This window comes from Vulpes lagopus, chromosome 5 (genome assembly GCF_018345385.1).
Source record: "Vulpes lagopus strain Blue_001 chromosome 5, ASM1834538v1, whole genome shotgun sequence".
NCBI lineage: Eukaryota > Metazoa > Chordata > Mammalia > Carnivora > Canidae > Vulpes > Vulpes lagopus.
In genome coordinates this window covers 26,047,330-26,111,238 of record NC_054828.1, presented here as the reverse complement: position 1 = coordinate 26,111,238, position 63,909 = coordinate 26,047,330, and the positions used below count along the sequence as shown (strand labels likewise).

The 63,909-nt window shown below is 41.0% G+C and overlaps 1 protein-coding gene across 1 annotated transcript; it reads left to right on the top strand.

The window, feature by feature from the left end:
• Positions 1–27,600: 27,600 nt before the first annotated feature.
• On the top strand, positions 27,601–44,343 carry PDCL3 (phosducin like 3). The gene is made up of 6 exons (XM_041756307.1): positions 27,601–27,695; positions 29,765–29,894; positions 31,971–32,061; positions 32,327–32,470; positions 33,704–33,912; positions 36,677–44,343. Exons 1-6 carry the CDS (start codon positions 27,690–27,692, stop codon positions 36,817–36,819), a joined length of 723 nt encoding a protein of 240 aa, XP_041612241.1. The 5' UTR covers positions 27,601–27,689; the 3' UTR covers positions 36,820–44,343.
• Positions 44,344–63,909: the final 19,566 nt, after the last annotated feature.

Here is a 63,909-nt window from a genome sequence, read left to right as displayed (position 1 = left end):
AGCTGTGAAATCTGCTCAATAGGAGGGATGAGCTTTGTAAGGTCAAGGCTCCTACTGAAGGTTCTTAGGAGAGTCTAAAGGTAGTGGGGAGCATATCTGTGATGGTTGCAGCTTCTGAGGCAGAATTAGGAGAAAGTAGAATTAACCAAGGGTTGGATACCATGGTAAGGATGGCTAAGCATCTGGACATCCCTAGTAAAAGATGGGTGTAGTAAAGCAAATCTAGGGGAATTGCTGGTAAGAAAGCAGTGGCTATTCAAAGCAGGGGTTGTTATGGCATTTTACAACCACAGCCAGAAGAAATGTGGTTTTATGTGAACTTTGCATTTGGCTTTATCTGGGTCTGTTCTGCCAGCTTGGTAAACAGCAGGGCTGTTTTTACTTTTTTTCAGTCTGAGCTTATTTTCATTCTTTTAGGCCTGGATAATTTTTAACTCTTTCAGTTAATTGGCTTTTGCCAATTTAAATATTCCTTTAAAAAATCATGCTAAAGCCAGATACCCACATTTCCTTCTGCCGTGATGACCACCAAGCACACTCAGGATCAAAGGCCTTGCCAAGCCGGATGTGGCCATGTGCAGGGTAACTGCAGGATGGTTCATTAAAAACAATTGGAGTCAAATAAAACTCAGGCTCAAATCAGAGGTGACTTATTCCCAGCAAAAATGGAGTGAGCTATCTGCTTGCTGTTGCATGACCAACTTCCTACGACTGGTGTCAGGGAACTGTTATCTCTAATAAGGCCCTAAAGCATTCAATAAGAAAAAGTGCTTATTAGCTTATTATCTCTCACTTCTTAAAAAAAAAGAATAAAGGAAAACCACTTAGAATCTGGACACATGAGGAGCCCAGCTATTGTGGCTGATAAAAAAACAACTCACACTCCAGTGGTCCTCAGACTTTAATGTGATTCAGAAACACCTGTGGGCTTGCTGAAACCAAGATTGTGGATATTCTGATTCAGTAGGGCCCAAGAATTCACATAGTTAACAGGTTCCCAGATGATGCTGATGGTGCTGGTGCAGAGACCACAGTTGAGAACCACTCCTCTTGCCTGGAGCTTCCTTAGTACTTTCTGTACTTCCTGCACTTTCTGTTCTTCCTGCTTGAAATGCCTTCCCTGCTTTCCACCCAACTGATTGCTGTCTTGGTTTGTTATACCTCCTTCTTGGTCATTGTTGTTAGTTATTTATTACTGCAGGACCAAAGACTCCAAGGAGGACCTCTTGGAATGGGAATGTGAGGTGTTCAGGCAACCTTCCCCAACAGAGACCCTTAGGAAGCTGGTCAAAATTAATACAGACAATTGTTCAAAATCTCTAGAGATTGAAGGGTTTGCAATAAATGGAGAAACATTAATTGAACAAAATCTGTGGAAACTTAGCAGAAAGAGTAGAGATCCATGGTAGTCAAGCCTATCTTCCCACAGCTCTGCCTTATGGAAGAACTGTTCCAATGAGCTCAACAACCACGTGGCAGTTCATGTCTCTCCCAGCTCTCTGGGCTGGAATAGCTATTCCCGATGCTTTTAGCAGACAGTCAACATGAATAGGTTTCATTTTCTATATTTCTGTGCTGTAGAAGGCCTATAGCAAGTGAGTGGTGGCAGTTAGATGGCATTTATTTCCTTACTCACAACCTCCACTATGTAAAGAAGATCCTGGAAGGGAAGCTATTGAAGAGTAAAACCCACCTTTTCAACACAGCTCTATGTCTCAGAAGAGATACTTTCCTGGGCTCAGAAGATAAATGACAGCTCCCTTCTTCTTTAGCTCCCCAGCGCTGAAAATGTATTCTGGGTAGATTTGGCAACCAGTAAATTTAAGATCTTATCCTCTTTGGACCTGTGTTGCAGATGATCCATAGTGGGGATAAACTCGGGAGTGGCAGCAGCCTAGTATGGGACCACTTTCCACTCCCCACTGTCAGTACACACAGCTCCTGCTCCATAAGGAGGATCCGGGTGGAGCAGGCAGTCAAGAGAGAGTTCCCCAATTGCAAGACTGGAAACACCTTTTTTAAGTGCCCAGAGAACATGCACCAAGACTGGCCATATTCTGGATCTTAAAATGAACCTTAAAAAATTTCAAAAATTTGAAATTATACAGAGTCCATTCCATCCATAGTGGAATCAAGCTAAAGATATATAATAAAAAGCCACTTGAGGCTATATTATATATTCCCCACTTGAGGGAATCCCTGGGTGGCTCAGCAGTTCAGTGTTGGCCCAGGGCGTAATCCTGGAGTCCTGGGATTGAGTCCCATGTCAGGCTCCCTGCATGGAGCCTGCTTCTCCCTTTGCCTATGTCTCTGCCTCTCTCTCTCTCTCATTCTCTCTCTCTCTCTCTCTCTCTCTCTCTCTGTATTTCATGAATAAATAAAATCTTTTTAAAAAGGGCACTTGAAAATCTCCAAACACTTGGAAAATTAACAGCACATATTTACCAAACTCAAACTTGTCTGTGCACCTGATGCATAGTAAGGCAATGTCTGAGGTACTGATTTTGAAGCAAAGAAAGATTTATTATCAGAAAAGAAGCCCCCCCCCAAAGAAAAAAAGAAAAGAAAAGCAGCCCAATGAAAAGGCAGGGAATCATTCCCAAAGCTGCCTTGCCCTGTTGAGCCTCTGGACAGCTTATATACATGAGAGAAAGGTAAGAAATTCCTTGAAATGGGGGATAAGGGTGGACAGTTTAAAATAGTCTGGAGGTAAGCATTCTTTTGGAAAATGAGATACTATTTAGGACCTGGTATGATCAGATATGTCAAAACAAATGATACCATCCTGTTCCCATTAGGTTTCTGCAACCACTGGGTAAATGAATAGGAGTAATGATTGGTCAAGCATGAGGTTAAAAAGTGCACAGAAAATAAGTAAGTAGGGAACAAAGCAGAATATGGAGCTAAGTTAATAATGCAACTAATACAACCATAGTTTTGTGTATGCTTTCAAAACAGTTCCAGAAACCAAGGGTCCCAACTCAACACTTCTTAATCATCAATGGGTGGGGTTTTTGGTTGGCTCAGTTGGTGCAGCATGCAACTATGGATTTCAGTGTCATGAATTCAGGTCGCATGTTGGGCATGGAGCCTACTTAAAAAAAAAATCATCAATGGGTCAAAGAGGAAGTCTCAAAAGAAACAAAAAAGTGAATAGAACTGAATGACAATAAAAACAACATATCAGAATTTCTTAAGATGCATTTAAGCAAAGCTAACAGAAAATTCATAGGACTAAGTACTTGGCTTAGAAGAGAAAAAAAGGCCTCAAATCAATAATTTAGGTTTCTATTTCAAGAAACAAGAAAAATAGTGAAAAAAGAGAAAAATAAGCCCAAGTTAAGCAGAAAGAAGAAAATAATAAATGATAGGTATCATGGAACTAAGATAGGAAAATAGAGAAAATTAATGAAACAAAAAGCTGGCTCTTTTTTTAAAAAAAAATCATTGCCTTTGATGAACTTCTAGAGTTATTGAAAAAAATTCTACCTGGGAATTTGAATTTTTCAAAATTTCCCAGGGGAGTCAATGTGCACCCGGGGTTGAAAAACCACAGTAATGGAGTTTAGTTCAGCTTCTGTTGACTCCTCAGGCTGATGAGAGAGGAGATGGGGCACAGAAAAAACTCTATATATCCAACAGCTCCATCCTAACTAAAATACCAAGCCTTCTTCATGACCATGACACCAGTTAGATCTGAGATATGCTTATAACTCCTTTCTCTGTGGGCCTCCATTTCCTTGCTGTAAAATGGAGATAATCATACTTATCTTGAAGGACTATTGTGAGGCTTAAATTATGTGTACAATGTATACAGTCTGGTGCTTGAAAGATCAACATTTTTGGCTGTCAAATAGCAGAAAACCCCAAACAAGGACATTTGTTGTCTCACAGAGGAGGAGTCCTAAAGGAGACAAGGACCCAGGATCTTTGGGTTCTTCCATCCTCTGTATGTTGAGACTTACCTTTTATAAGACAGCATCAAAAGCAGATAGAACAGTGTTGAGTTGTTGTCAACACCAAAATCCTACTCTGAATCACCCAGCTCTTTGTATCTCATGGACCAGAATGGAATCTTACCTGTGTCCAAATCAATGCCTGAGAAAAAAACAGCTTAGAAAAGGGGGAGATTTAAAAACAGGAACAAAAAAAGGATGCCCAGGTCCCACTCCCGGAGGCTGAGTAAATTGGTTGGGGATGAGCCTGAGCAAAGATGGATTTTCAATGCTCTGGGGTGCCTTCAATGTGCAGCCATTCTGAGAATCACTGATTTTGACTCCCCTGTGATTAATGTCATCATTCATTTGGTGATACATTGCAGTGAATAGCCCACACTGGTTGCCATGGTCACTTTGTGTTAGATCCTCCACTCCTGAGGGAGTGGAGATTGGCTCTACAATCAGGACCCACATTTTAGTACGATTCACCTGGGGGTGAGTCTCATGACCATTTAAGCGTGAGAAGCGCTAACATAAAACACTTCTGCGTCATCTTCCTGTCTGAAACCTACAGCTACATCTCCAACTCTTTCCACAGTCTTGTCTCCAGCTCTTCCCCGGGTTCACATAAGCATGACTTCCAAAGTCTTGCTACCTGAGGACGACAGCCCCCATCCCGCTTTGCCAGAGAGACTGTCTGCATCTTTATGGCTTTTGGGCTGAGACTTGACCAGATGATAGACTTCAGGTGAGAATAATGCTGTTATTGTCTCAATAAACACGTGATACCTTCTTCCACAGGTCAAGGCCCTCCTGGGGTGCTCTGAGGAGTCAGAGCTAAATAATATGTAGCCTTTCTCTCAAGTCTTGCGGAGTAGGGCAACCCCGGTGGCTCAGCAGTTTAGCGCCGCCTTCAGTCCAGGGCCTGGTCCTGGAGACCTGGGATCGAGTCTTGCATTGGGCTCTCTGCAGGGAGCCTGCTTCTCCCTCTGCCTGTATCTTTGCCTCTATCTCATGAATAAATAAATTTTAAAAAATCTTGCAGAGTAGAAGGGCCAAATAAAGCACAACAACAAGTACATTTGCAGAACTTTAAACCTACAAGATGCCTTTATGTATATATGGTCCTTGCAAAAACAGGCTTAAAGAAGTTACCTGGTTATTCAAGTCCATACATCTAAGTCCGTGGTAAGTTTATTCTGAGAACCAGGATTTTTGACTCCAAACCAGATAAAATACAGGACACCTAATTAAAATTTAATTTTAAAGAATAATTTTTAGTATATGTTACATGCAATATTTGAGACATACTCCAAAAAATATTTATTAGTTAGCTGAAAATCAAATTTAAGTCAGCATTCTATATTTTTATCTGGAAATCCTATTTCATAATCCTCTTTCCTCTATGTAGCAGAATGAGATGAATGCTAGTTACTTTCAACCACCAAATTTTTTTCCTTCCTCCATGATCCCAATACTCAGCAAAGCCATATAGTACGTTATAGAAGTTGCTGAGGCAGTGATGTAGCCGCCATTACCAGCCTGAAGCCATGAAATGGAAGGTCTGTAGAGCCTTTCAATGTGACACCCCTCCTCTCTGCCCTTGGGGCATCGTCATAGGAAGGTTCCTAAGATTGGGGACCACAGTGGGCTTTTATTGATGGAGGCCAGACCTAGGCCTACAGAATGGTCAAGAGCATGATGCTTCCTGTTGAGGGAGCATGGATCAACATGTATTTCTCCATTTCCCTCATAAGGTCTGAACCAAAAGAGAGAAAGACACAGAAGTTAAGAAGATGGAGGTAAAAATAATCATCTTAGCATTTGCAATTCTGTGTTCAGAGGGGGGATACTGATGGTGTGAATCCAAGGGACCGATTTCTGAAACAACCTACTGTGGATCTGAAATTTCAACTTTATAACCAAACCCTTCAGAAGTTATTTTGTGCCTCAGCCATCTCTCAGGATTATCATGCTCACTAGTTCATTAATGGTGGTTTTACTGTATTTTAGCCTGTAGTCTAGAGCCCGTGATCTCTCCTCTTCCTATCCACTCTGCACCCTGCTGTTAGCCTCATTTGCCTCATCTTGTTTCAATAATACTGCTCTCCCTCCTCAAACACCTTCAGTGGCTCCCTGTTTTCAGTTCTTCACATCTCAGTTTTGCCTGCTCCTGCAAATCACTCCATCATCTGTCTTAATCCCGCATCTGACTCCTGCCCCCCTCCAAGCCCCTCTGCTCTGCATTCTCACTCACTAAGCTCATCCTCACTTTAAACCCATTCCACTTACACTTCTCTTCCCTTGGACAGCCTCTTCTCTCAAAAGCCTCTTCTCACACCTTCCCTGTCTCTGAAAACTCAGCTCCAGTTCATTGATTTCCTTCTATTTTAAACCCACATAGCAAGTTTTCACTCTGAGAACCATATCAGTCCCTTTGCGCCATTATTTATCACTCACTGTTTGATTTTTCCTTCAGTAAAATCTCCCAGAGTAGGGACACACCTTCTGAAACTTCTGTATCTTCCATTGCACAAGCCCATTGTGGAGAGTGCTCCCTAACTTGCTTGTTGATTATCCAAAAACTTGTCTCTGGGAGCTCAGGATTAGGATGTGATGTGGATTTGATGAGCACACCTAGCTTCTCTCTATTCCTTTGATTTCTGATGTATAAATATCTGTCTTAACATCATGCAGTTTTAGTGAAAGCTGCTGTCATTTATTTGTATTAACTATGCACTAGAATCATGCCAGGCACTCTACATTTATTGACTCCTGAGGACACACTGCTATTAAGCAGCTGAATCTGACCTGAACCCAGATGTACTTGCCCCAAGGTCCATGATTTTAACTGTGAGGTGTAGTTGTAGTCATTATCACAGTGTGAAGAGATGAGTCTCTGTGATGCATCCTTTCTCCAAGCGTAGCTTTTGAGGTCCTAATAGATTTTTATGTGAAATCAAGTTTCCATGGCTAAATCAGTTTGGTATGCACTGCACAGAACAAGAGTGGTTTCTTTTATTAAAGAAGGGCTTGGCCCCTTTAAAGGACTGAAATACATTTTGAATAGTCAGAAAAGGAATTGGTCTATAGGGTTCTAAATGTATTTGACTTGGGATTTTTTTTAATACAGCACCTCAAGCGACCAGTGCATTCTGGAATATGCTTTGAAAATGTGGCTTGACAATATGCTTATATTGTCAGCTTGTTTCCTGCTTCTGCATTCACTTCATTTCTATGATGTTTCTCTGAAGGGGAATATCAGCACCCCATTAAGAATTTCTATTATTAAAGTTTCGGATCAAGGTAGGATGACAGTTATCTCTGATTTTTAATATCATTCTGGATGATAGACATAGTGTCAATTATTGGCCTGTTGGGAAAAATTGCACAGTTGGGATCAAGGTCATTGAGCAACATGAATCTCCAGCTATTACTCCCAATCATTCCTGGTGCCCTATACTTATTTGTTTCCTGAGTTCTATGTATTTAAGGGAGCTGGGGGCCAGGATGTGCAAGGGGACACAATGTCTGCTGCAGAGCAGCAGAAGACAACAGGTCAATCTGCCTGTGTTGCTTCCTTCCTGATTGACATTTTTGAATTAGCTTTGATGATTAGCTTTGGAATAGACTTACTCATCTATTTAGTCAATTATTCAAAATATTTACTGAACACCTATTCCATGCCAAGCTCTATGTTTTGTGTTTGAAGAATAAACAGAAGCCCAGTCTTGTCCCAAATTAATTCACATTTCAGTGTGGGAGATAGATACATACTATATTACAATGATGCAGAAATGATGTGCACTCAAAGAGAACCACAGTATCAATTTCAGTAGAAGCTTCTGGAAGAGTGGACCAGTTGGATAGGAATTGGCCAACCAAAGGTGGGGAAGGTGAGTAGCAGGGGGTATGGGAGCTGAGGAAGGGATTCCTGATAGAAGGGTCAAACTGAGCCCAGTGTGGAGATGAAGAATAGAACAGAGTGCATACAGAATCATTCAGTTCTGATAAATCATTTACAGCTCCCACACACATACACATTTTTAAGGAAAGGCTGGAAGTAGAGAGATAGTGCCCCAGCATTGCATTATCTTTTATTGCTCCTATCTTTTTTCTGGGTCGTAACTATCAAGAAATAATCACAGGGTCCCCGGTGATTTTGCAGTTTTCTTGGGTCCCATGATAGATTTTTCCCCTCCTCCACTCACAGATTAATGCAGCCTCAGAGCTGAGTTCAGACCACTTCTGTGGTTAACGCTGGGGAGAAGGTCTCATTTCAGCGGTTAGGAACAAGAGTATCATTTTTCAGGGCCATGTACTTGAGTTGAATCAAGGTGCCTCCATTAATAAGGTAAGTCCTAGCAGGATAAAAAGTGCTTCTACAACTTCAGGAAATGCTGAGCAATGAAATATGCCTGCTGGGGTAGTCAAGGCAGAGTTAATACATTTATTTCATCTTTTCTGATGTTAAATGGTAATCACTGGCCCTGTGTTTTTACCAGTCTTCTTAAGAAGGAGAAACTCTTCCACAGAAAGGCCAAGTCGCTTCTTGAAAAATCATATTCTTTCTGTGTGATGTTAATAGAATTACAGTTCTTACCACAATCTGAGAAGTTGCTAGACACAATGTAGATCTGAGTATATGTGCTGCAAAAACAGAAATAAAACATAGACAATCATGGCCCCAGATCCTGTAATCTATCATTTTAAATGTATTAGAGGTGATGAGAAGTCCTTTATGACAAATATGAATTAAATTAACATATTTCAAAAAAAAAAAAATTAACATATTTCTGGGCTCCTAGAATGTTTAGGTACTGAAGTAAAGGTAAGATGGTAGGATGTCAAAGGCCCATATTTTTTGTTTTATATTCCCAGCTTTATTGAGATATAATTGACATACAACACTGTGTAAGTTTAAGGTGTTCAATGTGATAATTTCATACACGTATATATTGTGAAATGTTTACCACAATAAGGTTAGGTAGTAACATCCTTCACCTGATAGGATTGCTATTTTGTTTTTATTATAGTGAGAACATTAAAACAACTTTAAAAGCAACTTTAAGACATACAACACCATATTGTTAACTATTGTCACCATGCAGTACATTAGGTTCCTGGAACATACTCATCTTAAAGCTAAAAGTTTATACCCTTTGACCAGCATCTCCCTTTTCTTCCCACCCCACAGCCCCCGGCAACCACCATTCTACTCTGCTTCTATCAGTATACTTTTAGATTCCACATATAAGTGACATCATATAGTATTTGTCTTTCCTTGTCAGACTTATTACACTTAGCATAATGCCCTCAAAGTCCATCCATATTGTTGCCAATGGCAGGATTCTAAATAATATTCCATTATATGTCCATATTGTTGCCAATGGCAGGATTCTGAATAATACTCCATTATATGTATCACATTTCCTCTAGCCATTCATTTGTTGATGAGCACGTAGGTTGTTTCCACGTCTTGGCAATTGTGAATAATGCTGCAAAGAATATGAGGGGATAGATATCTCTTTCAGATAGTGATTTCATTAAGTGGGATTAATGAAATGGGAGAAATGAACCCCTGTTTTAGCCACAAAAAACATTGACTGTTCACAGATATGCTCAGCCATGGTGTGACCTAGGGTGTTTTTTTTTTTTTTACCTCTCTGGGTCTCAGTTTCTTCATAGGCAAAGGAAGGATAAGATCATCTGTTTTTGTACAATAACTTTGATGGTTTAAAGATATTTGTAAAATGTATAGAATGATACTTGCAGATATTCATTCTTAAATTTTAAGGAGCAGCTCATTCCTAAATTAGGATTGCATCCCGAAGTATGTAACATATTTAATTCCTTGTGAAATAGCTCTGCCTCCTGCTCACTCCTGTGTTTTTAAGATATGAGCTCTGAATTTTTATTTTACCCGTAGCTGCATCTAATTCTCTATGGTGTCTTCAACAATAAATAAGTTGCTTTATATTAATTCCTAGAAGGTTTATACCCAGGTTCTCTGTACATTAAGACAAAATGAATCTTCATCCCTCATTCATTTTAGAGAATAAAATGACTCAATAAGTCTGTAGGATGGGAGGAAGATGAAAATAAGGGACATGTGAATTTGACCAGTCATTGAGCAACTTGCAGAAGCTGTCTTTCCAAGCATAATGCTGAGCAGCCCTTTCCAAGTTATGTCATGCTCTTTTGAGTTCATGAGTTTTATTTCTCTGGAGAAGGAGCAGAAGGAGCTCAACCGTTGCTCCTTTAACATGATTTTCTAACTCCAGTTTATGTATTCCTGGGGCACCTCAGGCAGAGTTCTCCATGTGCCTCTTGGTGGATGGATATTTCTATGGTCTAATTTCTTCTAGAGATGGATGATATCTCAATCCCATTCCTAGGCTTGCTGGGGGCAGAGGGGATCTTGGATTAAAGCTTTGCCCCTAAAAATGTAAATGCCTTTGGAAGATAATTAGCCTTATCCTCCACATATAACTTAGTAAGAGGGATTTTATTTGGGGCAGCCGTGCAAATATGAAAACATGAAGGCCCTGGGAGAAAGGTCATCATGAAGGGACTGAAAGGACATTCCAAAGTACCAGAATTAGAGGAAGTAAACTCATTCCACTGCAAATAATTACGTGGCTGGGGAAAACATAATTATGTCTGATTCCCTGGTCTTCCAGCCAGTCATTACCGTAAAGAAGATTCCGAGTTAACCAGCTTAAGGAGGGTCCTGCCTTGCTCAACTTATTCTCTTGGTTTTTGAGATACAGAATTAGAATGAAATCAGAATGAAAATGATAAAAAGCTTAAAAGTGAGGTTGGGTGGGGGTGTTTCCCATGCTACTTTGAAAAAGAGTCTTGTATGGGCAGCTACAAAAGTATAGCAGTTCATGGAGTAGAAAATGGGGCTGTTATAAGTCTTCCTGCGGTCAACAAGTTCCTGCCTAGTATGTGAGAAATACAAGAAAGGGCAAAGTCATTTTGGATCTTCTTTTCGGTATATGAACTCTGTTTCTTGGATTTTGACACTCCTCCAACACTGGACCATTTGGGTGATGACTTTATAAAAATTGCAATGAAATCATGTGACTAAGACCAAATGATTTTACTATTGAAGTAGTGGGATGCGGGACAGAAAGCTAGTCTTGACAGTGTCACTCTTAGTTACATGAAGGAGGAAAGAATCTTCTCTCTCCACTCAGTCACTTTTACAGCAGTGGCAGCCACCTCCTCTCTTTGTTCTACTGTTGGCTGAGAAACCAGCTAATCAATAAGTTGCCTCCTAGTTCAAATTCAGAAAGTCTGGACTTTTGGTAAACATGGCAATGTGAACATGTGTGCTTAGTGCCACTTCCACTAAGTACTGTGCTGGTAAGGGACTAATAAATGGGAATATACTACAAGGAAAGAGGAAAGATTGAGCATCATATGTAGAGAAATAGAGTGACCTAGAAGGGATAAAAAGACTGAAGTCAAATTTCTGGAGATGAAAACTACGATATCTAAGAAGAAAAATGCAGTGAATGAGGTTAATAGATCAGCATTGCAGAATAAAAGATTAGAAATCTAAAAACATAGGGAGGGAAACTATCCAAAATGAAACAGGATTTTCCAAAAATTTAATGACAGATCTCAGAGGCTCAGAGAACAGTATGCAGTTTACACACACAGACACGTACACACAGGTCTGATTATGTTGCAAAAAGCTGTGGTTTTCTCTAGCACAGTGAATAGATTTGTCAAATCACTATGTTGTACTCCTGAAACTAATGTAATACTGTGTGTCAACTATACTTCAATTAAAAAATAAAATTAAAAAACCTCTTGTGGTTTTCCCACAAAATGATCATCTCTACAAAGGGCATCATATGTCTGTTGTCATCAGCACCAAGAAAGTCAAGGATAAAGTCAGTACCTTACAAGATAGTAGTCAAGGTGTAACCTATTTGAGGGATTGGTGCTCACACAGTAACATGGGTAGTTTATTTTAGGGCTCAGAGCCCTTTCTCTGTGTGACGCAGTTGTGTGAGCTGATGATGGGGATAGGTGACAACTGCTTCCTCACCTACCTGCAGACCCCTTGCCCAAAGACTCAGGCGCTTTCGTGGCCAGGGTCAGCCCTCAAAGCAGACAAGAGAAAAAGCAGGGAACCATCCAAGGACTCTAGATATTGTTCTGCTGGTCCTCTCTCCTCACACCTATGACACTTGAACTAGTCCAGGGTAGACATCTGAGCCCTCTCTCAAAGGCACAGAGCAGTCTACAAAACCTTTCTTTCTTTTCCAAGTGCAGGTATGAGGAGGTGCCTTGAGAAAGGGGAGAAGGTGATCTGAATCTGGGACACTACATCTTCCTCATTACTAGCACCTAACTACTTCCGGCATTGGGGTTTGGGAATGATAATGGGGGAAGGGTAAACATCTTTTTACCTAACAACCAGCAGTTGGTGTCCTCTGCTGCTTTTCCTGCCGATTTCTCTGGCACCCACAAGAGCTCCTTAGAGGTCTATGGTGAGCAGCCTTTCTGAACAACTGGCTGAGAGCTGGTTCAAATTCTATCCCTACTAGACTCTTGACCCCAGCAGAAGCCTCAGCACCTCTTAAGTTCCAGAGATTCCTCACCATACACGCAGCCCTCTTTGCATCAAGCACAGGGATTTACGTACAGCTATTTCCATACTCCCAGAAACTTCTGTTTCCTTAGCAACAAGGGCTTCTCTAATTCCCTGCTCAGAATGGCACAGGGGCAAACATGCTTGTCCACAGTGTCAGGAGACATCTAGCTAGTTAATAAAATGCAAAGGCAGGTAACCAACACCTTAAAAAGTCCAAGGGAGGTATCTGGATCCAACTTATCAGCTCTTTAAACCAAGAGGAGTTTATTTCCCTCTGGCCTTTGTCTGGACTTCAAGCACCAATCTCTAGATATCAGGAAAAGTCCCACTCTACTTCTCCTTGCACTGAAACCATCACTTCCAGGGGAAAAGTCAGAGTCTAGCATGGCTTATCCTTGCTCTGAGGAAGTCTTCTGGGGAGTCTAGAGAAGTGGTTAACAAGGGATCAGTGCTGGGGATGAGTTCAATATGGTAAGATCTGAACTATATTTTAAGACTGACTTACAGTAATAATCTCTGATTCTCTGCCTTCCTTCTGTCTATCCTGCCATGACTCATCTTGATATTTTAAGTTACAACAAAGCCTTTACACTCAATTCCCAGGGTTCAGTAATGGAATACTAAGCACTTGTGAGGCTTTGAGAATCATTTGACACAACAAAGGAGCTTGTGTTCATTATTATAAAATGGATTCTAGATTCTCAAAAACAAACAAACAAACAAACAAACAAAAAACAGACAAGCCCTGCCACTGTTCTCATATAAATTTGAGCCAATAACAAATTTCACAGGGAACTTTAGTGACAGAATCACATGGTGAGAAAAGCCCTGGATTTAGTTTTGGAAGACCTTGATATTATGTGTCTCTCCCCTCTCCCTATCTTTTGTCCTCAGCTGAGAGACATTGACCAGTAACCCAATAAAATGACAATACCTACTATTTTACATGGTTTTATGATGATATTTCAGATCATATTTACAATTTTTTCATATTTACAATTTATTGAAAAAGCTTTAAAAGCCAAATTCCATACAAAACTGAAAAATGGTCATACATCCTGTATCAGACAATTGTCAATGACCCAGGGATACCTGGCCTTCTGAGGCTTACAAAGTCCTTAAATTATCGTATAATTTTTACCATGAAGCAGCTTGAATCCAGAAAGTGGGAAAGATCTCTTGTCTTCCAGTTCTGCCTGTTTTCCATCACACCACACATCCAGGTATGCACAAGCAATTGTTCGGTTCATCACAGTGACTACAATAACACACCAAAATGACATCTTCCTTGTTTTTATTTCACATAATAGTAATATATTTTCCTTTATGCTTTGCTGCTCCATTGCTGATCTACCTGAAAGAAGGCCAGCATTCCAGAAATAGGTTCCTGTGCCTTTTGGCATGAGTCTTTTCAAGCAGCATGATTGCGGAAGAGAATCCTGTTATGCTATAGGAGGATGATGGGCTCTGAGACAGTGGCTCCCAACCTGGCTGCATATTAATCCCTCCTGCCACCAAAGTTTTAAAAATAATGCCAGTCTCTGTCACTACCCCCTCCCTGTCCTTGTCTAAGCCAATTAAAAGAATCCTTTGGGGTAGATGCCAGCCATTGCATATGTTCAGTCTTTCCAGGTGATTCTCACGGGCAGCCAATGTTGAGAAGTACTGACCTTGCCACTCAAAGTGTGATCCTGAGGCCAGAAGCATATCTCATCTGAGAGCTGGTTGGAAATGCAGTTTTAAGCTCCACCCCTGACCTGTTAATCAAAATCTGTCTCTGAACATGATCCCCAGTGGTTTACATGCACTTTAAAGCTTGAGAAGCCCTGCTAAAGAGAATAGAACTTGGCCTTAGAAGACAGAAGGTGAGGAAGAAGGGCAGTTTAACTCTGATGAGATACTTGGAGGTGCTTGGATTTAGAGGCATGTGCACCATGAGGCATGAGACCCTTACTTCCCTGTTCCTCCCATCTAGTCTCCCAGACCCCTCCTACATACCCTTCATTCCCAAACAGTCCCTTCCTGAAGTCAGAGGTGGGTCTGAAGGATGTAATGGATGATCTGATTCAGTACCAAGAAACCACAGAAAGGTATTAAACAGGTGAAAAGCTGAGGCCATAATTTTAGTTTTATTTATTTTTATTTTTGTTTTACTTTATTTTTTACATTTATTTTTAAGTTAGATTTGCTGACATATAGTATAACACCCAGTGCTCATCCCATCAAGTGCCCTCCTCAGTGCCCATCACCCAGTTACCCCAACTCCCCAACCACCTCCCCTTCCACAACCCTTTGTTTGTTTCCCAGAGTTAGCAGTCTCTCATGGTTTGTCTTCCTCTCTAATTTTTCCCACTCAATTCCCTTCCTTTCCCTTATAATCCCTTTCACTATTTCTTATATTCCACATATGAGTGAAACCATATGATGATTGCTCTTCTCGGATTGACTTACTGCACTCAGCATAATACTCTCCAGTTCCATCCACATCAGAGCAAATGGTGGGTATTTGTCCTTTCTGATAGCTGAGTAATATTCCATTGTTTATATAGACCACACCTTCTTTATCCATTCATCTGTCGAAGGACATTGTGGCTCATATTTTTATTCTAAATGTCAATGTGATCCCAAACTCTGAGCAGGTCTCAAGATTTAAATGAATCAGATTTTGGTTTTTTAAAACCTGAACTAAAAACAAAAAACAAAAAAACAAAAAACCCTGAACTAATAGTATTACATATTCACAAGTAATGGTATTTTGATGTAACCTATACAACACCTGATTAAACTTATTCATGTACATGACTGCCAATTCAATAGTGAGTACCTTGAAAGTAGGGGTTGTGTTTTATTCATCTTTGGATTTTTAGCATCTGCTACTGGTTGTAGCACATGGTAGGTAGAAGCTTGATAAATGTTGAGTTCAGTAAAATATTCATTATGTTCCTAAATGAAGGAACGTATAAATATTCTAATCAATTAGCTATTGATGAGGGGATTTATTATACAAAGATGAAAGACAGCACTTACTGCTCACTTTCTTTCTCCTAAATTTCCAGGTTTTGATTTCTACAAAAGAACTCAGAATTTGAAAGAGAATGGCCCCCAGTGAATTTGGTTATATCTATCTATTCTGTTCGGCCACCCTTGTTCCTTGTCATTGGCCAGGGACATCACAGAAAAATCTGCAGCAGTCATTGGTGCATTTGACTCAGGAAGAACATTCCTCCATTTCTTCCAGATCTCTGGATCTTTCCCTAGTATCAGCTTCCTTCAGTTCGCAAGTTCTTTGACCTTGGTTCAGACTCCACCATCCCATAGAGCGCTGCTGCCGTCCATTGTGCCACAGGGTAAATTTAATGCAACAATTTTCAACACCCGTTCAAGGCCCTGCCCTGCCTCTATTAGGCCTTCTGCTGCTCAATCCAGTAGTCAGATAGGAAAATGAACATCTTGGTTCTGACTCCCCTGATTTCACTCAAATAAAGAGAAGTCAGAAGTGACAAACTCCTGTTTTTAAAATGAACAAAATTTATTTTGTTGGATTAACTTTATTTTGAGTAGTATGGAAATTTGCTTTAAGAATATTGAGAAACGCTTCAAATTTTGATGTGATTAGCTCAAGCAGTTTTATTCCTTCACAAAGGCAACTAAATACACTTCCTTATTGAGTTTGCACAAACGCTACAACAAATGAATAGGAAACATTTAAGTAATTTCCTCAGTAAAATGGAATTGCAAAGCAAAGCAGTGAACATGGCTTATTGTAAATTTTTGCAATAAGTATGAATTTCCATTGATTTAAAAGCCTTGTCTGAGACAACTGACACAACCTTCACTGATGCTGCTGGAGGTACTGCTGCCATCACTGAGTGGGAAACAGTGCCTCCAACACTGACAGAGAGGCACTACCAGAAACAGAAGAGCTTCTCTATGCCTCCCATTTTATTTATTTATTTATTTTATTTTTAAATTTTTTTTATTTTTTATGCCTCCCATTTTAGATTGGGAGTATCTCCTTAGAACCTAGCTAGCAAGGGAATTTGGGAATTGTGAAATGTCCCAGTGGTATAGGTAAGATAATAAAAGGATAGATGGACAATCTGAGTATGAATACATAATATTTAGCATATCTGTGTTGTGTAATTTTACTACAGTATCTCTGTGTGTGGATTTATCTTCATTTTTCCTGCTCAGGACTTCCTGTGTTTCCGAAATCCAAGGATTCTTATCTTTAATTTGGACAAATTGCCAGTCTTACCTCTTGAATATTTCTTATCCCCTATAATAAAGAATCTGACTCCATTTCTTTATGTTTGACTGCTAAGAGACTTAAGCCACATCCATTCTTCTTCCACTTCTGCCTCTCACCTTTGCAAGTTGATGAGAAAACCTGAGTGTTCTCTTCTTAGGTACCAGCAGGCAGCTCAAACTACATAAGCCCTAGCCTGTTCACTGGAACCCTCACTCCATCCCCCAGCCACCACAAAAAAAAAAAAAAAAAAAAGTCAACCAGATACACAGCCTTGATGTGAAAGGAAAGAAAGGATTTCATTGTTAAAACCAAGCTTGATAAAAAACAAAACCAAAAAAACCAAGCTTGAAAGCCACTGTCACTTTGAATCCCCATCTACCAACAGAGTGTGATGTGCCAAGTATTGTTTTAGGCTGCAGAGACATAACAAGACAGACATGTGACACAGATAATCATTAGATCAATTACTCTAAATCATAGTGGCCAGTAAGTTCTATGAAGTTGAGTAAAAGAGAGTCAGGCATGATGGGGAGAGAGGAGGCTGCAATTGTAGAAAGACTCCTAGAGAAGTCTTCTCTACGTTGATATCTAAGCAGAGAACCAAAAGAAATGAGGAAGTGACCCACACAGAGATCTGGAGCCAGGTTTTCAGGAAGAAGAAACGGCAAATACAAAAGTCCAGACAGAATCATGCTTGGCATGTACACAGACCAGTAAGAGGCCAATGTGGCTGGAGTGTAAAGATGGGAGGAGTGGCAGGGAAGTCAGGGAGGGCCAGAGGCCTGAGCATATTGAGGCTCTGGACTTTATTCTAATTATGATATAGAGAAGGTTGACAAAAGTGATATGATCTGACCTTATAAGAGGACAGGTCCTTTTTTTCTCCGGGGACAACTGGCCATGGACTAGGAAGTAGAGTGAAGAGAGGAGGAGGGAGATCCATTGGGACATTGCAGTGTCCAGTAGAGCATGAAAATGTCTTGGTAAGAGTGAGAGGTGTGATGGCAGAACTTAAGGCTGGATTACACGTTGGCTATGAGAGAAATTGAAGCACTGGGGCTGAGCCTAATGCTACCAGGATGTGAACAGTGGAGGGAGAAAGTTGGGGGTTGGGTATCCCAAATTCTGGGGTTGACTTGTTAAATTTGAGACACCCAACAGACATCCAGGTAGGCCATGGGTCTATGAACCTGGGGTTCAGGGGAGAGACCAAGGGGGGAGTTCATTTCGGAAGCCTTCAGCATATAGATGGCATTTATATTCATAACCATTAACCAGTTGAGATCCCCCATCTCTTTAGATAGAGAAGAGAGCTGAGGACAGAGTCCTTGTAAAAATCCCAGCTTAGAGTTTAGGAAGAAAAGAGGACCCAGCAAGCCGAATAGTCAGTGAGGTAGGACACTCAAGAGAGCAGAGAGTTGGAGTAGCCAAGCAAAGAATAGGATTCATGAAGGAGAGAGTGAGCAACAGAGTCAAATCTACTGGACCTGAGGAAGAAGTGCACAGAGAATGAGCTATTGGATTTTCCAACACGGAGGTCAAGGGTGACCTCAACAAAAGCCTATTTAATGGCTGAACAAAAGCCTGACAGAAGTGAGCTGAATAGAATTGGAGGGAGGAGATGGACACAATGAACGTAGTCTTTAAGGAGCTTTGCTGGGAGGCTCTGTAGCTGGAGGGGAATGTGGGGTCGAGGAAGGGTTTTTTGTTTTTAACATTAGAAATATTTCAGCATGTTCATGTGTTCATGTAATGAGCCACTAGAGAGGATAAAATCCACTGTAGGCACAGGAGTGGGAGGGGGAATACTTGCTGGAACAAAGTCTAGCTGTGGACAAAAGATGGCAGGGGCTCCACTGCCCAAAGGGGTAGGTGTGGGGGGCTTCCCCTTTTCAGTAGCACAGACAAGACAATCACAAGGAAGGATAGTAGAGTCCATGAATTCAAGTATTTGTAGATGGTAGAGCTGCATGGGAGATTTCTTTTTTGATCTAGGTGTAATAGATTCAAGATCATCTTTTGAGACTCAGGAAGGGAACAAGGCAATGGGGATTTTGAAAAAAGGGAAGGTATAAAATAGTTCTCTAGGACAGGGCCTTTATTTTATTTTTTATTTTTTATTTTTTATTTTTTTTTGGACAGGGCCTTTAAAAAACAAAATTCAGGGCAGCCCCAGTGGCTCGGCGGTTTAGCGCCACCTTCAGTCTGGGGCCTGATCCTGGAGTCCCGGGAGAGAGTCCCATATGTCGGGCTCCCTGTGTGGAGCCTGCTTCTTCCTCTGCCTGTGTCTCTGCCTCTCTCTGTGTCTCTCATGAATAAATAAATACAATCTTTGAAAAACAAAACAGAAAAAAAAACAAACAAAAACAAATTCAACCAAGTAAACTTGAAGATCTAATTGACTTTATTAAATGATTTATAAATTGGGCGGCATCCCAACTAGCAAGTGGAGGGGAGTTCCTCTGAGTCCAATAAAAGAAAGATTTTTGAAGGCAGACAGAGGGCACAAAAAAAGGAAGAAAGGAATTTCTTAGCAAGGAATGCATTATTTTGTCAAGGTTGTTCTCCAAAGGAGAGCAGAAGGGGTCCATCAGTAAATTTCCTAGTATTGATCAGGAAATTCCATCTTAACTGGCTAAAGGTTACATTTTTGGGAGGTGGGGACTGCTGTGTGGTTATAAATATAAAGCAAAGCAGGGGATCCCTGGGTGGCTCAGCAGTTTAGTGCCTGCCTTTGGCCCGGGGCACGATCCTGGAGGCCCCGGGATCGAGTCCCATGTCAGGCTCCCTGCATGGAGCCTGCTTCTCCCTCTGCCTGTGTCTCTGCCTCCCTCTCTCTCTCTCTCTCTCTCTTTCTCTCTGTGTCTATCATGAATAAATAAATAAAATCTTTAAAAAAAATAAAGCAAAGCAAATTGGATTAGTGGTGTGTGTTTCTACAGCTATGTTTGGGCCCCAAGTGGACAAGAGGTGGGATGTAACTAGTGCTAAGAGATGATATGCAAGTTTGATAAAAGAGCAAGGGAGTCTAGAGTGATCAGAATGAAGGGTGATAAAACATGAATCTTCACTTCCCTCCCTACAGCAAAAAGACCTGAGAAACAGCAAAAAGGTGACAAGTTAATGGACCCAAATGGCTGGAGTATAGATATCACAGTATTAAAAAGAAAACCACAGTCCCAAAAAATAGTGTCACTTAGGCTGAGTCCCCAAACTGGGGCTTAGTACATAATCTAATTGCAGTTTCAACCTCCCCACAAATGTAGTGTTAACAGCCCAATCAGGAATCTTTTGACAGGCCCTCTACATCCTCCAAAGAAAGCTAAGCTAATCAGCCTGATAAGATCTTCTATTCTTTCCCTTAAGAAAAGTGACTTTGCCAGGAATAATTCTTCTGCTAATAACTTTCTTGCTCCATCCTTCTTCTTGAAAGACCTTCCATTTTGTATGCCTCCTCAGAGCTCCCCTCTACTTGCTAGATGGGATGTTATTAATACACAAATTGGTTTTTGTTGTTGTTGTTGTTTTGTTTTTTGTTTAGATTTTTTTTATTTATTTGAGAGAGAGAGACAGCGAGGATGAGCGGAGGTAAGGACGGGCCAAGGGAGAGGGAGAAGTGACTCCTTGCTGAGCAGGGAGCCCCGATGCGGGCTCAATCCCAGGACTCTGAGATCATGATCTGAGATCAGACACTTAACCAACTGAGTCATCCAGGTGCCCCACATGAATTGTTTATTAAAGCCAATTAGATTGTCAAATTTACTTGGTTGAATTTTATTATTTAACAAAGGGGAAAGATAAGTATTGATATTCAAGGGATAGAGCTCTGTAGGCCAGCTTAGGTCCTGCCTGAGATTGGGGTGAGGTATGGGTGAAGGGGGCCATCTTACAAGGAGCAGGTGAAGCTCTAAATGTGTCCTTCAATCCTGTCAGGCAATATAAAGCCAAGAGCATTCCACGAGATATTCCACTTCATGTTTAAGAAGATTCAATCTATTTTATTTTAAATCTTGTAGCAAGGCTACAACTGTTTTATTATAATCAGTTAACACTGAGCACCTACCACATGCTGGGCATTTGTGTGAACCTGTCTAATGCCATCTTGGACAGATGCCATGGTGACCACTCTGTGAACTGAAGTGTTCTTGAACATACATCCCTCCCATCATTCTTTCTTTTTGTTTAATCATACGCTCAAGTACACCCTGGGAAGATACTGTCCCTGATCTGCTCTGGAGATACGTCTATGATTTTTTCTTTTCTTTTCTTTTCTTTTCTTTTCTTTTCTTTTCTTTTCTTTTCTTTTCTTTTCTTTCTTTTCTTTTCTTTCTTTTTTCTTTTCTCTTTTCTCTTTTCTTTTTTCTTCCTTCCTTCCTTCCTTCCTTTCTTTCTTTCTTTCTTTCTTTCTTTCTTTCTTTTCTTGATTTTATTTATTTATTCATGAGACACAGAGAGAGAGGCAGAGACACAGGCAGAGGGAGAAGCAGGCTCCATGCAGGGAGCGCGATGTGGGACTTGATCTCGGAACACCAGGATCACCCCCTGAGCCAAAGGCAAACACTCAAATGACCACCCAGGCACCCCATGTCTATGATTTTTGAACATTTCTTCCCAGTAGTGTTTCATGACTATTTCCCAGCTTCTAGGGCTATAAAAGCAGGTGTTACAGGTGGTGATGTTATAGAGATCTACTAGTCTTACAGCTGCCCAAGACATACTTCTTTTCATTGGTCCCCTTAAGAAACCTTTCTCATCAAACTGGGCATGTCTTTTTCCTTCAGTTTTATGGCTTTTTTGGCCTTTGGAGGTCATTTTGCACATCCTTTCCAAACAACATCCTGTTCTCAGTATTTACATGTACTAAATCATTGAATCGTTACAACAACCCCATAAGGTTGTTGTCTTTATTTTGCAGCTGAGAAAACTGATAAAAGAGATTAACTGGCTTTTTCCATTTGTGAATTCTTACATACAGGCCATGATCATTGCTTCCTGGATGTAGTTTCATAGTGTTGAGACTACACAAAACTATTTCCTTGTGTATAGTAGAAAGGGACTTATGGAAGGGGTAGGCTGTTCATTTTGGGGAAAATTATACCAATGAAATAAAGATCCTGAGCTCTGGAAAATACCATATCCTTCTTAGCATTTGGTTACATTTTACGAAATTTAAGCCAGTACAAGGATATTCAGACCCTCCTCTGTCCCCCTGAAAGCAGGAAATAAAATTCCCATATGAAAAATACCTTCCCTATACTAAGAAGTAAAATGACATTTACATTTGGTTACTCTTTGTTGACCTTAGGATTAGTGAACTTGATTTGAAATATGTCAGCCTGACAAGTTTGGGTCTGGCAATGATTCTCAAGGAGGGCAGGGACAGCCCCTAAGGGACATCTCAGAAATTACTGAGAATTTTTAGGCCACCTCAATGACTGAATAGGGAGAAGAATGCTGCTGACATGTCTAGGGTTCAGGAAAGCTAGATGTTCTACGAGGCATGGGACTTTCACGTAGCTGTGAAACCTACTTAAATTTAAGCATATATTTTTGTCCAGTTTTAGCTGAATTTTTCTAGGAATACACCAAATTTACTAGGACAGCAAATCTTTTTTAAAATGAGGGAAGATTGTACTTTGTTTTCATTGGAATTTTACCAAGTTGTTCACTATTTTAGAAAATCCTCACTCTGCCTGTAGTATTTCAGTCACCAAGGCAACATACGGTATCAGTGTATATATGCACCAGTTGTATTCACAGTGACATCTCTTTGTCAGACAGTTTAGAGCAGTCACACATATTTTTGGAATCTGGCTAAGGAAAAGTTGAACAGGGGATATAGTTACTGATATACATTTATGTACCTGCAGTTATTTCCACCCATAGTTACAGCTGTCCATCCAGGGGACAAATAACTTGGAAGACTACTGGCTTCTCAACCAGTAACGTGACATGAAGTTGCACGGCCAGTGAAAATAATGTGATATAAAAGTAATCCATGGAGGGATCCCTGGGTGGCGCAGCGGTTTGGCGCCTGCCTTTGGCCCCGGGGCGTGATCCTGGAGACCTGGGATCGAATCCCACGTCAGGCTCCCGGTGCATGGAGCCTGCTTCTCCCTCTGCCTGTGTCTCTGCCTCTCTCTCTCTCTCTCTGTGACTATCATAAATAAATAGAAATTAAAAAAAATATTTTTTTAAAAAAAAGTAATCCATGGAGTCTATCTTTGAATGAGGTATTTAGGTAGTTTTAGAAGAAACAGGGTCTTTTATTCCAGGAGCCACGGGCAGGCTACCCCAAAATGTGCCCCCTTGGTATATTGAGTATTTTAAGTAAAAGTTACTTAGGAGACAGCCAGTACAAGGACCCTCCTCTGTCCCCCTGAAAGCAGGAAATAAAATTCCCATATGAAAAATCCCCTCCCTACGCTAAGAAGTAAAATGACATCCTTATCATCAGATATGGGGACTTTAAAGCTGAGAAAACTGTGGAAATAAATCTTGTTGCTTTTTAAAATAAGATTGTTTATTCATTTATTTATTTGAGAAAGAGAGCTCACTCAAGCAGGTAGACAGGCAGAGGAGAGAATCTCAAGCAGACTCTGTGCTGAGAGCAGAGCCTGTTGCTGGACTCCATGTGGGGCTCAATCTTATGACCCTGAGATCATGACCTGAGCTGAAATTAAGAGTCAGACACTTAACTGACTGAGCCACCCCGACACCCCAACCTTGCTACTTTTCATTTCACCTATCTCAGCCCAAATTCTGTTTAGAATTCCTTACGCTGTATTTTCTTTATCCTGTCAATTTCTTGCAAATTTATTTTTTGTTGGTCTAAAATATATAAAAACTGCCTGTTTGGGTCATCTCTTTAGGTCTCAATTTCAATATTGGGCCTCCAAGTACACTTAATACAACTTTGGTCTTTTTTCCTGTTGATCTGTCTCATGTCAATTTAATTCTTAAACCAGGGAGAATAACACTGGGAAATGGGGTACAGAGGAAATTTCTCCCTCTCTAACAATATGCACAAGTCAGAAGTTAATCTATGTACCATTTAGATGGGTTAGAGAATAAATTAATAGAAATATTATGTTATTTCTCTGGATTTTGTGATGTTTATGGTATTCATCAGCTTTTAAAATTGGTAATTTGTTACTATTTCTCCATTCTAAATAAATTTCTACTTTCATGCCCACTTTTATATGCATAATTTTGTACTTTTTAAACTTTCTATTTTTATTTGGTCAAATGTCATCATAATATTTATATAGGCCAATCTCTACTCAACACAGAGTATACTTATTTTTTTGTATGTTTATATTGTATCATTTAAATTATAAGGACAGGAAAGATAGCATAAAAAACTTACTGTTCTTGGGATGCCTGAGTGGCTCAGTCAGTTAAGCATCTGCCTTCAGCTCAGGTCATGATCCCAGGTTCCTGGGATGGAGCCCTACCTACATGGGGGGGGGGTCCCCTGCTCAGCAGGAAGTCTGCTTCTCCCTCTCCCTCTGACTACTTCCCCTGCTTGTGCTCTCTCTCTTTTCCTCTCTGTCAAATGAATAAATAAAATCCTTAGAAAAAAATAATAAACTTACTGTTCTTGCCATATCATAGTCAATGTCATTTTAAAAAACATTTGTTGAATGCCTATTCTGTGTAGGCATTCTAGGAGATATCTCATTTAATCACTAAACAAAAATTTTCAAAATCTCTCAAATAGGATCTCAGGGCCCCTTTACACTCTTTTCTTCCCCCTGTAATATTTTTGTAGTTTTATTGAAAAATAATTTACATACTTTTCTGTATAAGTTTAAGGCATACAACATGTACCACAATAGATTCAGCTAACACCCATCTTCTCATACAACAAAAAGAAAAAAGAAGAAAATACTTTTTTCCTTGTAAGAAAGATCATAATCTCTTTTGCTATGAATTTTAGTTTTTGTTTTTTTAGATTCCATTTATAAGTGACAGATTCTTAAAGAGATCCTCCAAGACTGTGTTTCAGGCCCCACAAAACTTGCTTTCCCCTAAAATCAAGTTTACCAGAGGATTCTCATTCCTACTTTTCTGTTGCTACTACCTCATCTCCACTCCCACCCTGCCTCACTGCCACAGTTAACCATTTCATTAATTTCTGATTTCCTCTTTCTGTGATTCTTTTTGTAAAATAAGGCAAATATGAATATATACACATATGTATTCTTTTTTTTTTTCAAGAGAGAGCACGAGCAAGGGGCAAGGACAGAGGGAGAGAGAATCAAGCAGACTCCATAGTCGGTGTGCAGCCCAACATGGGGCTCTATCTTACAACTCTGAGATGATGACTTGAGGCAAAATCAAGAGTCAGATGCTTAACAGACTAAACCACTAAGGCGCCCCCATATGTATTTTTACTTAACCTTTTATTTTACACCGAAGGTGGCATGTGTTCATTTTCTTATGCAGACATTTTTTTTTAAGTTATCAAATCTATCATTATTTTCATCTGATTTTCTGGATTTTAGTAATAGTCATCAAAGACTTTTTTCTATTTTGGGGTTTTAAAGAAATTATTTTCTTCTAGTACTTTTAGTTTTCAATTTTTTAACCTGATATACACCATGAGGTATATATCAACTTTCATCTGTTTTCAAATGGCTGTCCAATTGCCCAAACACCACTTATTAAAAACTTCACCCTGTCCCCCAGCATATTGAGATGTTTTCCTAAGCATACAGTGACGTTTGTATGTACTTGGCTCTATATGTAGATTAATTCTGAACATGCTGCTCCATTGATCTATTTGTCTGTTCGTCTACCATTGCCACATTGTTTTAATATTTGGTAGAGGCTGGCTGCCCCCGTAGTCTGCAATTCTTACTGTTTATTTCATCATAAAAACTTGAGAATCAACCTGCCTAGCCTCAGGAAATACTTGGTTTTTAAAATTAAGATTGTGTTAAATTTTACACGTAAACTTGGAGAAAACTGACATCTCTGTGATATCGAGTCATCCTATCCAAAAACGAAGGATTTCTTTGTATTTGTTCAAATCTACTTTTATATCTTCAGAAATGTCTTATAATTTTCCTCATGTAGGTTTTTGTACACTTTTTGAGTTTATTCCTAAGTGCTTTTTTCTTTTCTGTTATTGCAATTAACATCTGTATCTTCTAGTTTGTCATTGTAAATTCAAAGGCTTTTTTTTTTTTGTATGTTAATTTTATATCTTGCTCCTATATAGAATTCTCATATTGCATGGATTTAAGACTTGATTCTTTGGGTTTTCCAAGTATGCTACTATGTCATATGACCTACAAACAAATTTATTTTCCAATTATTTTCTTTTACAATTCCTTTGGCTCTGAATTTTTTTTTTTTCTCCTGAGCCCTAATTATTTTTTCCAGACCCAAGAGTGCTGAATGGAATGATGGACAGGGGTCTTTAGGGAGGTGGGAGAGACTGTGACTTAGAGCAAGGTAGGAGTCTTCGACAAAAGTGGGAGACACACATTTCCACAGAGGAGGCTGTGCAGTTTGAGCCTTTGGCTTGTCAATCTCTGGAGAGAGGAATCACCAGGTGGGGATGAGTCCTGGTCTGAGGAAATAGGGCTGGGAATGAAGAAAGGCTATAAGAGCACCCACTTTATTGCTGTGGAAGGTTGCAAAGCTTAGCATAGGGCCAAACTCACCCCAAACTAGTCTGGTTCTTGATTTTGGTAGTAAGACAAGGGACAATTCATTCACAGTTTGCTGCAGATAAATGAATAAACAGATGTTTCAGGAGACCTGTAATTCTGCGGTAAGGAGTTAGGTAAATATTAAGAATCTTTATAAATTATAAAAACCAAAGCTCCTTGCCTTCAAGGAATCATTTTATTTTCACTCTGTATCCCTGGTTTTGCATGTTAGCAGCAAAGACCTGAGGATCTTCAAGAATATACCAGTTCCAGTCAACTCTTTTGCCTGGGGATGGTGCCCAGCATAACTGCAGTGTTTGAAAGCTCCCAGGTGGTCGAAGTTGGGAGTCGTGAGCCCACTCCCAGATGTGCGGATGTGTATTTTCTGTGTTTGCTTCATTCCTGAGGCCGCAAGTCAGCCCAGCTGTCCCAGGAGTGATCTTACTTTCTTAACTCAAATTCGGAGCGCTGTGTAGCCAGAAGCCTGGAGCCCAGCACCTGCATTTTACAATTTAGATTCTGCTGGTTTACTCGGTGCCTCCTGTGTGCCTGGGCAGGGCCGAACACTGGCAAATATTGGCCGCCTGAGGCTTAGCCAGGCGAAATGACTTTCACCTTTGTGTCTGTCGTGATCACCGCCGTAGCCGCAGAGCCTAGACTAGTGCCTGGTACCCATAGGCTCTTGGTAAGTATGTGTCTGGATTAACTTCCTTATCTGACGCCGAAACGATAAGCGAGTGAATTCCGGACGCCGCCGCATCATTTTCAGTTGTTAACACTGGCGCACTGAAACACCTTTCTACTTCGGACTTCTGGAGCCAAGCCCTCTTTGCAACGGTAGGATCTGAACCGGGAGATGACACCTCGCAACGAGCACCTCCTCCACCTGGCCCCACCTTTCCAAGGACCGAGGCCTGCCCTAATAAGGTAGCAAAGAGAAGTGGCGCCGGGTCACGTGACGCCAGCGGACCGCCCCCGCCCCCCCCCCGCACTGACAGGACCCCCATGCGCATGTGCACAGCTTCCGCGCCGGTTTCTAGAGCAGCGGGCGCAGACTCAGACGTCTCGCTGACTCCTGGCTCCGCCCTGCTCTCTGCTAGGGGGCGGGGCCAAGGCCGGGCTGGAAGAGCGGGGGGGGCGGTGGCGGCTGAGCGCATGCGCGGAGAGCTGAGGGGCGGGGACGCGGCTTCCGCCTGGCGTGACCAACTTTGGGCACCATGCAGGTAAAGAACCTGAGGGCCGAGGCCTGGGGGGGCCGCAGCTCGTTGCCCCGCTGGGTCCGTGGCAGCGGCAGACCGTCTGGGCTGGGACCGTGGGGAGCGCCGGGCGCCACCGGCGCAAGAAAGGTCACGCGAGCCTAGGCGGAGCGCAGGCGCAGTGCGGGAGGGCGGGCGTGGTCCCGCCGGGCGCCGCGGGCTCGCCACCCGCACCGCCGTGAGCCTCGCCCCTAAATCTCAGTCTTTTGGGGCCGTCACGTGGCGTGTGTGAACAGCTCGCCGCATCCCACCTGACGGGGTTACTTCCTGTTTGTTAATTCTCTTAGCACCTGAGCAAGTGTGAGGGGCCCGTCGTGTGGATGTGGAAGCTGAGGCGGAAGAGGGAAGGGTCCCGCCTGGAGGTCCCATGACGTAATCGGTGTCGCAGCCTGTGTCCCCGACTCCAGCCGGGGCCGGGTGAGGGATCTGTTCATCCTCTCCCTCCCTCGCGCTGGTGTTCAGGTTGAGGTGCGCTCCCTCTCCGATTCCCTGGGTCCCAGCTCAGCCCTAGGGTCCTTCTCAGTTACTGTCTGTCTGAAAGTAGATAAAACCAAACCCCCTAGTTTTGTCCTCTCTTTTTTTTTTTTTTTTTTTGTATCAGAAATTTTCTAATGGTATTGGACAAACTTAAAGCGAAAGAAAATGAAGACATCATGGAAATGAGCAAAAGTTTCGGACTAAATTCTGCCCCTTGTCGAAGGACCCTTTGCCAAAGGTCATCCTGCTGCTTCCTAGACCTCCCTGTAGTTAGGAATCCTGATGAAATCCTCGCGGGCTAAGTGGCACATGGGAAATGGAGTTAGTGTGGGTTTGCTTGGGAGCTGGGCAGGATAAGCGTCCACAAATAGAGTGTGTCTGCCAGAAGCCAGACACTCGTAAGTGGGGAAGAGAGAGCTCCAGGGCTGCCCTGGCCTCCTTGGCGTTCTCTGTCCTTTAGAACCCTGCGTTGAAATGTCATTTCTTGAGCGCCTTCCCTGACCACGCCGTTGAAAGGATTCTGTTCATTTTCTTTTGATAGATCTCAGCAAGACAGTGACGTGGAGTTGGGGCTGCAGCCTGGCTGTTTCAGTGCACTCTCCACAGTGCTCTTTGAGTTCCTATGCCAGACCAGGACCATTAGCAGCGTTCTAGCCAAGCCAGGCAAAACCAGTGTTTGACTCGCTAGTTTTGGGAGCTAGAGCCCACTTTGACATGTATCCTTCTGACATTTGATCCTGGTAAATTTGACTTGTCCCAGTATGACAGTGTCTTCCTAAATGTCACGTCTTTTCCTAGGCTTGTGAGGATTTACTAAGTAGGTCCAGGTAAAGGGCTTCAGAGAGTGCCCAGCACCTGGTACTCAGTAGGCGTTAGCCATTGTGAGCTATTCCAAGGGGTCTCCGTTCTTCCTCTCAGGTTGAGCTATTTGAGAATTTGTCAGCCTAGGATCAGGCTCTCCTCCTCCTGACTCTACTGGAGCCACTTAGAACTTTATGATACTCCTATCTCCATTCTTGGGCCCTTTGCACGTCCTGGTTCCTCTGCCTGGAAAGTAATTTCTTAAGTTCTCATTCCTCACGTCTGCTTCCTTCTCACTTTTCAGTGATGGCTAAATATCTACTTCTGAGACAATATCCCTACCCATTCTGTGGAATGCAGACCTCTTATAACTCTCTAGATCGACAGCTAGTTGATCATTGCACTTGCCACAAACATTTAGTATCTATTGAATGAATCACTCTGAAGCATTAATAAAAATATCAAATAGAAGCCAGGTTAGAGCCCTGGTGGGAGAATTGATACTGATTTGCACATCATATCCTGATTTTTACCAAAGGCTATTTACTGGGTGTGTGTCTTGCATGGTGAAGGTGAAGTTGAGTGGACAGGAGAAGAACAGGGCTGTTGGATCTTTTGACACTTTCTCAGAAATAGGCCACAGAATAATTTGGTTTGAATTCTTCTTTCCGCCACCTTTCCCATTCAGCCCTTTCCCCAACATGGCACCCTTTGTAGTGGACTTTGCACTCATAGTATTTTTGCTCCACTTCCCCCAGGACCCTAATGCAGACACTGAGTGGAATGACATCTTACGCAAAAAGGGCATCTTGCCCTCAAAGGAAAGTTTGAAAGATTTGGAAAAGGAGGCAGAAGAAGAAGAACAGCGAGTCCTTCAGCAGTCAGTTGGTGAGATTGCTTATATTCTTTATTTGTTCTGTGGATTAAGAAACAACTTTCTAAGCCTCTAACTGCTTTGGTAGAAGGATGCTCTGAGCAGGAATTGGGAACCAGGGATTGGAGTGCTGGGATAGACACTATTTCTGGGACCTCAAGTGTGTCACAGGCTGTCCTCTAACCTTCAACTTCCTGAGCTGTAGAATTTCCACATTTCCACAGCTTCTTGTCTGTATCAGATGAGCACCTGATAATCCTGAAGAAAATATTTCTGAGTCTTGACTTAATGCCCCATTGATCACAGGGGCCAATACTTTTGTCTTCTTCCATGTTAGAGCTAATTTAGAGATGAATTCACTAGAAAGCATTTATCCAGTGAATGTTTATTGAATAATGACTGTCTACCAGGTGTTGTTCTAAGCACTGGGGCTTTTGCTGTATACAGACCAGACAAAACATCCCTGTCCTTATGGGGCTTACATTCTAGTGAGAGAGACAATAAACAAGACATAAGTAAATATGGGAAAATAAGGCAGGGAAAAGGCCTGGAAAGGGTTGGAAGAAGGGTGAGTATAATTCTAGGTAGGGTCAGAGAGAGCCTTACTGAGAGTGACATTTAAGTAGATGGGAGGGAGTTGAACTGAGCTACTTAAGTGAGTGAAGAGCATGTTGGAGAACCAGCCAGGAAGCCAGTATGACTAGGAAAGGGTTGTAAGTTCAGAGAGGCAAGTCGGGTCAAACCACTGAGGACCTTGTATCTTTTAACCAAGACTTTGGCTTTTATATCTAGTGGGGTGGAAGTTACTGGAGGTGTGAACAGAGGATTGACATGTTGACAGCACCCTCCTGTTGCTGCCCTTCCAAGTATGGAAGATGGGGAGCAAGTCAGGAAGTAGAGAGATGAGTCTGGAAACTACAGTAATTCAGGCAAGAGGCACCATTGGCTTAGACCAGTCCACTTGGTGTTGGTGGAAGTGGTGAGATGTGGTCAGATCTGGAAATAGTTTGAAGGTGGGGCCAGTAGGATTTGCTGGTGGATCCTGTGAGGGCTGTGAGAAAAATGAAGTGAAGGATGCCTGTAAGGCTTTGGGCTTGAGCAGCCTGAAGGATGGCATATCCTCCGACCGAGATGAGGAAGGCTTGGTGAATAGCAGTTTGGAGCTAGGATCAGGCACTCTGTTTGGAACATAGAAACATTGAGATTTTTATTAGTCAAATAGAGATGGCAAGTAGGCAGTTGGCTGTTTTTCTCCAAATCAGAGACATATGGGCTGGAGGCATAAAGCCATGAGATGCAATCACCAAGGGAGTGGGTATGGATGTAAAAGGAGTCAAATCAGCCAAGGTCCAAAGGATGGGCAGTCATAGAAGTAGGAGAGAAAGCATCCTGGAAGCCAGAGGAGGACCAGCTTCAAAGAGGAAGCGGCGGTGGGTTGGATCAGTGCTACTACCCATCAGTCAGGAAGGTGAGGTCATTGTTGACCCTGGTAAGAACAGTGTGTAGTGATAGAGTTGGAGTGGGGGAACAAAAATCTGATTTAATGTCAAGAAGCAAGAATGCTTATGGCAATAAAAATGAAATAAAGATTTTATAGCAGTTGGTTAAAAGAAAAGAGAGCTGCCTATCACTCTGAAGACCAAGACATCCTGTGATGACCCCTTTAACTCTAGGAAGGGTGTGCGGGGGACACCCACTGTATCGTCCCGTGTCCTCAGAGATAGAATTGTTAATACACTGGTCCATGGGTGTATGTACTTGAAGAGCAGACCAGGGGAGTTCAGGCAAATACAACTCTCTTGTTTTATGAACTTGGGAAACTTCTCATTCATATACTTACTGTTGTGTGGAGGTAGGAGAGTTAGTCCTGCTGCATTTGTCAACATGGTTATATCTTTTTAAAACACCCTCAGGTTCTGATTTACTAGTGTAATACCTTCAGTATTTTTTATTTTAGCTTTGGTGAATGAGTTTTATTTTCGCTTGATGTTGCATGCACATCTTTAGGAGAAAAATAAAGGAGGAAAAACAAAATGCAGGTTTGTTCATCTTTTACATTTTTTGGTTTTTGCTAACTTAACTACATTCAGTGAAAACGTATGAAGATATGACTTTGGAAGAGCTGGAGGATAATGAAGACGAATTTAATGAGGAAGATGAACGTGCTATTGAAATGTACAGGTTAGTGCCACCCAGAGGGACTGTTTGGTTTTTTGTGTGGCACTAAAATGTGTGTCTTTTGAAAAGTTAGATTTCTGCCTGAGATAGCTTTTGGGAAGGACTATACTTAAGTAGTAATATTGTGGATCTCAGTGAACTGGTCTTAGACTTTTGCCACATGGCAAATAAAGGATCTTTAAAAAGGATCTGGATCTTTATAAAGGTTACTGTCTGAAAGGTGTGTGTATATGTGTAAGATGTCGCTCTTTCTCCTTGTGCTGTGCAGGCAGCAAAGGCTGGCTGAGTGGAAAGCAACACAACTGAAGAATAAATTTGGAGAAGTTTTGGAGATCTCAGGAAAGGATTATGTTCAAGAAGTTACCAAAGCCGGTGAGGGCTTGTGGGTAATCTTGCACCTTTACAAACAAGGGTGAGCTGATCTTACACACTGTCCTTTTTTTTTTTTTTTTTTTTTTTTTTTTTTAAAATTTATTTATGATAGTCACAGAGAGAGAGAGAGAGAGAGAGAGAGAGGCAGAGACACAGGCGGAGGGAGAAGCAGGCTCCATGCACCGGGAGCCTGATGTGGGATTCGATCCCGGGTCTCCAGGATCGCGCCCTGAGCCAAAGACAGGCGCCAAACTGCTGCGCCACCCAGGGATCCCCTTACACACTGTCCTTAATGTTAATTTGGATTTATGTCTTGGACATCTCAGGCTTAATCCACATTGGAGGTTTGTTGTTTTTGTTTTGTCATTTTTTTTTACTAGTGTGTTTTGTTGCTGATTTGCCCACACCTAATGTCTAAGTCTTCAGACTTTATTTATTTATTTTTTAAAGATTTTATTTATTTATTCATGAGAGACACAGAGAGAGAGAGAGAGAAAGAGAGAGAGAGGCAGAGACACAGGCAGAGGGAGAAGCAGGCTCCATGCAGAGAGCCCAATGTGGGACTTGATCCCAGGTCTCCAGGATCACACCCTGGGTGGAAAGCAGACACTCAACCTCTGAGCCACCCAGGTGTCCCGTCTTCAGACTTTAAAATTAATATTTGTGACTAAAAAGAATGCTTTTGTTACATTGTAGCAATGAAGATTGCTTTTATTGAAAAAGAATTCCTATTTACTCTTCTGGAGAAACTCTGGCATTTCAGAATCCCATGTAGTGAGTCATTCTCATAGATGTCAGAGGTGACCTTTATAATAATTGTTCCAGGCCAAGTATTGTGGTGGCCCTCCACTATTTCTCACCTCCAGCCGTATTCTCCTACTGTGCACTTGTGTGAAAGTTTTTTTTTTTTTAAAGCAGGAAATACTTTCTGACCTTTTTCACACCTTCTAAATCTTGAATGTTCTCTCATACAGATGGGCAAAACAATTATCTTTAACATTGAAGCTGTTTTTCTCACTTATTATTGAGTCAAATTAAATTGGATTTTGGATTTTGAGTCCTTCGTTTTCCCCGAACATACTAGAAAGTTTTTTAAAAAGATGTTAATTCATCGAGGCTGGAGTAGCAGAATCACTTATGAAGCTATGATGAGAGTTTACATAGGTAGAAGGGTAGTTGAGTTTTGCCCTATAGAAATGCAGAATTACAATTGCTTCTATTTCTGTTTTATAGAGTTCCTCTCTCATTATTGTTTCCCATTTCTCTTTTACAGGATTCCCCTCTGTGCCCTCATAAATCAACACTTCAGTGGACTTGCCAGGAAGTTTCCTGATGTCAAATTTATCAAAGCCATTTCAACAACCTGCATACCCAATTATCCTGATAGGAATCTGCCTACAATATTTGTTTACCTTGAAGGTGATATCAAGGCTCAATTTATTGGACCTCTGGTGTTTGGTGGCATGAATCTGACAATAGATGGTAAGAGCCTCTTTGTGAGATGATCCAGGGCATATGAGGGATGACCAGTGCATGTTATAAATGATGAGAGGATGTTTCTGTTGAAAAGACATGTGTTGTGATGATTTGTCAAAGTTACCTTTGCCCCCTGTGAGTGAGTGATAAAAAGGAGGAAGCAGATTTACTCTCTCATTAGATAAGTCATTGGGGGGATGCCTGGGTGGCTTAGCGGTTGAGCATCTGCCTTTGGCTCAGGGCGTGATCCTCTGGTCCGGGGATCAAGTCCCGCATCAGGCTCCCTGTGAGGAGCCTGCTTCTCCTTTGCCTGTGTTTCTGCCTCTCTCTCTGTGTCTCTCATAAATAAATAAATAAAATCTTTGGGGGGAAAAAAAGAAGATGAGTCATTGGGGGCAGTTATAACAGCTCTCTAAGAATTCTGTTAAAAGAGCACACTGGGTTTTAATATTAATGTCTAATATCTTTTGTTTGTCCCTATAGTTGCATATGTTTTAAGTTATAGATCAAGATCTCAACATTCATTTTTTGTTTAATTCACATGAATATATTATTGAGAGATGCTTAAATATGTATATACATAAGTTGTATACATATATTGGTTATGTACGTGCATAGGTTATATGTATGTGTGAATACACACAGATATACACACACACCCCATTCATATTTTCTCAGTTGAATATCTTAGTGATTATTAAGTTAAAATTTTATTGAGTTCTACTTCTTTTTTTTTTTAATTTTTTTTTTTAATTTTTATTTATTTATGATAGAGAGAGAGAGAGAGAGGCAGAGACACAGGCAGAGGGAGAAGCAAGGCTCTATGCACCGGGAGCCCGATGTGGGATTCAATCCCGGGTCTCCAGGATCGCGCCCTGGGCCAAAGGCAGGGGCCAAACCGCTGCGCCACCCAGGGATCCCCGAGTTCTACTTCTTAACTCCTGAAGGATGTATCCTTTTATTCCTGAAGGATGTATCTTTTTTATTCCTTTCTACCTGTTATACGAGGTGTCAAAATATGTATATATTCAGGTTGTCTGGGTGGCTCAGTGGTTGAGTGGCTTCCTTCGGCTCAGAGTGTGATCCTGGGGTCCTGGGATCAGGTCCTGCAGGCTTTCCTTAGGGAGCCTGCTTTTCCCTCTGCCTATGTCTCTGCCTCCCTCTCTGTCTCTCATGAATATATAAATAAAATCTTTAACCAAAAAAAAAAAAATGTATATACTCATAACATGAAAGATAAAACTTAAGGCCTGAGGGTTTTCTCGTAAGTCTCTCATTATTGAAATAACATGTCCACCTGTGCTTTAAAAACATGTTACGGTATGACTTTATATACCATTTTTTATAAACATATAAGGTGCTCAACTGGGATAAGTTTTAACATCTGTGCACATCTATATACAATGCGTGTTACAACAATTATGCATTATTCTAATGTTCAAAGGCATACTGCATTTCAAATTAAGTATATGTTTGCATCTTAGTCTGGTCTTTTGATATACCATGAGGGGAAAAGAGATGGGAATATGATAGTAGGTCAGTCTATATTTCTAGAAAAAGCCTTACCTGAAGATTAGTGAACTTACACTGATTACTGTGTGTAAATGAACAGTAACATTAATACATACACTGATATATATGTATGTTTAGGTGTATCTAAATATATTCTTGAGTCAAGAATTGGAATCAAGGTTTTTCTTTTTTTTTTTTGTTCTAAAGAAATTTGCTGAATTTTCATAACATTCAACTCAGGTACTGAGGACTTTAAATACTGGTATTATTGATCTCCATGGAGCATTTTAATTAATAGAACTTAAATAAAATTGATTGTCACATTTTAATGGAGGTGTCTAATTAGCAGAGCATCACTGAAACCAGCCGGTTTGCTGTAGAGTGTCTCATGTAGTTCCTTACTTCTCTCTGGGGTCTTTTTTTTTTTTTTTTAAATTTTTTATTTATTTATGATAGTCACACAGGGAGAGAGAGAGAGAGAGAGAGGCAGAGACACAGGCAGAGGGAGAAGCAGGCTCCATGCACCAGGAATGCGATGTGGGATTTGATCCCAGGTCTCCAGGATCGCGCCCTGGCCAAAGGCAGGCGCCAAACTGCTGCGCCACCTAGGGATCCCTCTGGGATCTTTTCTGCAGTGGAAAATATATCACTTGATTTCACTTCACAAGGTCTCACACCCATATGGAGTTTCATTGGATCCTAAGAGAGTGAAATACAGGAATTGAGGCTTTGGTTGCTGGTTCTTTATTTTCTTGGTATTGTTTTTATTACTTGGAGCAAATATATAAGTTCTAGGGTGTCATCATACATTTATCCTTTGACTCTAATAGATTGAGATACTGGAATGAGGCCTAAGAATTTCCTTTTGTTAACTAAAATTAGATTTAATGATTAGATTGCCAGCAGGACTGTGAAAAGTATTTCCTTTAAATGCTTCTTGCTGACTACTTTCCTGGAAAATTGTGTGAGTTGAGAAACTAGTCATTAGAAGACAGGTTTAGTCTTTTTTATTTTAATTACCGTAGATTCAAATATATATAGTATCTCATTTGATCTCCTTTTCTAAAAAAAGTACAACTATTTTTTTTTCCTTCTTAAAGGTCTGATTTTTTCCTTTCTAGGTGCCTTATAATTACAGCACTAAAATTGTTGTATGTTGCTGCATAGTTCTGCTTAGATAAAAACTGGCTTGATGGGCTTGAGGGTGAGGGTCCTGTGCTGACTGTCTTAGGTAATTTGGTTTTTCTTTATCATGTAGAGTTGGAGTGGAAACTGTCAGAGTCTGGAGCCATCAAGACAGACTTGGAGGAAAACCCTAAGAAACCAATTGAAGACACTTTGCTATCCTCAGTGCGGTGCTCCATTCCCACAAGAAGGGACAGCGATTCTGAGGATGACTAAGACTGTGGCCTTGGTAATGTGCCAGACTTCCTTGATGTGACAAATCATCTGGATTTTTTTAAAAAGGAAAAAATAGAAATTCTTTTCAGCTTTTAATTTTTTTTACAATTATGTTTCAAATCTCATAGATCTCAAAAATCATTATTGCTGAGAATTGTGTTACATTTCTTAGAACTCTCTTTTTAAATGAATAACCTTTCCATAAATAAATAAACAAACAAAACCCCAGCTATTGGTATGGCAGATGTCTAGGTTTTCCTTACTTATATTTTAAGCTATGAAACTGTCTGTTCACCATTTATCCACATAGAGCTACATAAGAGTGAATGTGAAGTGTTTTTTAATAATGTGACTAAATTATACAGTGGAAAAATTGCAAACTAAGCTTTATAGTTACATTATCATTTACTTTTGCTTTATAAGGATAGCAACAAAATTAACTAAGAAAAAATTGATAGGAAAAATCTTATTAGTGTTTGTCTTATTTAGAAGAAATAGGCAATAATTTTTATAAAACATTGTCTTAAAAAAATAAAAAAATAAAACATTGTCTTTTCGAAAGAGTAACTGAAAGATTCCAGTTTCTTGCCATTTTTGGTTAAATGTTTTTTTCTAGTTAAAATAATTTTTGTCTCAGCATGAGATGTCAGTTAATCCCAATTACTGTAAAAGACCACCTTAAATTTTTTTGTGATAATAGCACATAAAATGATAAGTTATATCTCATCAGTAAAAAGCATCAAAGTATTTTCTGAAGTAGAATCCTCTTAGCATTTAACACTTCTTGCCAAATTAACATTAACAGAAAAATTAGGGGAAGTGTTCTCTAATGTTTATGTTGAATGATGTAGTATTTAATCTGGGTTTGAATCTTAAAACTAAGAAGTATGGAAGGCCTAGAGTTCCTTCAGATTACATTACAAAATTTATTTTTGCTATAATTCAGAGTAACAAACAGCTGTGACCCATTTTTATCTGTCAGAAGTGTTTGTATTAGTGAATATTTGTTTTTCTACATATGAGAGCCAGTGCTGCTTTTAAAAATGTACTCATCTAACAAATTTACTTTGAAGGATCTTTCATGAAATTTTAATTGCAGGTTGATACAAGTGTGGTCAGTTCTTTCACTTGCATGGTAGTTCCATGGGTTTTGTGGGAGAGCTGCCTCCTCTGATTTTCTATTGTTAGCTGACATTAAAGTGAAATGTTGTGGGAAGAATAAAGGTGAAAATCTAGAGTGCTGCTTTTGACTGAGAGCTGCAACGCATACAGCTCTTGAGAGAACACTGCTTGAGCGTGGTGGGGGGCAGTGTCCACCGTGATGGAAAACAGCAGGCTTTATTCCACTGTGAAGCTCATGCAGGATGTACTTCTAAATGTTCACTGTGCCAATTTGATCTCTGTAAGTTTGAGAACTGCCTCATCATCCTGCCTCTCTGCTGGGCTAAGGCTTATAGTGTGAGCTCAACACCAGCTCTGGGGCCTCTGGATGTGGCTGGTGAGCCCTTTCTGGCCACATGGCACCCAGGCCCCAGGCAGCTATTTAGTCATGCTGGCTGAACTTGATTTAAATAGAAACATCTCTCTTCTAAAATCAGTATTGTGATTTAGAACCTGACCGGCAAATTTCTGTAAGTTAATTTTGGGAGACTTTGTTATTTACCACTAACTTTCTATTTCATGTGGAGCATTTGTGATGTGACAGGTGATACAATTTGATGCTTAAGCATTGAGCTTATCTAATTCCACAGCAGAAACACACAGTGATCAGGGAAGGCAAACAAAAAGGATACCTAGAGTCTGTCTTCCAGTGTTTGGAGGAAAGGATTATAGGAAGTACTAGGTAGCCCTTTTTAAAAAAAAAAAAAAAAAAAAAAAAGACTGTATTTACTTATTCGTGAGAGAGAGAGAGAGAGGGGCAGAGACACAGGCAGAGGGAGAAGCAGGCTCCATGCAGGGAGCCCAATGTGGGACTTGATCCCTGGACTCCAGGATCACGCCCTGGGCTGATGAAGGCAGGTGCTAAACTGCTGAGCCACCCAGGGTTCCCCAGGTAGTCCTTTCTTAAGTGATTGGTAAGAAATGGTTCAGGAAAATTGGGATAATAATTGGGAGAAGTGAAATAGAACAAGACTAATCAAATAAAATTGATTCTTTCTTATTTTCTTTATTTGTAGAGGAAGGAAAGGCTGTAGATGAGTTGTATACTCCTATCTTATTGCAAACTTGAATTTATATCCTCACTCTCCAAGGTTGCTGACCATGGCATCAGCAGATATCTACCACAGAGCTTCCAAGGTGGGTGGCTCAGAAATACTTCAGAAGAGATGTACTGCATATGAAAGGCACTTTAGGAGAGTTATGAAAAGAATGTTAAGGGTGTTCTTTATCACCGATGCCTAAATTTTTTTTTTTGCCATTTGTTACCTCCAACTTTAGATTCAGTTTTCTTATGTAATGAGACCAGATTTTGACAAAGTGCTTTTCAAGTGTGACAGGCCAAATGTGTTGTGACGGTGTTGCCTACTTTAGAATCATGTTTCTATGAAATGATTTTCTCCTGTTTATGGAAACCAGTTTTTACTCATAAGTATAACCTTTTTGACAGGTGGCTTTCAACATGCATTTTTGGTACTGTTTACATTCACACAGCAGATGGTCTGTCTGCTGCATGCTGACCCCCTCCCACCACAACTCTGTGACCTCCATAGCAGACCTTGTCATGTGCACCCTATGAGGAAGCCCCTTGGCTTCCAGTCTTACCATCCCATACTGACAGAGTGGCCTGTCTTCTCCTTCTGTTCCATTTGGTCTCAAATGAGAATGTGTCTATTCTCCCAAGTTGAAACTCTCCTTCTGTGCTTTTGACCTTATTCTCTCCCACATTCTTCAGGACTTTGTTCCAGCAAATTATCCTCTTGATTTTAGTCTCTCCCTTGATGGGGAACCTCAGACAAGTGAGAATATTTAGGTTCTGTGGCAGAGACTACTACTTGCCTATCATATATCCAGGATTCTCCAATTCTACCCCAAGAGCAATAGGATCAGCTAAAAGATTAAACTTCCAGCCTTCCTGGAGCTATGGATTGCCAGATGGACGGAGGTGGGCAGAAGTTGGCTACAACAGATGCTTCTTCAGAGGGACAGACAAATGGCATGTGCCCTTTCTGGACTTAACCCCCTTCTGCTGTCTGACAGAAGTGTAGTTGTGGATGCAGCCTTCTTGGGCCAAGGGCTATCTTTATAGAGGCAAAGCTGTAAGGATAATATTCCTGATGACACCGTGGAGCCACTGTAAGCCAGTTCTGGACTGCCTTCTCCAGATTTCTGTGACTGGGAAAGAAGTGACTTCCATCCTGGTCTCTCTTAGTAGCCACTGACACATTTCCTGATAGAGTCACTCACCTACCCATCACCAAAGGGAACCTCAGCCATTCTAGCTTTCTGCTCACCACTTCCACATGGCTTGAGAAAACTGAAGAGCAGTCTAGAGTACCTACCTCTACTTCATCAGCATTGTCTTTCAGTAATGTCAGGAATTAGACTTTAGAGCTTTGCATTTCCAGTGTGTGAAGGACTAGATATTCTGAACAACTCATGTGATAATAACTCAAGATATTGGATAAAAGTATTTTTTAGTGTTCTAAATTGTTGCTGACAAGAAAGGAAGGCATTCTCAGAGGTCAAAAGCAGTTTAAATTATGGTACGTGTGGCTTCAAAACCTCTCCAAGTTCTTAAAGTGGTCCTAAAATGGTAATGCCTCTGAGCTCATTGCTAAAGCAACTGCATGGAAGTTCTTGCTGGAAGAACACAACTTTAACTTAGTCTTAAACACACTACAGATAAACCTTCAAAGGAACGTGAGTTCATAGTCCTAAATCACAAATCCACAAATAAGGTATCCTGAATGAAAGCCAGCAGAACACAGATAATACAGTCAGACCTGCAAAGACTTAGGATAGTGGAATTTTCAGATATACAATATAAGATGAATACATTTAATATGTAATAAGTAAAGAATAAGAGTTTCTGGAGTGCTGGGATGGCTCAGTTAAGCCTCTGACTCTTCGTTTAGCTCAGGTCACAATCTCAGGGTTGTGCAATGAGCCCCCTTACATTGGGCTCTGCTAGTGGGGAGTCTCCTTCCCTCCTCTCTTTCCCTTTGCCCCTCTTCTAAAACACACACACACACACACAACATTCTCAAATCTTAAATAGGAGTTGCTTAAATAAAAATTAATCCCTTGTCAAATAACCAGTGGAAGAGAAAATGAACTGGAAAGTAGAGCCAAATAATTACCCAGTAGGTAACACACAGAGAAAATTGGTAGAAATGTAAAACTTAGGAAAGATGTGGAGGAGAGACAGAAGATCTAACATATGTCTTAGAGTTTGGGATGGAGGGAATTGGAAACTGACAATATTTGAAAAGATAAAGACAGATTTTCTAGACGAATGAAAGATACCAACCTTCAGAAAGCTATACAAATCCCAAATGAGTTACATATATCTACACCTCTGTGTGTGTGTGTGTGTGTGTGTATAAAACTGTAGAATGTCAGATTTGTACAAGCAGTCATTGAGAACAGTCCTGTTACCCACAACAGAGTAGTAGTAGGACTTAACTGACTTAGCAGCAAGGACAGCCAGAAAGAAAAAACAGCACAAACTATTAACCAAGAATTAATACCCAGCAACACTGTATTTTAGGAATGAATATGAAATTTTCTACAGAATGAGTTTGTCACCAATAGACCCATCACTAAAGGAAGTTTAGAAGATGTCCAGTGAAGGATAATGATCTGATGAAAGTTCAGAGAGGTTTCACCAAGAAAGGATGGTGACCAAAATGTAGGTAAATCTGAACAAACACTTAATACAAATAATGCCTTATTTGTGATGTTAAGAGCAAGATGGAACTAAAAAACAGGACAAAATAGGGTACAAGTAGAAAGCTCAATTGTAGTTTAAATGTTCTTAGGCCCTTAAAAAGTATTGGGGAGGTTGGTAAAGATATGCACACAAAAATATTTCAGGGTAATAGTAAAAGAAAATGAGGATGTAAATTTTAAAGTAGTGGGGGCTTGGGGTGGAGAGGGGCCTCAGTTAATTTAAAAGACCAAAATAAAGAATAAAAAGGAAAGGGCAGAGCCATAGGAAGTCCAAAATGCTGGAAATAAATCTTAACACAGTAGTCACAGTACATTTAAGTGGATAATACTCTTACTAGTCTTACCATCTGATCCACAAGTCATGCATGTAGCTGTTTAACCCACTGATGGGAAACATATACCCACACAAACATCTGCACACAAATGTTGCAGCAGCTTTATTTATAATCACCAAAACAACCAAAATGTCTGTGAATAGATGAATGGATAAACAAATTGTGATACATTAACAGAATGGAATGTTGTACAACAATAAGAAGAAATGAGCTACCAAGCCGCAAAAAACATGGATGCTAGGTGAAATAAGCCAGTCTGAAAAAGCTGTATACTCTACTATTCCCATTATATGGCATTCTGGAGAAAGTGAAATTATGGAAGGACTAAAAAGAACAGAGATTGCCAGAGGATTGGGGGAGGGTGGGAGGGTTGAACATGGAATTTTTAGGACAGGGAAGCTATTCTGAATGATATGATAATCGTGGCGATATGACATGCATTTACCAAAGCCCATAAACCTTTATAGCACAAAGAGTGAGTCTTAATGTATGCATAAAAATTAATTCATTTAGAGAGGAGATTCCTGGATGGAATGCAGGATGTGACAAAACAATCTAACTGTATTACAAATGTGTGAAACCACCTAATGGAATGGGTTTTGGGGAAGGATTCTGACCTAACCTTGGAAATGAGTCTGTAAGATGAAAGGCAAAAGTATCTGTGTATAAGCACCATGTTCCAGTTGATAGTTATTTGCATTGCAGTATGGGTTAACAATTCTGACACTGCTAGAATATGTAAAATTGAACAATTAAATACATGGATTGCAGATGGTGAGAACGAGGTTTCACTGTTAGCCTGTGAGGTTATAAATAGCAAGAAGAGGACGTTAAAATGATCCATGGAGTAAAGGATTAGAGTTGGAGACATCAGTATAAACTCCTGTTTAGCTTAATATAGATACAGATGATTATATATTTAGGTAGTGAACATACCCAGGCTAGTAAATACACTTTTTACATTGTTCATCAGTTGAAGAGGCATAAAAGCAATGGCATCCCAGTAGCAAAGACCACATATGACCCTCAGATTACTGGTTTCTAATACCTTTTTCCAAAAAAGAACTAGGGCTCTTCAGAGAATGGCTGATTCTAAAACTGTAACAGAAAATATGTAAGATTAGCCTGGAGCATCTTGTAGCACCAAAAAAAGTAAAGTGTAAGTGTTAAAAAGGGGCATCTGGGTGGCTCAGTCAGTTAAGTAGTTGGGTTTGGATCATAATCCCAGAGGGTCCTGGGATAGAGCCCTGAGTTGGGTTCCCTACTCAGTGGGAAGTCTGCTTCTCCCTCTCCCTCTCACCTTCCCCCCTGTTTGTGCTCTTATGCTATCCTTCTTTCTCAAATGAATAAATAAAAAAATTCTTTTTGGTAAATTTTTTTTTTTTTTGGTGTTCAATTTGCCAACATATAGAATATCACCCAGTGCTTAAAAAATCTTTAAAAAAAAAAACAAAAACCCAAGCACTGCAATCAGAGGAATATGTCAAAAGAATGAAGGAGCCAATTAAAAGATCTGATGGCTAAAGCTGGAACCCTTTGAACAACAAAATAAACATTGGATTATAACCCAAAGTGTAAAGTAATCCATGAGTCCATGCTGATAAATGGTTGAATACATAAATGGGGAAGAAGAGACCATTTCTCATACAGAATACTAAGTAATTTACATAGATCCTCTGGACTTAAGATATTCTACCTTTAAGCATGGGTTGCACATAGCGATTTCCTTCCAAAGTTTATAATATGGAAAGGCAAGTGGGAAGAGCAACCTTATAGAGACAAACACTATCTCGGGTAGGTGATCATGGTCAAAGTCAACAGTGATAAGTCATTTATTGTTATGGACTCTGGATAGGATACCATGAAAATAATACTTTACTTCTTTGGTCTTCTTTACAAATAATCTGGCAAATCCCAACTGAGGAACATTCTACAAAATAGCTGACCAGAATTCTTCAAAACTATTAAGGTCATTACAGACAAAAATCTGAAAAACTGACAGCCAAGAGGTGCCTGAGAAGACAGGACTCCTAGATGTAATGTGGTGTCCCGGATTGGATTGTAGAACAGAAATAGAATAGTAGCTAAAAACAAAAGAATTCTGAATAAAATACAGACTTTATGAATGATTGTAAATGATTATCAGTATTGATTTGGTAATTGTAACAGATGTACCATACACACATAATATGTGATGGGGAAACTGGGTATGGGTTATTTGGGAAATCTGTACTGTATTCTTAATTTCTCTGTAAATCTAAAAACTATACCCAAAAAATAAAGTTTATTTTAAAAATATGGTGGCAAATGAATTACAGCAAAATGGAAATTGAAACTACTGGAAGGAAGGTCGTGTTCAGTTCTTGACTGTCATATGTCTGTAATAAAAAGCACAAGTTTCTTAGTTTGGATCCACCCAAATGCAGAACCTGAGCCAAGGACTTGAGTACAGAATTTGAGAGGAGATCTCAGGGTTCAGGAGGCAGGGACCTGAGAGAGAGAGAGAGAGAGAGAGAGAGAGAGAGGGGCAGGGAAGGGGAAAGACCAGTAAAAGACTGAGTATCAGTTCAGTGCTGCAGGTAGGCAGTAGAAACTCAATCCCTTTAGGACCTCAAAGAAGCATCCAGTTGTCCACCCACTGACAGGAGCCTGAGTTGTTTATTTCCCAATCCTGCTTGCCCTTGAAGGCTGCTTCCAGAGGAGTTAACTCCCCTGCACTTCTTGAGTGTGCACGCACAAGGACTGAGCAAGTGTCTGTGCCTGGGAGGCAAGCTGGGGCAGACAGACACAGTGGTGTGCCTTTTAGGAGGGATGTTGGTGGTCCAAGATGAATCAGATCTTGCATGGAAGTTGGTCCTTTTTCATATATTTGAAAGAGCTTCCTTCAACATTCAGACATAGAGTCTTGTCACATAATAGTCTTGTACATAGATGAATAGGGAAATAGAAGCAAAACGCATTTAGGTGAAGGCATTCCTAAAATGGCCTGAGTCCAGCTCTGACATTCCGCCAGGTCTGAGTTGGCATTTCTTGATCCAGCCAGAAGGTGGCGAGCAATAATAGCGTGATCACTGAGGCCACTTGCCTGGCCAAGAGCACCTGCAAGATGCACCCTGCCCCCAGGGATGTCAAAAATGAGGGGGAACATGTGCTTGGCATTGGTGAGATGAGGTCGTTATATCTCACAGTAGATTATTTTAACTTGACCTTTCTAGCTTTTAGGTTTGAGAGCAGATTATTAACTCACTCTCTTTATTGACATTTATCATTTTTCTCTTTTTAAAAATTTTATTTGTTTGAGAGGAAGAGAGTGAGCATGAGCCAGGGGACAGAAGGAGAGGTAAGAGCAGGTTCCCCACTGAGCAGTGAGCCCAACACAGGGCTCAGTCACAGGACCCAGGGACCATGACCTGAGCTGAAAGCAGTTGCTTAAGCTCAGGTCACCCAGGTGCCTCTGACTTTTAAAATACTGAAAATATGAACTTCCTAATAGGAAAAATGCTGCTACTATTCCTTACACACTGATTAAAGCAAATACAATTTTTCTTAATTAAAAACTAGTACTGTTTTTGAGAGTATCTTTCTCTTAGAGAATTCTTTCTCTAAGAATTCCCTTAGATGAAAACTTTTTAAAGAAACATTTAAAAATACATATATATTTCATAAGGCTTCTGGGTGGCTCAGTCAGTTAAATGTCCAACTCTTGATTTTGACTCAGGTCATGATCCCAGTCATGAGATCGAGCCCCTGTGCACAGCACAGTCAGTCCCCCCTGCCTTTGCCCCTCCCCCTGCTCATGCTTTCTCTCTCTCTCTCTCTCAAATAAAATCTTAAAAAATACATATGTATGTCATAAAAAGTTGTAGTTAGTTAACAAATCAATCCTTTGCCTTTTAGAAGATGTTATATGAAAGAAAAAATAACTTGCAAGTTTTTGTTTGATCCTGGGATTTGAGTATCCAGGTGAAATAGTATAGTATGTGTGCGCGTGCACACACACACACACACACACACACTAACACAAGCTATACTGTTCTGGACTATACTGTAACTGCAGTAACCAAATCAAAGATTGGTCAACCCCAGGTCATCCTCTATATTGACTCTCGGTCCCAAAGGTTTTCTGATTCTGTGCTGGTTTCCCAATGCTACTGGGGAAAAAATGTGAGAAGTACAGTACGCTTGGCAGTTATTTTTCATAGTGTAAATTAATGCAGTTCCCCAACTGCACTGAGGCGCCTGGTTTCCCACAGCAAGTTCACAGGAATGGGATATTCTGTTTTCAAGGGAAGCACAGCAGTGCTGCAATTTATTGAACATCGCAGGAAATACTAGCTCCAGGTAGTACACATGAAGCATTAGCTTGTACTGCATTTCTTTTGATGATGTCATATCTTTCCAAAGCAGGGTTTTAGCAGTTGCTGTGATAAAAGCAGGTACAGCTCAAAAACCAACATGGAGCAGGGGATGAGGGTGACAGCATCTGATCAAATTTCAAGGTTGGAGAAAGTGCAGAGCCCAACAGTCACTCACATCACATTAATAAGAAAGTAAGTATATTATTTTTCATTCAATGCTCATATTTTTCTAAACAGCTAAAGTGTTTAGAACATAAATTCTTATTAAGTTGTTTGGCCTTAAATACTGAATAAAAGAAATGATTAGATATTTCCTTTATTAGGGGTGCAGTGAAAAAATGACTGAACCATGAACCAATGGAAATTTAGGAATCTCAATAAATTGGTACTCTGGTTTGTAATTAAGTCTGAAATCATGTTGGTTGATTCAGCTCCATCCTTGACACTTGATTACCTTTGGGTCAACTCAACAAAGGATATTCTTGACTGTATCACGATGAGTACCATACCCTGAAACCTGGGGTGACTCCAAATTACCCCAGAAGATCTGATCTTCATGGAGCAGATAGCTTTTTCTTTACTATCACCTGCAGCAGAGCTGGTGGCTTGTCATGGTGCTTTGGGTTTTCTCGTGTGTAAAAAGGATCCAAGTAATATGGTTATCATCTTACCATTAAGCCAAGATTTGTAAAGTACCTAGAACAGTTTGCTGATGTTTTCTTGTAGTCGATGTAACAATAACAGTAGCCATGATTGACATCATTATGGTCATCCTCACCAACATCCTGTTGGGTTTTGTTAAGCGTTGAGGGTTTGGCATCCTGACAAGTTTGCTCACTTGAGATTGGTTGCTGGGTCCTAATAACTTGCAATTATTTAAACGACCTAGAAACTCTTAAGGTAAAGCTCGTCAGTACAGTTTGGGAAGAATCTGAAATTATATCTTTTAACTTTCTTATTTGGGGAATTTTGGAGAATTTTCTTTCCTTTTATATTTCCACCATTGAATAATCCTCCTTCTATAATCTACTTCTTTTTTCCTTTTTTCCTGTGCTCTTTTACATTTTCTTATGTTAGGAAATACCCATCTCTCTCTCTCTCTCTCTCTCTCTCTCTCTCTCTCTCTGTTATCCTTTATGTTTTTGGAGTCCTAGCAAGTAAGTTTTAGTATAAAGCATTGGAGAATTTTATATTCTTACTTACATTGTGGTATTTATCACTTTCCAAGACAGTCTCCTCCATGTGGATTAAATGCTGTGTCTTTGCATTGACTTTTGTCTCTCTTAAGTCTCTACTACATATTGGTCAATGGGGCTATCTCAGACAATTTCTCAGCCTTCTTAATGGATATACCCTCTAAATTACATGAATGGCATTAAAATGGAAAGAGGGAGTTTAAACCACATCAGGCCATGTATTGGGCTATGTAGCATTTGGGCCATTCCTCTTCTCTCTTAGGATTCTAAAATTCTTTTAGAATAATGTATAGCTTGTAGCAGCACGTGATCACCTTCAGAGACAGTAGGACAATTGCTGCTGGGGTTCAAGGCACATTTTCTGTTTTTCATTGTGTTAGAATGAGTATGAGAGAGAAAATAGAATCAAACAGGAGCAGGACATGAAGCAGAATGAAAGCTCTGTGAACTTGAGAATTCCCTCCCAGGCTTCTTGTTTAATCTCTCCAGGCTTGCCATGGCAGATCTTGCTGCTAATATTCCTGGCAGCAAGAGGTCTTGGGAGAATGAACTTACAGTGTTAGTGGACATGTTTGTATGCTTGTCAGTGAATAGTGGAGGGGGAGGGGTGGGGTCTCTTCAAAATGAATTGTAAATTGTATAGGATCTGCCTCTTAATGAGTTTGTAATATGTGGCTTATGTCACATAGGTGCTATTCCCACCTTTTCCCAGTGTCCACTTATATCTGTGATCTCCCATAGTTCTTACCTTAAACCCAGTAGGCATATAGTTTAAGGAAAGAAAAAAGGAAGAGTGAGGGTAAAGAGGGAGAGATTGAGGGAGGGAAGGAAAGATGGAAAAGGAGAGGGGTGGAATAGCAGGGAGGGGAGAGGAGGGAAGAGCCTGAGAAGTTGGTTGGCAATTACTTTTAAGTTTGCAAATAGGACAGTAGGTGGGTAAGGGAAGCTATGCCTCTTTTATCCAGGGCTTTTATTTGTTTGAAAAGGTTCAACCAAAGGGAATGTTTTGTTCATTTTTGATTGATACCTAGAGCACAGGAGACATCTGCACAGAATTTTTGCATGAGCTAATGGCACCACAATCAGTTTGACCCCATGGTTTTAGGAAAAACTCTTAAATGGCAGAAGTAGAGTTTAGGAAAGAGAGTTTCTGTTAAAATACCACAAAGCATTATCCTTTATTGATCAGAATTTGCTAGCGGGTGGGTATAAATGTTTACAGAAGCAAAGAAATCCACTGCCTAAAAGCTCCAAAGGGCTCTTGAAGGCCATTGTCATGCAGTGTCCTCTTTTTGAGACAGCAGGCCTGCTGAGTAAGCACACAAGAATTCAAGGAACTCAATGTGTACCCAAATAAAATGACTGCTGAGCAAAGGCTTGCAGCCGGAGAAGTGATCTCTGGCTGCATGTGTGGCTGCAGCAATGTAAATTAGCCCCTGCCTGGGGCCTGAGAAAAATCAGGTCAGGACCAGGAGTCACCGTGAGGTCGGTCTGAAAGATGCATAATGAACTTCTCCTTTCCTCAAGACAAAGCATCTATTAGTGCTTTCTTGAGGTGTACAAAATAGATGGGTTTCTCTGGAGCAAAATAAGTGGGTTTCCCTGGAGCATCTGATGGTATCTTAGCAAGGTAAGGCATAAGGGAAGAAAGGATACTCAGTGGATGCTGGGGCCTATAGTGTAGGTAGAGTTGATGCATCAAGTCTTCAAAGATTTATGCAGAACCTAAGCACCTACTAGGTGGTTTAAAAATACACATTCTGAGCTAAATCACCTCAGTTTGAATGGTACGTGGTAGCTGTGCAACTTTGGGAAGGGTTACTTAACTTTTCTGAGCTTTAGTTTCCTTAACTGTAAAATACAGACAATAATAGCATAGGCCTCCCAGGGCTGCTATAAAGGTTAATATGATAATACAAATTAATATTTGTATCTTGCTTAGGACAGGGCCTCACATAGAGTAGGTACTAGGTAAGTGTTTATTATATGAATTCATACCTCAGATAATGGAGTTCCAATTGCTGCTGCTTCCCACCAACCTACCACAAATCTAGTGACATAAACAACCACCCTTTTATTATGCTCACAAATTCTGTGAATCAATACCATGGTGGTGGTCACAGCTTGCCTTTGCTCCATGATGTTGGTCAATGAGGAAGACTCAAGATGCTGGGAGGGACTCAGGTGGCTGGAGCTTCTTCGCTCACATGTCTGGGGCCAGACAGGGATAGCTTGAAGTTTGGGTTCAGCTGGAGCACCTACACATGTCTTGGTCATAGCCCAGCTTTGTACATCCTGATAGCTGGGTTCTGCTTCTGTGGGTTCCAGCATGTGAAGACAGCTAGAAGGAAGGGAGGTAGCTTTTTGTAACCTAACCCCAGACATCACAGGAATTCACTCTTATTACATTGTACTGGTTGAAACTAGCCAGCTAAGAATTAGGGGCAGGTGATAATAGACTCTACCTTTTCATGGTACATAATGGGACCATGGATGGAGAGCCCCAACAGCCCCATTAGCTTTGGTAGACCCAAGTGCATTGCTCAAGTGGGCAGAACTGTCACCTGGGATTCTTCCAGAAGAGCGAAAGCCCCGGGTTGACTTTCATCACTCCCCCTGGGTGGGCCTCACCAAACGGAATCTAAGAATCAGTGCCCCTTTCGGTAGGGATTGTGGTGCAGGACTTTCAAGTGACTTTCAAGGCCACAAAGACAGGATCAGAAACTTGTTCTACATTTCCTACCTTCTAGCACAGTGGCTGGCATATCCCATCACCTGGATTTAGTGCTGAGTTGCGATTCTTATTTCACTGAGGTTGCCTCTGCTCCATTGTTTTAATTACAGGCTGTTATTTTGTTTAAAAAATCAGCGATAGGATTAAGGGTACTGTCATTTTAAAAGCCAGACTCCTGGCCTGAAAACTCGTCAGTGAATCAGAGGACAAATGTTCCCATTGTGCTGGTTAAAAATAGGAGCTATGGAAAAAGTGACAGAATGAGATGAATGCCATTAAAGTGTAATTACATTTACTGTAAATGTGAGCCTTGGGAAGAGTCTATTCTAGGCAGAGAAGCTGTACCAGATCCTGGAACGTGGAAAACCCAAGGCCTCTGCTGATAACTGCTTTTATGTTTTGAATTTTTATAGTGTGTATAGTTACAGATTGATCTTACTGTCCGTTAGCCTTGTTAGGGGTATTAGAAAGAACTACGTCACTTCAAAGGAAAGTAAGAACCATATAGTTCACCTTGAATCTCAGAATGTGGGTTTCCCATTGTTCTCACAAGGTGATGTTTCTATGTATCTATATTTTATATATCTATCAATCTGTATGCCTATGTGCTTCTGTACGTCTATCTCCTGCCTCAGCAGTCAAGTGTAGTAGCTGGATTGGACATATTTGAAATATAGGGTTTAATTGTTTGTTTGCTTATGAAGATAGTTCCTGTTTTTCTGATTTTAAAACAATGTATTCTTGCCATGTAAAAATATTAAAAATATACAAAAAAGTAAACTATTATAAACACGTAGGTAAGTTTTAATGAACATCCTTTCTAGTCACAGTGTTTGGATTTAGAGCTGGTTCTGACATTTTTGTTGCTGTTGTTAAAGCTTATTCGGGACATATTTTAGTGATAAGATAGCATTACATCTTGATGTCTGGTGGCTAACTGGTGTTCTATAGGGTCAGTATACCATAGCTGATATATTTAGTGATGACACTAGGTGTCATAATGAGCCAAGTGTTAATTTGGTCCATAGCTAAAAATTATTCCCTCACATAATTGAAAGACAAATGGTATCAAGTTTATATATATATATATATATATATATATATATATATATATATATATATATATATATATTATATAAGCTTGATTGGAGAAGTAGAAGGGAAAAAATGGCTGAAGGAAACAGAGACTAAAAAGCAGGACTGGGTTCTCTTTCTCAGTCTCCTTCCCTAGCATCCTTCCTCCAGTAGGAGGAGGCATAATGGGAGCCAGAGTGGCTTGAGGTAGTAACTTTCCAGGAATGTTGGCTGAAGCCAAAAATAATATTGGGACAATACCCTGAAACTTGGAACCCAAGTTAGCTTTAAAGAGAATGATAAACAGGATGATGTTACAACGTAGCTCAGGTAATAGGGTTTGCATTTCTCTCAGAAGCTGCTCTTCTCCACACTGGGTCCATGGCCATTGGAGCTTCAGTGTCCTTCATTTCTCCCTAGGATGGTATAACATTAATGACAATACTGACTCTCTGTGGTGGTGAGCAGCACTTGATGCCTCAGGCCTAAAACCCCTCAAGAGTAGGTACTCACCAGCTTCTAAATGTCCCCTGCACTCACATGGTCCCTGGCACATAGCTGGCACTCAGAAGACCTTTGCTGGAACAAAAGGAAATGTATTTAGGGTAATTATGCAGATTCTGTTGGGTCTGCAATGGAGACTAGTCACCACTAGGTGTCATAATGAGTCAAGCAAAAATTTGGGCTCAAAGCTAAAAATTACGCTTTTCCTGTATTCATTCTTATGCATGCATGCATTTACTTTTTCAGCAACCATGTGTTGAGTGTTTACTGCATGCCATGCACTTTGCGGTATTGGAAATCATGCCATCACTGAGCTCCTGGACCTGGTTGGCCAGAAAACCACAGTAGGTGCTGAGACAGGGGTAGAAACCAAACCCTGTGAAGACACACAGCCTGATTTTGCTTGAGTAAGGTGAGTGGCTTCTGAGAGAGATGGCTTTGAAAATGAGTTTTGAAGGATAAGGACAGGTAAGAAGTTCAATTCATTATTTCAAAAATACTTTCTTTTGGGGAATTCAGGGCAGAAGGGTGACCTCAAAGCTGGTCCAGGTTTTATTCTTGTTGAGGACTGAGCTTTTGAGCTTATCAGAAATTTTTGGCAGAGGTATGCTTTTAGTTCCTTTTTACTGTCTAGATGTATGTTGCAGCTCAAAGTTAAGATTTCTAAGTTTTCACACTATCAATAAGACTACATGAAAGTTCTCCTCATTGGGCCCTAATCATTATCAGGAAACAGTGAAAGTTGGCTGTTTTTTTTTTTTAATTAATTTTTATTGGTGTTCAATTTACCAACATACAGAAAAACACCCAGTGCTCATCCCGTCAAGTGTCCACCTCAGTGCCCGTCACCCATTCCCCTCCAACACCCACCCTCCTCCCCTTCCACCACCCCTAGTTCGTTTCCCCGAGTTAGGAGTCTTTATGTTCTGTCTCCCTTCCTGATATTTCCCAACATTTCTTTTCCCTTCCTTTATATTCCCTTTCACTATTATTTATATTCCCCAAATGAATGAGAACATACACTGTTTGTCCTTCTCCGATTGACTTATTTCACTCAGCATAATACCCTCCAGTTCCATCCACGTTGAAGCAAATGGTGGGTATTTGTCGTTTCTAATTGCTGAGTAATATTCCATTGTATACATAAACCACATCTTCTTTATCCATTCATCTTTAAGTTGGCTGGTTTGGAGAGAGTTGTGTGGTCAGCCGGCTCAGGCTGGGGCCTGGTGTTAGTATTGGGCTAGGCCAGGATCCCGGTCAGGGACCCGGTAACCTGCAGTGGGACTTATCTAGGGGCTTGGTCCTGCCAAAGATTGACACTGTGTTGGATGAAAACAGAAGGTGCTTGGTAACACTGAGGCCTGGGGCTTAGGCCTAAACCCCAAAGCAGTTAAGTTCATTCCTGGGGACCCTGTGTCAGTGAGAGAGAGAAGTCTCCAGACCATCCCACCTTCCTCCAGGTGTATCTCAAGCCTGAGTGTCTGTGACAGGATATAGCTCAGTCTGCTGGTGAGACCCATCTACCTTTCCTAGATACAGGCTGACTCCTTTGTGATGGAGGGAGCCTGCTTATATTCCATTCCCAGCACCTGAACTCCACACTGGGTTCCTGCAAGCAGAGCTTTTGGCCAGAGCCATGAGAGCTCCCAATCTAGATTGTTCCCAACAAGATGGTTGCCCAGGCTGTGTGTGAACCTTTTTGGTAACAGGGAACTTGCCAAGACAGCCCATTCTATTCAGTACACATGTTCTTTTTTTAAGTTGTGGTAAGATACACATAACATAACATTTACTATTTTTTAAGTATACAGATCTGTGGATTAAGTACATTCACATTGTTGTGTAATCATCACCACAGTCCATCTCCAGAACTTTTGTCTTCCCAAATTGGAATTCTATGTTCATTAAACACTGCCTCCCCATACCCCCTCCACCTAGCCCCTGGCAACCACCATTCTGCTTTGTGTCTTTATGGCGTGACTATTCTAGTATCTCAGGTGAGTAGAATCATACATGTTCTTTTGTGCCTGGCTTATTTCACCTAGCATAAGTTTCATCCATATTGTAGCACGGGTCAGAATTTCTTGCTTTCTAAGACTGAATAATATTCCATGGTATATATAGACCACATTTTCTTTATCCATTCCTTTGTCAGTAGATACTTGGGTTGCTTTCACTTTTGGCTACTGGGAATAATGCTGTTATGAATATTGGTGTACATATATCTGTTTGAGTCTCTGTTTTCAGTTCTTTTTTTTTTTAAAGATTTTATTCATTTATTCATGAGAGACACAGAGAGGCAGAGACACAGGCAGAGGGAGAAGCAGGCCCGTTGTGGGGAGCCCGACACAGGACTTGATCCAGGGACTCCAAGACCATGTTCTAAGCCTATGGCAGGTGCTCAACCACTGAGCCACCCAGGCATCCCTATTTTCAGTTCTTTTGAATATATACCCAAAAGTGGAACTGCTGGGTTATATCATAATTATATATTTAATTTTAGGAGTAAATGCCATCCCATTTTCCACAGCGGCTATACCATTTCACATTCCCCCCCAAAGCAAGAAGTAAGGATTACATTTTCTTCACATCCTCACAACACTTGTTATTTTCAGTTGTGCAAATCGTTCTTTTAACTGAGCCCAGATCCAGTACCCTCCACCTTCTCCTACCATTGCTCCAGGTTGTGAGCTACCTAGGCTAAATCTGCTCTTCATGCTGTAAGAACACCATTCGTGTGTTACTGGAAAGTGCTCCAGATGGTCTGTGTTCCTGGAAGGTCCCTCAGGACTGGGGACAGATAGCTCCATGTAATCTGATCCTCACAGAGTGATGGAGGACTATAGCTTCCTTTGTCCTGGGCGTTTTGCTTATGTTTTTGCAATGTTTGCATTTGTTTTGCCAATAGCCTGGCACCTGCTGGCTCATATGGATCTGTATCAATTAAGATATCCAGGCCTTTTGAATAGGAGCAGTTGTTAGACCAGGTAACTCCCAAACCCACTTCATAAAATTTGATTCCTTGTACTTTATGAAGCAATTCTGACATGCACAGAGGTACATAGGTAACAAGTGTTACATTTGTGTAAACTTTGAGGCATGGTAATCAAATGAATGCTCGTGAAATTGCCATCAATACGAGAACTATAATATTACCAATACATTTGAAACTACTGTGTGCTTCTTCCCTGTCCTATATCCATTTCACTCTCAGAAGTAGCCTGAGTATTTTTTTTCATTATTTTGCTCATTTAAAAGTAGCTGCTCTATGTCTATATGTATCATTTAACAACATATCATACTGTTTTACTGGTTTTTAAGCTTTGTAAATATGTTGTCTATTGCAACTTCTTTTCCCACTGAAGTTTGTGTTTCTGAGGTTCAGCCGTGTAATTGTGTGTGGTTAGAATTCACTCATTTTTATTGCAGTGTCCTATTCGTTTGTATGTTTCTACCACATTTTGCTTACTTATCCTATTTTATCAATGAGCATGTAGGTTATTTCCAGTTTGCAGCTGTTGCAAACAGTGCTGCAGCTAGGTACCTATCTATTTCTTCGCAACTCCAAATCCATGCATCTCTGCCTTGCTTTGAGATGCTGGAGCTGGACCCTGTAAACATTTTCTTGTTGTTGTTACATTTGTCAGTAGATGGTTCTGGAAATACATTGGAGAAGGAAGAGGCTCCTACTCTTGTTGCAGGTGCTTTCTCCTTTCTAGCCCCTATGGCATAGTTGCCAGTGGCGTGTGTGACACCCTGGGGCTCTTACCTTCCACCAAGATATCCTCACACCCTGGGAGGCATCCTGCTTTCCAGCCTTGGCCCAGGCTGTGTACTAGAAGTGGCTCAGAAAACCCCATGAACACCATCTCCCTGAGGTCTGAGACCCAGCCAAGTTGGCTCCTTGCTTGGAGTTCTCGCTTAGCCCTACAGTATTCTTTAGAGCTCTTTTATCCCTTCTCAGTAGTAAATCTCTTGTTACTAGTTAATACACTTCTATGTTGCACTTTTCCTGTTCAAATTACTGATGTGCTTTCTGTCTCCTGTTTGTACCCTGAGTGATAGAATTCGCACATGGATTCTTTGGTGCCTGAGGACTAAGGGAGGGAGACCGTAGCTGGTGATGGTGGATGTGGGGTCTCAGTGTACATGGTGTCAGACTGGCTCATCTCACTGCCTCTGTGCCCTTGGAGCTGGTAGCTGGTACCATCAGGCTGGCTTTGAGCTTCAGCCTCAAGAAATACAGGCTTATTGTTTGTTGGTTTTAAACCTCAGTCGCTACTATAAAATCATCCTCCAAAAATGATTGTTTTCAATTTCCAACTTTTAAAAATACCCTCATCTGTTGCTAATATATGAGATTCACAACTCACTGAATTGCTGTGGTCAGTCGGTGGAATTCTGGAAGCATTAGCCAGGGTGGCCCAGCCATGCTCAGTTTTCATCATCATTTGAACAATGCTCTACTCAGTCTCACTGCCTGCCACAGTCAAGAGAGGAGAGAGGATTTCCAAATAGTCTTTTCTTGTAGGAAACCCAGGGAAATGATCTCTTGGACAGAAATCTCCTCTCACTTTGCTTGGGGTTAGGAGCTCTGATGTCATCAGCTGCTCTTGAAGCCTTTTTTCATCCAAATTTTTGTTCCTTGTCAGCATAAGTACCCAGACAGCTTACATATAGCCCAAAATCCTTTTAGAAATTAGCTCCAGCACCCAGGCTCTGATGTCTGACAGATCTGAATTTGTATCTTAGCTTTGCCCTTTCTACCTGAACTGGTTGCTTTGCTTTCTGAGTCCTCATTTCCCTAGAGCAGAGATAATAACAGGGCCAACTTTCTAGATAAGGGTGAGGATACAAGACAATGAATGTAAAATGCTTGTGGGGCATTGTGTCTGGTTTGACTATGGAGGTGTGGGGTGGGTGGGTAGGTGTTGAGTGCTCAGTGTCCAGCATCCAGGAACGGAATTTGACTAGTTGGGAAAACAGGCTTTTTTTTTTTTCCCAAATTATCTTTTATTTATACAAAAAGGGCATTTTTAGCAAAAGACACTGAAAAAAAAGTCGCTATGGCCCAGGAGACAAGGCAGGGAGGTGACAGGCCTAGGGAGGCCTTGCTAGGGGAGGAGTCTGGGAAAGGTGGTGACAAGTCCTGGGTAAGTGCTGAGTGGTGGGGGCCACAGAAAGGAGCAAGCTCCAGTTGGATCAACACTGTTGGCAGGTCATGGGTGGGACTCACAGTGACCTCGCTGCTAACTCTTGAAAGAGTTCCAGTCAAGTACTGTTGGCTGGAGTGAGAGCTGCCCCCTGGTTCCTGGAGGGCACCCACCAAGGGACACAGGACAGGAAGCCCAGGTTGGGAAGTGCAACTCGAGGTGAAGGCCAGGCAGAAGCAGGTGCTCTGCAGTGGCCAGGAAAGGCACCAGGTATAGTTCTGTCAGTGAATTCTTTTTTCATTAACATTTTCATTGAAAAAAAGAAAGAAAAACTTTTCAACCTAGGCACATGCCTAGATTTGTTCAAAGTGGACAGTAAGGGCATTTTATTGTTCATTCTGCTTTTCCATATGTTTGTAAGATTTTGCAATAATATAATACAAAGTTATCTGCCAAAACAAAAGAAAGATTCTTTTGAAAATTTGTTAGTCATTTTCATCTTTCATGATAAATTCAATGAAACTGAATTTGTTAGTCATTTTCATTTTTTCATGATAAATTCAGTGAAACTGAATTTAATGCTTTTGCTTTTTAAAAAGCTATGTATTAAAATGCCATTTTACATGATTATTTCCAGAAATCTGTTCTTCTGCATGTAGATTTGGGTAACCTCTGGTATAACATTCACACACACACACACACACACACACGCACACACACACTTTTTTTTTTGTATATTTTTTTTATTGGAGTTTGATTGTCAACATATAGTATAACACCCAGTGCTCATCCCGTCAAGTGCCCCCCTCAGTGCCTGTCACTCAGTCACCCCAACCCCCCACCCCCACCCACCTCCCCTTCTACCACCCCTTGTTCATTTCCCAGAGTTAGGAGTCTCTCTTGTTCTGTCATCCTCACTGATATTTTCACTCATTTTCTCTCCTTTCTCCTTTATTCCCTTTCACTATTTTTTATATTCCCCAAATGAATGAGTTCATATAATGTTTGTCCTTCTCCGATTGACTTACTTCACTCAGCATAATACCTTCCAGTTCCATCTACGTCGAAGCAAATGGTGGGTATTTGTCATTTCTAATGGCTCAGTAATATTCCGTTGTATACATAAACCACATCTTCTTTATCCATTCATCTTTCGATGGACACCGAGGCTCCTTCCACAGTTTGGCTATTATGGATATTGCTGCTACAAACATTGGGGTGCAGGTGTCCCAGTGTTTCACTGCATCTCTATCTTTGGGGGTAAATCCCCAGCAGTGCCATTGCTGGGTCATAGGGTAGCTCTATGTTTAACTCTTTGAGGAACCTCCACACAGTTTTCCAGAGTGGCTGCACCAGTTCACATTCCCACCAACAGTGCAAGAGGGTTCTGCTTTCTCCACATCCTCTCCAATATTTGTTATTTCCTGTCTTGTTAATTTTCCCCATTCCCACTGGTGTGAGTGGTATCTCACTGTGGTTTTGATTTGTATTTCTCTGATGGCCAGTGATGCAAAGCATTTTCTCATGTGCTTGTTAGCCACGTCTATGTCTTCTTTGATGAAATTTCTGTTCATGTCTTTTGCCCATTTCATGATTGGATTGTTTGTTTCTTTGCTGTTGAGTTTAATAAGTTCTTTTTTTATATTTTTATTTTTATTTTTATTTTTTAGGGTGGAAAACATGTCTTCTTATTTTGGCATTCTTTTTTAAAATTAATTAATTAACTTTTTAAAATAATAAATTTATTTTTTATTGGTGTTCAATTTGCCAACATACAGAATAACACTCAGTGCTCATCCTGTCAAGTGCCCCCCTCAGTGCCCGTCACCCATTCACCCCCCACCCCCCGCCCTCCTCCCCTTCCACCATCCCTAGTTTGTTTCCCAGAGTTAGGAATCTTCATGTTCTGTCTCTCTTTCTGATATTTCCCACCCATTTCTTCTCCCTTCCCTTCTATTCCCTTTCACTATTATTTATGAATGAGACCATATAATGTTTGCCCTTCTCCGATTGACTTGTTTCACTCAGCATAGTACCCTCCAGTTCCATCCACATTGAAGCAAATGGTGGGTATTTGTCGTTTCTAATGGCTGAGTAATATTCCATTGTATACATAAACCACATCTTCTTTATCCATTCATCTTTCGATGGACACCGAGGCTCCTTCCACAGTTTGGCTATTGTGGACATTGCTGTAATAAGTTCTTTACAGATCTTGGATACTAGCCCTTTATCGGATATGTCATTTGCTAATATCTTCTCCCATTCTGTAGGTTGTCTTTTAGTTTTGTTGACTGTTTCTTTTGCTGTGCAGAAGCTTTTTATCTTGATTAAGTCCCAATAATTCATTTTTGCTTTTGTTTCCCTTCATAGATGTATCTTGCAAGAAGTTGCTGTAGCCAAGTTCAAAAAGGGTGTCGCCCGTGTTGTCCTCTAGGATTTTGATGGATTGTTGTCTCACATTTAGATCTTTCATCCATTTTGAGTTTATCTTTGTGTATGGTGTAAGAGAATGGTCTAATTTCATTCTTCTGCACGTGGCTGTCCAATTTTCTCAGCACCATTTACTGAAGAGACTGTCCTTTTTCCAGTAGATAGTCTTTCCTGCTTTGTCAAATATTAGTTGAACATAGAGTTGAGGGCCCATTTCTGGGTTCTGTATTCTGTTCCATTGATCTATGTGTCTGTTTTTGTGCCAGTACCACACTGTCTTGATGACCACAGCTTTGTAGTATAACCTGAAATCTGGCATTGTGATGCCCCCAGATATGGTTTTCTTTTTTAAAATTCCCCTGGCTATTCTGGGTCTTTTCTGATTCCACACAAATCTTAAAATAATTTGTTCTAACTCTCTGAAGAAAGTCCATGGTATTTTGATAGGGATTGCATTAAACGTGTAAATTGCCCTGGGTAACATTGACATTTTCACAATATTAATTCTTCCAATCCATGAGCATGGAATAGTTTTCCATCTCTTTGTGTCTTTCTCAATTTCTTTCAGAAGTGTTCTATAGTTTTTAGGGTATAGATCCTTTACCTCTTTGGTTAGGTTTATTCCTAGGTATCTTATGCTTTTGGGTGCAATTGTAAATGGAATTGACTCCTTAATTTCTCTTTCTTCAGTTTCATTGTTAGTGTATAGAAATGCCACTGATTTCTGGGCATTGATTTTGTATCCTGCCACACTGCCAAATTGCTCTATGAGTTCTAGCAATCTTGGGGTGGAGTCTTTTGGGTTTTCTATGTACAGCATCATGTCATTTGCAAAGAGGGAGAGTTTGACTTCTTTGCCAGTTTGAATGCCTTTTATTTCTTTTATTGTCTGATTGCTGAGGATAGGACTTCTAGGACTATGCTGAATAGCAGTGGTGAGAGTGGACATTCCTGTCGTGTTCCTGGTCTTAGGGGAAAGGCTCCCAGGGTTTCCCCATTGAGAATGATATTTTCTGTGGGCTTTTCGTAGATGGCTTTTAAGATGTTGAGGAATGTTCCCTCTATCCCTACACTCTGAAGAGTTTTGATCAGGAATGGATGCTGTATTTTGTCAAATGCTTTCTCTGCATCTATTGAGAGGATCATATGGTTCTTGTTTTTTCTCTTGCTGATATGATCAATCACATTGATTGCTTTACAAGTGTTGAACCAACCTTGCATCCCGGGGATAAATCCCACTTGGTCATGGTGAATAATCTTCTTAGTGTACTGTTGGATCCTGTTGACTAGTATCTTGTTGAGAATTTCTGCATCTGTGATCATCAGGGATATTGATCTATAATTCTCCTTTTTGGTGGAGTCCTTGTCTGGTTTTGGAATTAAGGTGATGCTGGCCTCATAAAATGAGTTTGGAAGTATTCCATCCCTTTCTATCTTTTGGAACAGCTTTAGTAGAATAGGTATTGTTTTTCTTCTTTAAACATTTGATAGAATTACCCTGGGAAACCATCTGGCCCTGGACTTTTGACACACACACAATTTTTAAGTTTTTTTAGGTGGTGGGCTGTGGGGTAATTGCACTTTTCTATTTTTTTTCCTATTTTTTGAATAGTTTTACAGAAATAAGGTGAAATTTAGTAAATACATAGAAGTAGAAGTAAAAAAAAAAAAAAAAGCCTTTTCCTGTGGAGGCCAAGGCTGCTGGACTAGCAGAGTTTGAGAGACCTTGGAGTCCGTGGACAGGGGATTCTTGGGTAGGTGATTTGGAGGTGGCCATGAGGAGCAGGGACATTAAGCAGTGGCTTTGAGGACGTCAGGATCACCCCACCACGTGTTTCCCTGGACCAATTCTCTCTTTTTTTTAATAAATTAATTTTTTATTGGTGTTCAATTTACCAACATACAGAATAACACCCAGTGCTCATCCCATCAAGTGCCCCCCTCAGTGCCCATCACCCATTCACCCCCACCCCGTGCCCTCCTCCCCTTCCACCATCCCTAGTTCGTTTCCCCGAGTTAGGAGTCTTTTTCTTCTCCCTTCCCTTATATTCCCTGAGTGAAGTAAGTCAATTGGAGAAGGACAAACAGTGTATGTTCTCATTCATTTGGGGAATATAAATAACCTGGACCAATTCTCAAGTGCATTTTCTGCACTTAAAGCCCAGATCCCACGTGGTGCTGTCACACAGGGAAGTGGCCGGTGAGGGTGTGATCTACCAGGGAACTGTGCCGGCCCCCTTTGTGGCCATGTTTCCTCTTATAGCCACTTGCCCTGTAGAAGACGGGGGCAGTGGAGAGCTTCAGAGAAGCTTGGGAAATGGCAAGAGCAGGGAGCAGCATCACAAGAGGCTTCTACTCGCCTCCTTTCCTAACAAATCTTGATATACGGTGTCTTTTTTCACACAGGTTGCTTGTGCTTAACTTGGTAGTCACCTGTAAACTTAATCTATTTAACAACAGTGTCCTATACTTATATGGTGCCTTGACCATCTGAAAGCACCTTTATGGCTGACACTACATTCACAGCATCCATACGACTCTGCAATATACCCTATCTTGCAAGAGAGGAATTAAATTTCAGAAAGATTAAGCATTCCACGGAGTTGAGCAGAAGCAAGTCTAGAGCATAAATTACTTGACTCAAACAAATGGCAAAATGTTTCTCATGTTGAATTTAATCCTTTAAATCTTTTCTTTGCTCTGTTTCCTTTGCTTGGAATATTCCTCTCCTAGTTGTCTGCTAAGTTCTGCTCAGAGCCCAACTCTTTTAGGCCAGTCTCTTCTCTCCCATCTCTCATGGGTTTAGGAATCTGATGAACCAGCTTGTGAATGTGGGTTCTGCCCCTTAACTGTGGAGGTTGCCTGATTTCTCCAAGCTTCCATCTCCCTTGATGGAAAAGGGGAGTGATAAGCTGACCTGGGGATGGGTTATGTTCAACAGAGTAGGGTGGTCAGCTGGTGTGCTGTCTGGCCCCTATCAATCAGAACCTGCTGGGAAGTTTGGGAAGGCAACATCAGCTCAAACCTGTCCCTGCACAGAGAATTAAACCACAGGTGTGCACACCAAGAGGGCCTGGGACTCTTCATCCCTCTCTGAACTGCTAGGTCTTCATCTGCCACTTGATGTTGAAATCTCTTTGTCATTGTCTCTCAAGCAGGTAACAAATGCCTGGATGTGAGGGGCTCTGGCTTTTCCCTCTCTGCTTCCTTGGAGCTTGGGAAAGTGATTTCACATGGTAGAGTACGGTTGTCAAGCACTAGGTTTTGTTTGTTTCTTATTCTCTCTCCTAAGTTCACAAATAAGCAATAAACTTTCTGAGTCCTTAGAACTGAACTTGGAGCCAAGGCCACAGTAAAACCTATTCAAGCATCCAAGAGCCTTTCTTCCCTTATGCTGTTGAAGCAGAACAAAGCTTTGTCCTATGCGCTCTACCAACCTTACTATCACATCTGTCTAAATGCTGAAGTTTTTTCCAGCACCAGCTGGTTTGCTGACGCCCCTTTCCATGGCAACCTCCCTGCCCATCGCTGGCATGGGGGGCTTTGTTACTCCTGCCTACTATCATGGACTGGTTACTCTGCATGTGGAATGAGGTGGGCAGCCCACCCCTGTGTGTGACACCTGCACCCCAAGGAAGAGAACCCAAGCTGAGGCTCACCAAGTCTTGGGTTCTTGCTTGGACAGGAATACAGGCTCATGAGTCTGGACAAAGGGTCTAGGGGATGCTCCTGTCAGCTTCATACAAGCTCCTGGAAGACGGAAACACTCAATGGGTTAGGAAAGGTGGCAAAGGGGAGGGCTTTGCCCACTATCTAGGCATTTAGGAGTCCCTCTCTGGGCCAGCAAGGACTACAGGAAAGAGTGCCAGGGCCACCCCACCAGGCAAAGGGAGGGTCTGGCTGAAGCTGAGAGCAGTTGAGACTGCTCTCTCTGTTGGACTAGCTAGTTAAAAAAAGTGCAAGGGTGGTTAGGAGAGGAACTTTTCACCCCAGCCAGGAAGCTCTGAGCACACCATGCCATGAATGGGAGGACTCAGATATAGGTGTGAGAGCCAGTGAGTGCCCATGGCCTAGGCTCTCTGGATCCATGAGTTCCTAGACTTGCCATATACTAACTGTAGTATATGGCCGCTGAGGAAATCAGTAGAACAGTCTAACTTCTAACAGTTGAGGACAGAATTTCAGAAAGGGACTTGCCCAAGGTCACACAAGGCTAGCCAGTAATCACATCTCCTTGCCTTCCCATCTGCTCCCTTTCTTGCCTCCCACCTCCCCCCACCCTGCCCCCTTTCCCCTTTCTCACCCACCCTCCTCATGTTCCATTGCTTCTGTGGGTACTGAGCTCAGAGCCCAGTACTTTAGCCTGGGAACAGATAGCTGCAGAGAGCAGGCAGTAGGTGTGGGAGC

What these genes read in the sequence shown, in the direction of transcription:
- PDCL3 (XM_041756307.1), top strand. An exon ending in CGTGCTATTGAAATGTACAG is followed by an intron (nt 32,062 to 32,326) that starts GTTAGTGCCACC and finishes TGTGCTGTGCAG; the next exon opens with GCAGCAAAGGCTGGCTGAGT. An exon ending in CATGAATCTGACAATAGATG is followed by an intron (nt 33,913 to 36,676) that starts GTAAGAGCCTCT and finishes TTTATCATGTAG; the next exon opens with AGTTGGAGTGGAAACTGTCA.